This window comes from Vigna umbellata, chromosome 3 (assembly GCF_029865625.1).
Source record: "Vigna umbellata cultivar VRB3 chromosome 3, Vumbellata_1.0, whole genome shotgun sequence".
Classification (NCBI taxonomy): Eukaryota; Viridiplantae; Streptophyta; class Magnoliopsida; order Fabales; family Fabaceae; genus Vigna; species Vigna umbellata.
In genome coordinates this window covers 2,060,523-2,121,470 of record NC_142167.1, presented here as the reverse complement: position 1 = coordinate 2,121,470, position 60,948 = coordinate 2,060,523, and the positions used below count along the sequence as shown (strand labels likewise).

The following is a 60,948-nucleotide window of genomic DNA, read 5'->3' as shown; positions in this document are numbered from 1 at the left end:
TTGCAAAACTTAAATAATAAACATGGTTATTTTATCCTGGTTCACTTAGCTGAGCTACATCCAATTCTTCCCTACACTCATGAAAAAATGACATTTTATGACGTACAAAAAGATATATTATGACGTAGTTACTAAGGACATAATTTTGGATGTTATAGTAAGTCTGTGCACTTTATGACATAGTAAAAATTTACGTTATAATAGTTTGAACATATTATGACGTAGTTTCTTAAATCAGTGATAATATGTACAGTTTATTATGACAAATTTTCATTTATGCGTTACAATATGACGAAAAATATTATGACGTAAATGTGTTAATACGTTATAATATGTGATGTATTATGACGTAGATATTTTTACCAAATTTAGAACCCATGTATTATGATGTACATTGTTTAGAACGTCATAATATGTACTTTTTTAAAAAAGAAAAATTGAGAGAACAAAATATTACACAATAGCTAACAAAAAATCGAATTGAAGACGTCAACGATCTTAGAAAATTTCAAAAAGTGATCAAATAATAATCTTTTAAGAGATGCTGCATCATGATGACAATGTTAAACTCTCTAAGGCAGTTCTAAGTTGAAGAAGCTTGTCCAGAGCTCTCTGTTTGTAATCTTTCTCCAATACTTTGGCCGCTAGAGATTGTAATTGTGATCCTTCTTTCTCCTCCTTGCTTTTCCCTTTCGTAAGCTACGTAATAACCGAAGCGAACTGGAGAAAAGGAGAAAAACTAAAACTTCAGGCATACATCAATTAATAGTTTCAGAAAGAAGAATCCAGAGATCCTTATTAAGGAGAAAATCAAGAATCCTTTTGCTTCAAACAACATTGCCTCCAGCCTACCTGTAAAAATTTCGAAGCTTAAATCAATTCTTTCTTAAGAGAGAACAGGAACTTGCATATGCACAAACATAATAGGTAATTTAAATTATAATTAAGAATACATATTTACACAGATATTACTTGGAACTTAATTTATGCAAATAAAATAAATTAAATTACAATAATATAAATTTATAATTATTGAAAATACGTAACTACCTAATATAAAGATTTGATTCAACAATTAATCATGTCTTCATTTGTTCTTTTACAGCTTTCAGGCACCTACTTTTATTAAAACACTTTTTGTCTAGTTTTTTCAGATTTCTTTTCAACTGTCTTGAGCTAATTTTACCAAACATAGCCCTAACATTCCTCTTCAAAGAATTGAATACAAATTATCTAAATTATCCACCGGTCTAAAAGTTTGTTTGAAGAACCTGATCTGGGACAAGTAAACAATACAGTTCGTGTTTTGGGAAAATTATCATAGGGCTCAAGATATAAATTAGACAGCTCAAGATATAAATTATCATAGTTGCAATGTTTAATTCACTCCACCTGTAACAGACTTCTATCCACTAATCCTACATCATTTCCCATTTTAACCTGGCTCTTCCTTTTCTTGCTATATACGAAGATGGGAGAATATATATATATATATATATATATATATATATATATATATATATATATATATAATACCCTGATTAAAAGTGCAACACAAATTTAACCTTAATAGGACAGTTGTCATTAAACATCACCTTATAAAGGGTCTCTCTGCTGAGAACAACTTGAGGAGACTCCTTTGTTTCATCGTCACTGCCTGAATCATCACTATCATCATCATCTTGAATCTTCTCGTAATCAAGCAGAAATGATAAAACTGCTATCATAATCCTGAAAGAGATAAAAAAGCATAATCCTTAATGTGATAAAATTTCGATTCTCTAACACAACATACAAAAAAACAGATAAAAGAAAAACCTCGACGATGGATGGAAGGTAGCAGTGCAAATTGCCTTTGTTGTTCTTTCATCAAACCACACTTTTCTCCTGTGAAGCTCACATAGGGTCACAAAAGCCCTCTTGGCCGACTCTTCCTCCTCTTTCTATTACAAAACACAAATTCACTGACCAGTTAGAAGACTTGAGTGTTTGGATTAGTTTATTTTGTGTTTTAAACTACTTACAGTAAAAAAAAAAAACAAAAAAGAGCAAATGACGAGAAAAAGATCATAAAAAAAACCTGAAGCAATTCTAACAAGACATTCTGAAGCGCGCGGTTTTTGGCTTCGTTCTTGTGCTTTTGGTTCATGTGCCTTATACTATGAACAACATGATCAAACGCCAGCTTCTTAATTAAGCGTCCTGTCACCTAAGGTTTGAAGTTCCATGAACAACGAGAACGTCTCTCCAACATCAACAACCTACATAAATGCAACAACAAAGGTTTGTTTGGAGGAGATACTAGAGTTCGAGGTAGGAAAGGATTTGGAAAAGGTTGGAACAAAGATTTAATTGGTGTAAATAGATAGAAACCGATTTCAATCGGTGAAAAATGAAGGAAAAGGCAAAACAATCGGTCAAAAGGTGAGAGATAAGAAAAACCTAGCGAAAGATGAAATTTGGTGTTTGAGGCGGCGCTCGAGGTAGCCAAAAAGATGTTGTTCGGTGAGGAGCACACGTGAAATCGAGAGTGCTTTGAATGAGATTAGGTTTTGCTGTTCTGATTCTCTCAAGGAGTAGAGAGCATGAAGATGTGGTTCAGTGATGGTAGGGAGGAGTGTTCTTACACGGTTTAGAGAGGAAGAGAGGAACGAGAGTGAGAGGGAAGGTGAAATTATATATAGCGAGAGGGAAATGTGAAAAATTAGAGAGGCAGAGAGATATTATGACTGATTTCTAAAACTCAGTCATAATACATCAAGAAATTTCCACACCTTTGTCATCGCGTTTCATATTATAACTGATACACAAAACTACGTTATAGTATGTCTTAAACTTATTTATAAGTTTGCCACCGTGTTTCATATTATGATTGATGTACAAAACTACGTTATAATATGTCTTACTTTTATTACGATTCTTCCATCAGTCAACCTATTATGATGGATAATTTTTATCTGTCATAATAGGTCGTCATAGAAAGGTATTTTTCCACTAGTGCTAAGACCTTTTAGAGGGTTCTAATATAATCTTCAACAAGAGTACAATTGAGTATTCGCTACACTCTTGGTTACACCTAGTCAATCTCAGTAAACCACCATTACACTAACTAGAACCGAGTATCACTCACTCCTGGTTGTGTAGTATTCTTCACCACTCTTGATATCTCTAGACAATCCCAGTATCTTCCTGATACGTTGTCTAGTTGAGTTTCATCCGCTCCTGATTTCTACTAGACAATCATTGTGTCAACCTGATAAACTGCCTAGCTAGCGTTTAACTCAATTGAGTTAATCATCAAGTGTTTGAATTCTCTTCAGAACGTGCAATTAATCAGATTGTTTACAAGTTTTAGATAATTACTCTCATGGAGAGGATGTGTTTACAATACAATTTAATCTAATAGACTTTGTAGGATCTCTCTACTTACAGATGTAAACTTATAATCTATAAAGCTTGAGAGTGTGTTCTTTCACTCAGCACATCTTTTTTTTGGAGCGTCGTTCATAACTTCTAGCGCATTTTCCAAAAACATCATTTTGCACATTATTTGCAAGATAAAGTGAGAGCTTGTGGAGCATTGTTTAGTAATGTATAACAAGAGGACGTTTAACAAGATTCTCTTATGATATATTGATGTGTTTACTCAAATGTCACGCATTTACTAAGATATCAACACGTTTACTCAAGCTTTTCTTTAAACATTCATATTTCACATTATGCTTCCCTTTCAACGATATTCCCAATCATAAGATTGTCTTAGATAAAGTTATCCTGTGCTCAGGACCTTAAGTACAAACAATAGTTGCTTGTGTTCTTATAATCTATTGCACACCATTCAGATCACAACTCAAAAAATTGTCAATTGGTTATGTTGACATAGGCTACATAACATTTATATTATTTTTACTAGGTTGTGCACCTTATTTATTCTAAAAAGATAATTAATATATAATATCCCAATCATGGTTTCGAAAATAGTGTGAAAACAAAATTACACCCTTCTAATTTCTTTTCTCCCAATAAGAAGAATCAGTATGGACAGGATATAAATCTGCAGCTGATGAAGGAGAAGCAGTCCATGGCCCGTCTTTTGATGAACTATCATATCTACGTGTTTCATTGCTCTCATATTCTTCCATTTGAGAGTAATATTGTCTCATAGCCTCTAGTTTCTTTTCATCCATTATTTCAGATGAATCTGAAATAAATTCTGGAATCACAGCTTTTCCTTCAAGCATGCTAAGCACTGTTGACATGGTAGGCCTAAGATTTGCAGTGACATTTGTGCACAAAAGACACACTTTTATCATCACCATAACCTCTTTTTCATTGAAATTTGATCCTAACCTTCTGTCAACAAGCTCCATCAGATTCCCTTTCTCTTTCAGCAAATGGGCCTATTAAACAAAAGCCAACACACAAGGCATTTGAAAATACAACAACAGGAAAAAAAATTCAAAAATACAAACAACATTAATAAAGGACACAATTTGAATGTAACATAACATGTAGAATTATCAAATCTAAAGTGGAATGACACATGCAACACAACGTATGCAATGTGTCATTTGATTCACAGTAGCAAAAAAATAGAAGTTACCCAATCTAAAAGATGCAATGCTTCTTGCTTTGGTCTCGGGATGGTATTACTCTTTCCAGTTACAATTTCCAAGGCAACCACTCCAAAACTATAGACATCTGCTTTATCAGTTAAATAACCATGCATTGCATATTCTGGTGCCATATATCCACTGCATAATTCAAATCCATATTCATATCAAATTTCTCAAATCAAATAATGTTTAAATTTTTTTATTTGAACTATCATAACAACTTTACTATGTAAAGTTTCTTTCCTTTGTTTTTAAACAATATTCATGGGAAAGATTCATTTACTTACTAAGTCCCAGCTATTCTTGTGCTTATGTGAGTGTTGTCTTCATCATCAAGCTTTGCAAGACCAAAATCAGATATCTTTGGATTCAGATCTTTGTCTAACAACACATTAGTAGCCTTTATGTCTCTGTGAACAACTTTTAATCTTGATTCTTCATGTAGGAAAGCCAAACCTCTAGCTATACCAACACAAATCTTGTGCCTGGTTGGCCAATCCAATCGCAAACAAGATTCTTCATTTCCTTCATACATCAATACCATTTAGTCATTTAAATATTAAAAATAAGTTACAATAAATTGAGAACTACATTTGACGATTATTATGAAAACAAATACTTACTAAATAAAGCATGTGCAAGACTATTGTTTTCCAGATATTCGTAAACCAGCAACAACTGATTTCCCTCAACACAACAACCGTAAAGTTTGACAAGACAAGGGTGTTGCAAAGCAGAAATCAACCCTATCTCATTTATAAACTCACGGTTCCCTTGCTTAGACTTTGATGAAAGCATCTTAACTGCTATTGTTGTGCCATCCGATAAAGTACCCTATAATTACAAAATAATACACAATTTTTTGTGAGTTTTCTGTATTATGTAATAGGTTATTTATAATATTCATAGATCAATCAAAATAGTTATGAGAAGTTATGTAATATGTTGAAGGGTACCTTGTAGACAGGACCAAAGCCTCCTTCTCCAATCTTATTAGCAATATCAAAGTTATTCGTTGCAACTTTTATTTGACGCATAGTAAACAAACCCACTTGCAAATTTAAATGCTTTAACTCTGTCAATAAAATAGAACTAAAGTTAGATACATCATACATCTTGAGAAAATGTTGTGTTTTATTGATATGTTGAAAAAAATATTATTTTAAGACTTTAATTATGATACCCTATAGTCCAATTATAGATGACTGTTAACTTGTTAAGGTAATAATTATAAAAGTCAACACACTTGTCACACATAATAGTATAGTTGGGATTGGAAGATGTAAAAAAACTATTTTATGTTGTTAGTATACTATTTTTTTCTCTTGTTTTAATTATCAAAAAATATACCAAGCTGGAATAACGTCTTTTATCCATTAAAAAAAGTTATACTACTAAATGACACAACAAAAATTGAATTTAGTGAATATGTAGTGTAAAATTGTTATATTTATCAGATAATTGAAAGTCGTGTTTACTATGACTTTTAAAATAATTATCATCAAAATGAGAGAATTTATCATATAGAACAACATTAAAAAAATATTTTATACTGTTGTGCGTATATTATTTTCTTGTAAAGATTTTTATGGAGATAAGAACAAAACAAACACATATTTCACCATTTATAGTTTGTCACTTTATTTTAGATATTTACCTTTTGTTAATGAATTTCTTTTGCCAATATGAAGTCTCCAGGCAAGTACAACAAGTATGACAAATATTATTGCAGAAACTGCTATCCCAATTACAACCCCTATAGCCATGTCACGTGGACCTTTGCTGGAACTGTTTACTGATAATTGCAGAAGAGCAATAGGTGTCATTTGATACCTTAAATGCAAAATTGGAAGAATAAAGTGACAGAGACAGAGTGAGTTACCACGAGTGGCAGATATAGCTGATATAAGAGGCCCATATACTGATCTATATGGGATAGCAGTTGTTCCTTTTCCAGCCCAATAGAATCGAATCTCTAAGGAGTTATTACTAACAGTAGTTGAAATCCTTTTTGTGATGTTCTTTCCAACTCCTCCTGCTTCATTTGCAATATTGAAATCCTTCAATTCTAGCTTTCTCTGCAATAGTTTCAATCCAAACCTTAATGGATTTTGAGTTCTGTAGTTCTTAATATATAGAGTCGAAACTTTGAGTAATTCTGCAAGTGAAGTCAAATGCACTACAAAGACTGCTAGATGTGTTAATCATACCTGAATGTAAACATCAAATATACGTCTTCCAAGACTGCTATATGTGTTATCATCAGTGAACATGATCTCTGCAAAATGCAGCAATACCGTGTACTCTCCATTTTCCAGACACGTTCCGTAATAAGTCAAAGAAATGGGAGATACACGTGCAGTCTGATACAATGCAGAATCAGTCATAGAAAGCGTATTTTGACTTTGCTGGATATACTCTAGTTCATTATGACCACCCAAGAAATGACCGGTATTGCTATATGCCCAGTTTTCTCTGGGCATTTTAGATGTTGCTGCCCCTGCATGATCCAAGTCATCATCATACACTATACCCTCACTGCTTGTCTCTTGTCCACCACCACAGTTTATATGAAAATAGTCTAAGACTGTTACAAAAGAATAAAAAAAAAGTCAGATTTTAGGAATGCAATACTTGTTTTTATTTTATTTACGGAATTTAAATTTTATTGTTAAGTATGGGTTGTGTTAAAGAAGATGAGATCTTAATTTTTATTTTATTTTTATGATGAGCGGTAAATTATATTTTCTTGATAGAAGGACGAGCTAGATTTGTTAGATAGGTTTTGGAAAGGAATTTGTTGCAAGGGCTGAGTGTAGGAGCTAGAAGGGTCAGGATAGACCTAATAAATATATATATATATATATATATATTTCTGATTATACCTTGATTTTGTGTACGGTGAAATTGGATAATATTCCAAGTAGAAAAATGTATTGAACATGTGATTTACATTAATCATGTATGTGTTTCAAAAGTAACATAAAAAAATACTTATAAAAAAATAAAGTATAATAAATAATTGTGTTAATAAGGATAAATATTATCTTAAACTCATAATGAATTATTACAGTAATTACTTAAAATTTAATATAGTAAATAACTAAAATTAAGATAGAATATTCAACAGAATATTTGATTCTCTTTTACTATTCCAGCTATTAAATTCATTTTGAGGTTTGTGAAAAATGAATTAGAAGAGATGAGATTTAATAGAAGTCTATTGGATACTTTTGCCTAAATCACGATTTGTAGGTTGATGAACATCCAATTCACCTATTCGAGAATGCCTCTAAGGAATAATCTTAGGAGAAGTAAAATTTAACAAATTTTGGTAAATAAATTATCAAAGAGACCAGAAACGTGGAAAGACAATTTTTTTTTTTATCGTTTGTTAAGTGAGCTTGCTTAGGTCAATTTTAGCTGAGTTAGAGTAAACTTAAATGAGGAAATGTTTAGCAGAGATTTTATTAGTAGTAATATGATTTATTACTAAAAATATGGATAAACTTAAATGTGATCATTTTTACTACTTTTTTATTAATAGTAATATGTGTCACCTCAATGACGAAATATTTAACAAATTTTATGAGTAGTAATATTTGATGTTTTAAGATAGAAAATATCAGTAGATTATCATTTGAGTTATGATTTGGGTTATATTCTCGAGATATTATGACTTGGTGAAAAATCAAAATGTAAGTTGATAAGTTTTTCATATAAAGAGTGTGTTTTGCTAATAAATTGATATCAAGAACCACCTAGCTTGAGTGTCTAAGTGGAAGAAAGAGTCAAAGAGTTTGAGTAAGGTGTTCAACCTTGTAAACAATACCTCCCTCCCTAAGTTGACAAAGGTAGTCAATCATAATAATTAGAGTCTGAAAATGAAGACTCTTCTGGACTCTCAAAAAAATTGAGAAGTGGTTGAAGATGGTTTTCAAGAACCAGTCAACATCATGAATTGATCGAATGTCCAGATAAAATCATTAAAAGATGCGCATGTAAAGGATAAGACATCTTTGTCCTATACCAAGTAGTGAATGAGTCGGCTTTGAAAAGATAGTAAATGTTAAATCTTTAAGAAGCATGAGACATTGTGGAAAAAACGTATAAGAAAAATGATTGTGTAAAGTAGGTTCAGTATCAAAATTCCAAGGAAGAATTGGAGAGCATGAGCATGAAAAAGGTAAAGAGTAAAGAGTAATCAAGTATATATCTCGAATTGAAACAATGGTGAATCAACTCAACAGAAACGGAGAATTATCATGAAATCTAAAGACTTGTCAATGGTATAGATTGAAGAGCTTGTTAGGTCATATATATATATATATATATATATATATATATATATATATATATATATATATATATATATATATATATATATATATATATATATATATATATATATAAATGACATGTGTAATTGTTTAATAGTAACTTAGCTTGAAGAAAATATTCGAACTTACGTCTTGTACAGTTTGCACTAGTCAGACATGTAACAGGTCCACTGTAGGAATATTAAGAGAAGACCGAAAACGAGTTAGCAGAAACAATCAACCAAACTTTTAGCCACTTTTCGGACTGATTTAAGAAAAAGTATTAATTTTGTTTTTCTAGACATGGAGTGCATTTTAAACCAACTTTAATGGTTTCCAAATTCCCAAACCTTACCCAAAGAAAAAAAATAATATATATTACTTACTTTTGGCTCATTGGGAAGCTTGCAAACCAGTTCCTGTAGCATAAAAGATATTATTAACATTAATACACATATCTTGATAAATTTGGAGATAAAAAAGAAATAAATTATTTGAGTTCTTACACTTCTTTATTCTCTTGACATGCCACGGAGGAGTTTTTATCAGTGAAGTTGTTGTATGAAAGATCTAGATCTCTATAAATACATGTAAAGTGCAATTCAGAAACAAAGATAAAACCAATCGGAGTCTTGCAAATTGGAAGAAATGCATTCTTTGATGTATGTATAAAATATGACTCTATTCAAACAGTAGTAAAGGAAGAAATGTTTATATGCTACAGATTCAGCAAATGGCTGTTTATAACGCCAATCCTCTCTTATCGGTCACTGAAAAGTAATATAACAAGATAATAGAAAAAAGTGGCACAAAGATATGATTGGCTCAATTAATATCTTTCTTTTGAAAAAAAATATTAATTAGAATATTATTGAAAATAATTCAATATTGTATTTTTAAATCTCACATCAAATAGAAATATCAAAGTTAAATAGTATGAAAGAAAAGTCTCATAAACTCATTACATTAAGATTTTAAATTAAAAGATGTTAGATATATTATATTTATTTTTTATCTTTTAGTTTGTTATTATTTGTTATTTGTATTTTGGACTTAGTCTATATTTCTTCTATTATAAATAGATGTCCCTATGTGTATATTCAACACAAGAAATATTAAACTACTACATAGTTTTCACTGTATTCAACAAAGTAATGTCAAACTTTTCATGTGAATTAGACTTATTAAGTCATAATAGTTCATCATGGTGATCACTTAGATCATTATAACCACTAGTGCAAAATCCACTTTCAACATCACATGTTTAATGTCAAACCCCAAAACAATCTAACATTTAAAATAACCGATGACATTTTTGTAAATAAAATCATGTCATCGACAACCTCATTTCCGACATCATAACTAAATTTTGGACATTGATGGATCTCTAGGCCGACATCTAAAAGGAAATAGATGTTGGCCAATCAAAGAACATACATCTAAAGTTGTTGAGTCATTAAAAACCTGAGCCGAAAGGATGTTTAACTGCATATCTATATCAATTAGACATTGATGGTAAGAGGTCTAACGTTTATTATTCAAATTAATAAAAAATTGAGCAAGAAGTTAGTATAATGGACTCATTAAATGTCAACCGTTTAAGTTATTCGATGAAATGATAGTTAAACCCTAAGTGAAACTTAGTTTCCGATTGAGATTGATGTAGTTTGTTATGAACATAGTACGAATCAAAACTGGATAAATGAACATCCCATCAATGAAGAGTATGAAAAATATATAAGTTTATGAGTTCTTGCAATATGTTCAAGAACATACAACTTTTGTGAACAAAACATATTTTTATCCTTATATTCATTGTTTTAATCAAATACCTTTGGACTTGAACAACATGTATAATCATCTCTTCATCTATGATATAATAAGAACTTGGCATAAAAAAATTAATACACAAACTTATAATGTGACGATGAATAGATTATCTTCACCAATAAATGAATATAATTTAAAGAACATGAACAAATTTTAAGAAGAACTCATTCGTATGATTATCTTAAAAACAATTAAGAGTAATATATTCAATCTAAATAACAAAGAATGTCTAAACTGTTTAAACGAAGAAAGCATAAATTAGGATTTGAAAAATAACTCACATAGATTTACGTCCTCCAGCTACCCACATAGGTAGGGGTCCAGTAAGTTGGTTTCCAGTGAAATATCTAAGAAACAATTTTAAAACTGAATTATGTACAAGTCAAATGCTAATCATCACTAATCTAACCACTGAAAAAATTAAATAAATTTGGAGGTATTTCTTTTAAAAGAAAAAAAAATGAAACAAACATATATGAGAACTTATACAACATTGAGTATCATGAAAAATATATTTAATCCCGAAATTTTAGATCTATATCCTTATTGGCAAATTACATATATACATTTAAACCACCAACATAGTAGAACTCAATAGATAAAACATACTAGCTAATTACACAAATGTCAAACCAAAGAAACAAAATAAATTCGAAGCAATGTCATCCAATAAATTTCAATTTTGCTCATGAAATTCTATCTCGATAGTTTTTTTTTTCAATCTCAAAAATAGTTTATGTAGTATTTAAACAGTAAAATAAAGTTTTTAGATAGTATTTTAGGGAAAATAATAAACACAATTATTAGGTTTAGGAAAAGATAAAAGAAAAACTTATGAAACATCACAAAAGTATAGCCATTGCAAAAAAAAAAATATTTAACCCTATACAATAAATAAAAATATATTTTTCCACACCAAATAGCGACTAATAAAATTAACTTACACGTGTGACAGTTTTGATAAGCTTCCAACGTTCTCTGGAATCTTTCCGCGTAATTTGTTAAAGCTTAGGTCTCTGAAAGAAAAATATCATCCAAAAATACGTTATTAAATGCTAAACACAAGAAATAATAAAACATTAAGATACCTTTTTGGTGAACATTAAGATACGAATATAATAACAATAAAATCTGATGAAAGATTAAATAAACTATTCTCGGAGCTAACTTTGCTCAACTATTTATTTTCAATTACTTTGATATGTTAATTTTCCGAAAGACTGTTTCAAATAAATAGCTAATATTTTAACATATAAATTAATACTAGAAAATTGCATTGAAGAGTTCATATTGGAAATAGATCGCATGAAAAAACACTCACAATGTTTCAATGCCTGTCATGTTCCCAAGATACGGAGGTAATTCGTCGCTAATTTGGCAGTTCCTTAGTATCCTACGAAGCAATATCAAATTTTGTGACTTTTTCATTTAAACGTGTACACCTTATAAATCAATCTCGTACGGCAATGGCAAAAAATTAATATTAATAGTAATGAAAGAAATTAATTAACTCACTCACAGTGTTTCCAACTTTGTTATATTATTAATTTGTGGGAAAGTAGAATCCGATCCATTAATCAAGTCAGTAATTCTCCTGCATTCAATATTTTGATGAAAATAAGAAAATGGTTTGACAATATTAAATCATGATTACTTTATGAATCATTGTACTCACAAATCATTTAAGTTTTGCAGAAATGAAATTTCAGAAGGAATTGGCCCACTTAAACCACTGCCTTGAATTTCTCTGTACAATAACAATTAATACAATTTAATAAAAAGAAGTAGAAATACGACAAAATTTAAATTTTCATCCAAATAACAAATTGTTCTTACAATATTGTAAGATTTGTCCATCTTTGAATAAAACTGGGTATCCTTCCAGAGAAGTTATTGTCATTAAGACGGCTGCATGTTAACAATGGAAATTGAAAATTAAATAAAATTCAAAGTGGCTAAAAAAGCAACAAAATTCAAATTAACTAATGGCAATAAAATGAAAAATTACAGCTCTCTCAATGATGTAAGCTTAGCCAAAGTCTGAGGAAGTTCTCCAGTAAAGTTGTTAGAAGTAAGATGCCTGTTGGAACAATATAAATGCATTAATGAATTTGTTCATAACATCATTCTTGGATAATTAACTATTTATTAATTTTTATCACAAACATCTTAAAAGTTACAATATTTATTAATCATATACACTTGTGTACATTATACATAAAAACATCAAACGTAATGAAATTTGATTTTGGATAGGCTTACAATCTTTGAAGGTGAGAAAGGTTTCCAAGATCCGGTGTAATATTTCCAGTGAACTGATTGAATTCAAGGACCCTATATTCAGTGGTAGTAAGTTATAATGAACAATAAAAATTCAAAAGTTGGAAAGAGAAAATGTATGATCTATTATTGGATAGTAAAAAACTCACAAACTTTCGAGGGTTATGATGTTTCCAATCTCTTTAGGGATGGGACCAGTTAGTCGATTTCCAAGAAAACAACTACCATGAAATTGGAAGACATGAATTAGATAAATGTTTTCAGAAGAAAAAACAATATTTGTAAATTATATATTAAAAGCAGAAAAGCAGAGAAAAAGAAAATACATAATGCGAAGTTTAGAGGAGCCCCATCCAACAGGTATTGTGCCATTAATATAATTGCGAGTGAGGTCACTGTCAAAATAAACAAAATCAAAAGAAAGTAATTTATTGTTCTTAAGAAAAATTGATTGTTACATACATTTCTTCAAGGTAAGGTAGCCCTGTCAATTCAGGTGGGAGCGTGCCCGTAAGATTTTGTGCTTTCAGCCTTCTACGATTATTTATACAACATAAAAAATGAAAATAATTAGAAAATGTATGAGAAATGATTTTTTTTTTCATCAAGGGTGATCATATTCAGTATAAAAGAGTTCTTTTTTTTTTCAAAACTCATGTTAAACAAAGCACTATGATTCTAAACCTTACTGATATGTCATTACATAAAAATATTATTGAAAAAACTATTATAATTTTTTTAAAGAAAATAGAAGAAATTTTCAATACAAATAATTACGCAAACCATTTCAGATATAGTTTCATAGTTGGTCTAAAAGATCAGAGTTGGTGAAAATATTTCAAAATTTGACAGGAAAGGGAATACCTTAAACAAAGAAACTTACATTGAAACAACATGACAAAAGCCGTCAATGGAGATAGAACAGTTGCATCTGACATAGTTGGCTTTGTCTTTGTCAATAGTTACATTCCAGGGAGGTTTATTACTGCATGGATCTATATTTGTGTCCCAGTTCTTGTTACCAAGGATGTTGCCTATATCTTTCAGAGCTTTCACTATAAATAACCAAATTTCAAAGGGCTATCAGCAAATAACTTTCTACATATATATATACACACACACATTTCGTACCTTCGTCTGGGTGAGTGATATTTTGTCCAAAAGCAAGGGATGTGAAGCATAGCAGAAGGAGTGAAAGGAAGAGAAATTGAGAAGGAGTGATCTTCTTCATGCTTATTCACTACAGAATTAGGAACATGGAGTATTTGCCTTCATGCTGATTCAGTACCAAATTGAGAATTGCTGAAAAGAAGTTCGGATGAGTTACAAATGATAAAGTTTTAAGGTAGATAAAACATGGAATATTTGTGTCGGCAATTTGAGAGAGAAAGTAGTTTCATTGTATTTTCTGGCATGAAAGTAAAGTGAAGCAAAATGACTTTGTATTATTTGTAGGAATAATGGAAGACCGCTTATGATGCACTCTTGTAGTCATATTTCATGTTGATGAGAAAAGAAAAGAGACAATTTAAAAATGAAAAATATACAAAAAAACAGAATTGAACATTTAGCTATTTAATAGAAGAAAAAAATAGATTTATCATTATGAGAGATCAAGCTAAGGTTTCAGATACTTTGGAAAGATCCAGAAAAAAAAAAGATCGAAAGGGAAAGAATTTAAATCCAAAAAAAAAATTAATTTGAATATAATTTTAAATAAATTTCTTTATAGACATTTATAAAAATATAAACAATTATATATTAAAACGATTTTAACATAAATTAAATTTATAAGAAATATACATATTATTTTTGAAGTCTTTGTTAAGAAAAATATCTATACTCATTCAGAAAGAGTCAAAGTCTACCTAGTCGTATTTTCCATGCAATTATTGGAGTGCATTTATTTGATGTGAAACTGGCAATGGAGAAAGCAAAACAAAGCTACCGAAGACTTTTCCACAGCAAAACTAGGTTGGTGATTTTCTCACTAGAGTAATAAAAGACAAAAAAGCATGTGCAAGAACATCGGTTCTTGAATGCCAAAACGAAAGACAGTCCCCTGTCTGTTGTTCTTTTGGCAAAGGACAAGACCGCGGTAGTTTATTTTTTGGTGTCGGTGTTGTCTCAGATTTTAGTAAGTAGTATTTTTTAGGTGTTGCTGATCCTGTCTTAATTATAGGAGTGAATAGTTATGTTACGTGGACAGTTAAGGTTTTCTAACTTTTTAAAATTTTTTAATGTTTTTTTTATTTTATTTTATGTAATAAATAAGTAATACTTGTTGAGTCTTATAGAAAAATTACTAAAGATTGCTGTGACATTGTCGAGCGACCTGTCAGAAAAATCTAAAAAGCATGAAATAAGATTTAAGTTTTATCAAATTTGGGCAGCATGGATGGAAGCTTACTTAGAAGCTCTCAATGTATGGAGGTCACTCGAAGAGGATTATGAAATTCTTAAGTAATCCAACCATGACTCAATGTTATAAAATATGCTGATAAAATCACGAGCAAGTATTTTCTGAGGTGTGTATTGTTCTTAAGGACTTATCCGTGGCGTGGTGTATTGCACAAGTCCTACAACAGGAACTTCTCAGAATATCTCTGAGGATCTCAGAACTAGCAAAGATCTCTACAAAGAGTATAAAATAAACCCAGAATAATTTTAGAAGATGAAAAGAAGAAAGTAGAATCAGAAAAGACTGACTTGAGTGTTTTTGGAATGGGGAAAAGCTCTCTATTTATAGAGTTAGGAAAGAATAAAATCAATAAAAGAGCCCTTAAATATTTTACCGTTAATGAATTTAAACGTTATTGGCAATTAAAGTTTAAAACGTTATTGGCAATTAAAGTTTTGAACGTTGTAATCCAACGTTTTTTTTTTTGCAAAAATCTAACATTATTACAACAATTCCCCACTTATTGTAAAAGAAAAAGATAAGAAACTTTTATTCTGGGTCTCATAGGATGTAATGCATCTGACCTGATATAACAAGTTATATGAACCAGTCTTAGTTTGAAATACTTAACACACAATGTAGTTGATATAACAAGCTATATGAACCAAAGACACTTGACGTGTGTTAAAGGTTTATCAATCACAATACTCTCCCATAATCCTTGTTGTTATCGCTGTGTTGCGCTTAATAGGCCATGCACGTGCCCGGTATTCATGAGTGCTCTAGAGATCATGCCAAGATCACATGCAAGCGGCCTCACTCGACACTCATATAGGTGATTTCATCAAGTGTATGCTGCAAATCATATACCACCCGTAAGGGATATGAAAAATCATTAAAAACTTTGTTTAAGCTAAAATTCTTTCACCACATAGAATTTTAACGGCAAAGTTTAACCTCTCAATATTGCAGTCTCTAGCACTTTCACACACACCATAGGAAGGGACATAATTGATTAAAATCAATTTAGTACTATCAGAACTAACAAGTGACTTGTTTTTACCCATATGAACCTTATTCATGGGATCTTCAATCACAAAGGTTGGGTTACCATCACTTGTTTGTTTGCTAGTGGCTTAAGTCTCATTCCCCTTGATGTTTCTAATATCATTTGTCTTCCTAGGGTTTTTGTCAGAGGATCTACTAGATTCTGTTCTGACTTCACATAGTCAATGAAAATAGTTCTTTAGCAACTGCTTCACCAAATTGTGTCTATATTATTTTCATTGTAATTCTTGTTTTTAGCTATAATTATTGCCGATTGGCAATCACAGTGTATTGATACCGATGGGGTTGGTTTCATTCCTAATGGAATTCTCGCTAAGAAGTTTTTCAACCACTCAGTCTCACTATCAGCCATCTCAAGAGCGACAAACTCAGATTCCATTGTTGATCTTGCAATAATTGTTTGTCTGGCTAATCTTCATGTAATCGCGCCACCCCCAAGTGTGAATACATAACCACTAGTGGATTTTGTCTCATCTGAATCAGAGATCCAGTTAGCATCACTGTACTCTTCTAGTACAGTGGGAAATCCACTATATTCAATTGCATAATCCATTGAACCTCTTAAGTATCTCATAAGCCTAGCAAGTACATTCAAATGTTCTTGATTTGGACATTTAGTGTACCTACTCAGTCTACCTACTGCATAAGCAATATCAGGTCTAGAAAAGCTCATCAAGTGCAATAAGCTCCCAATTATCTGGGCATACTGAGGCTGAGACAATGATTCTCCTTTATTTTTCATTAATTTAGAATTAGCATCATAAGGGGTACTCACTGGTTTTAGGTCATAAAACCTATACTTCTTAAGAAGTTTCTCAATATATTATTCTTGGGATAGTAATATATTATCTTCCTTTCTTATGATTCTAATATCTAAAAACGCATTGGCTTCACTCATGTCTTTCATTTCACACATGAAATGACATATTCTGTACTTTCTACCACATCAATTCATAACCCACATGTACCCATTCCAAGATTTATATTTGGACAACCAGGTAAATATAAATATCTATATATATATATATATATATATATATATATATATATATATATATATATATATATAATCCAACAACTATTCCATGAACACACTCAAACCAAATTGGACTACATTTAGTCATTCAAATAATATTATACAAATTTAAAATATGCCTTAACCATAATCTCGACAACTATAACAACTAAGTAGTTCACATAAGTATGTTCAACAATTTTTATCACATAATATTTGCGCAACACTAATATAAATTTTAACATAAATAACCAATTTCCACCATTTAAAAAAAAAAACTATCTTTACGGACATTTTGAACATGTTATATAAACTAATATATGAATAAGAATAATAATCATATACTAATCAACGTCACCTTCTAGCATGAACGTGAAGCCATAAGCATTTTAAACTAATTCAAATTAATATCAGAATTATCTACTTAAATTATATACTCGTATATGTACATAACAATAACACCCATTCATCCATCCAACTACATCGGCAAAAGATGACACCCTTTCTTTTAATTTTTAATAACCCTTGAAAATGTAATTTTACACTTAAAACAGCCACCAAAATAACATAAATCAGAAATATCATTAGCATTCAGCACACTACTCTGTACCCATTTTATTCTATTTCATGTTACTTTAAATTTACCACCAGCTATCTATTCTACCGTCTCAAAACAGTCCAATAAAGTTGCAAAACAACAGTGTTTTATGAAGCATTTTTATACTAAAACATCAAGGTTTTTTTTTTTTTGTTTTTGAAATTTACGTTAGCCCAGTGTAGCAAACCAACACAATAATCATATCAATTCTCAATCACCTAACTAAAATTCACATGGCATCTAACTCAAATTCACATGGGTTGCGTACCAACTTATATCAAAACAGATATGTTTCATTAATTCATACTCGTCATTTGAACATCCCCACAAGCATTCAAAGAGTACAATTTCAATTCCTGAATCATACAGCATAGATAACAACCATCAAACAATGAAAGAGATGGGTAGCTTCCCATACCTTTTTAATTTTGGACCGTAACTGATGTGTAAGTCCTTAAGATTGTTGTATAAAAGTATTGACAAAATCACGAGCAGTATTTCCTGAGACGTGTAGAGATATCTCTGAGGATCTCAGAACTAGCAAGGATCTCTACAAAGAATATAAAATAAACCCAGAATAATTTTATAAGAGGAAAAGAAGAAAGTAGAATCAGAAAAAACTAATAAAATCAATAAAAGTGAGAATTAAAGTTTTGAAGTGTTGCAATCCAACGTTTTTTTTTTTTTGCAATAATCTAACATTATTACAAACACTCAAATCATGAATCATGAACACAAAAATAAAATTAGAAAGCCTAACGCAAAGGCATCTCTTTTATTAACACAACATCATTCAATTTAGATTTGACATATATAAATCATACACAAAAAATTAACGATAACATTTTTAAAATTAAATTATTAGAATTTAAGTCTAATCTTAAGTGATGAACTTTGATTTGTACATGTGACTTTTATAAGTTAAATATAAATTTACATTTATTAACTACATTTTAAATGTTAGATTTACGTATAATTTACATTAAAATTTATTTAATTTTATGTGTAGGCATTGAGTGAACCTTAATTTCTGATTAAGATTTATGTTTGAAAAAAATATTTTTTCATAATTTGTTAATACGTGTATATTGTAAGTTTATGCATAAATTTAATATAATTTCAGTTCAAACAATTTTGCATTGTTATTTCGTATATTTTAAAGATCAAAGTGAAATGTTGTCAGAAGTTTTATCAAATTTATTTATTAGCAAATTATGACATTTTTTTTTCAAATGGGTTGGATCTCACTTTGTGAGAATTAAATTTGATAATAATGAAGCTTGTTACAAGATAGTATGACTCAAAGTTGGATGAATACATTAGCGTTATTGAAGAATATGAAGATGCAGTTTATGAGATACTAAAATATGCTCAAAAGCAAACTATATTTGTGAAAGAGATATATTGTTGTCCTTGTGTTCGTTGTTTAAATAAAATATGTCAGGATTTGGAAGAAACATGTGATTACCTATTCATCTTCAATATAATAAGGAGTTACACAATTTGGACATGGAATGAAGAAGTATTAAACAATTTCATGACATCACAAACAACAAAATATATGAAAGAATAAATGAATTATTATTTAGGGAATATAGTATATGATGTTGGTCAGTACGTATAATAGTTTGATATTATGTATGCTATTTTGTGAAATTTTTTGTCTTGAAATTGAATGATCACGTTGTTGTTTTGGTGCATCTTAGAATAGTTGTTTTGCATGTTGGTAAAGTAAAAATGTGTTTAACAATGGTCCCGTAGGTGGGTTCAGTGCATATAAATATGGGTTCATGTTTTATAGTCTCAGCACTGGAAAACTCTTAAAAGAAAAAAAAAATGACGCATATAATTTTGGAAGCTAATGGCTACAAAATGATATTATTGTAGTGTATTTTCTGACTAAAAATAGTTTTGAGTGCAATGATATTTTTCTCCTAGTTAAGAAATTAATTTGTCTTAAGTTAGGAATGTACGATGATCATGTTGTGATGTTGTCTGGTTAGTGTGAAGTTGAAAGATGTGTTGGTTGTTTGCCTTCTTACCGTAGTTTGTATAGTTGAAAATTTTCCTTTTGTTTGTGTGAAGTCGTGGAAATGGATTCTCTTTGTCTGTGTGAAGCAATGGGAGATGAGAGGTTCGAGTATTGCACATTTACATTTGTGTGAAAACAGTGAAAAACGTAAGAATGTTTCGTCTATAGATTTCTGTCTCGTTGTTAATTATAGCACTCAGTTTATGATATGTCGAATATTTATTCATAAGTTTTTGAAGAGTAGAAGAGACAAGTTCTTGTTGTGACGGACTACTCGAACTGTCGAGGAATTAGAAATAGAATTCGCGTTCGCTTGCATGGATTGTCGAGGAAGGAAAATGGAGTAATTCTGGGATTCATTTCTTTTTCAATCATCACGTAAGTGACATGATTTGCAGGAATCTATGAGTAATTCTCATATTTGTTCTTGCTACATTTCATAATTCCCAGCATACAACCTTTATTCGATTCCAATTTGTTGCTTCTTATTACGATTATACAAACTACATGTTTGCAGGGTTTGAAACAAAGCTACAGAATAAGGCGAAAGCATATGGTGGTGTTCATCCATGACCGTCAAAGTGGTTGAAGACGAAGACCATATCCGGATCCAAGAGGGAACTGTCCGGTTCCATGAAGCATGGGAGAGTGTATTCGGATCCATGAAGGTTGTACCCGAATCCAGGAAGCAATGTATCCAGATCTCTTCACTCACAAGACACACGTATCCTAATCTATGTGTTTGCCGTATCCAAATCCACATCTTCTCATTTCCAGATCTCTTTATAATTAATTTTAATTTGTTTTCTCTTATTATTATTATAAAAATAATAATAAAATATTTTTTTATATTAAAAAATAATTTTTATTTTTATTCTCTTTATAATAATTTTTACAATTGTATATAATACTAACAATTATCATTTTATATTACTTTTATTACTAAAATTTTTTTGTTAATTTTTAATTTTAACAATTAAAATATTTTTTATCAGTTTCATCAGTCAAATTCTACACTAATTTTTACAAATTTTATTTAGAAATCCACTCTCGCTTACTTTCAAATCTTTTAACAATCAATTCACTTTCAAATCCCCTCAAATTCATCTACTTCCTCTCTTCTAAGAGTAAATTTGGAAGAAAATTTTTTTAATCTGTCACATCAATCAAATCCTACACTAATTCTCACAATTCACTTAAATAAACAACAAAAAAATTTATGTTCAAATCCTTCAAATTCACTCAATCACTCTCTTCCAAATCCATTCAAGTGAACAAAGAGTTAAAGTGAATATAGTCTAGATGATAGTATGAAGTGTTTTGTGTATAGTGAATGAGTTTAATTATTATAAATTATTTGACATTGTTTTGTTAGTTCATTCTTGTTTGTTTGTATTGTACGATGATAGTATAACTTGTTGTTATCGATGTTATTATATTCTTATCTTATTTAGTCCTCTTGTTTTCTTTTATTTTTTCTATTTACAATTTTTGATGTTGTTCTTTCTATTTTTTATTTCCGTTTTTTCTATTTATTCCGTTTCTGTTTGAATTTTTAATCTTGTTTCTATTATATTCTTAATTCAATTTCTGTTTTAAAATGTCTCTAAATTATTCTTCTTGTTTTTAATTTATATATTTTTATGGCTTTCATTTGTGAATATGGGTTTGACTTTAATAACTAATTAATTAGCATATTTCCAAAATAACTATTTATAATCATGTTCATATGAAAATTACTCTTAATTTTAACAGGATCAAAAACACAATTTTCAAATGCAATGAGACATATTTTCACCAATCCTATGATGAATATGAGCAAGTTTAATAATCCTTTCAACAATATTCAATGGCACAACTTCAACAATTTGTCCAAACTGACAAAGATATCATCCCTCCTTTAACATCCATCTTTAGAGAGGAACCGACAAGGCATGTGACATGAAATTTTAATAGAGAAAAAATATATTATCAGTTGTAATGAATTAAAAAATACTCCATGAGATTAACGCAATAAATATTGGCATTATACTTTGCAAGATTAACTTACTTAACAAAACTTAATTTGATGATTGAGATTTAACAGTTATATATATGGTATAAAAGTACATTCTCTTCCTCTTCATTGTGAGTGTGATTAAATGGTACTGTAATTGTAAGAAAAAAAACATGACTCGTGAAACGTACAAAGTTAAAAGAAAGAGTTGTACTGATTAAAATAATATAATGTTCATGACAGTCGGACACCATTAAATTCTGTCAGTTGAACTAATGCAGTAGGTATCATGTCCCTGTCGCAAAGCTTTCCATTTTCTAAGGAATTTTCAAAATGATGAGTTTGTTTTTGTTTTCTATTTCTGTTACCAAAACTATACATATATAAATCATTTAAAAAATAATTTCGAAGCTCACAAAAAAAAGTTCTTTTTTAATTACATTTTATTACTTTATATTAACTCAAAAACCGCCAAAATATTAAACTTTCTTCACTTAATTAAATATTTACAGTTTTTTTACTTTAACTATTTCAGAATTAAATATATTTTTATCTTAAAAGTATTTCTTTTTTAAATTTAATAATAAAATATTTCATCCATACACTTTATAAAAATTATATAAAACATTTTTAACAATTTTTGTTTTCATATAACAAATAGAAACTATAATAATTAATCTTCACATGTCTTTTATTGAAATAATGTCTTATATGATTTTTATAGAAACTAAATATTTTATACTTTAATTGAAAATAAAAGGTATATTTAATTTTTTATTTTATTTTAGAATTCATAATTGTCTAAAATTTTGATACGTTTTGTTTTGTTAAATTTTAAAAGTGAAGGAATATAGTTCTTTTAACTCAACTATTTTAAATATTTTTCACATGTCAAATACGTTTAATGTTATTATTTGAGTAGTTTATTTGGTTTGACTTGTTCCTTCTCTAATTTGAAATAATTGGAAAATATTAGAAGGGGTTGAATAATGTTGTGAAAATTTTTTTGACAAAAAGTCCTTTAACAATTTTGTTAAGGATTAAACGGTATACACAAGTTGTCAGAAACTTGATTAGTAAAGTACTGTTTAAACTGAAACTGAAAGTTCAAAGATAAAATATTTTTCAGTATTTTAGCAAGCTACTATAGTCTTTTGAGAAAGACAACTCTTAAGAGAGATAGTGTTTGATGACAAGAGCTTTATAAACAATTATGTTAATAAGCAATTGTAGAGTTTATAAGTAAAATGTTTTGTAAAGCTGAAATAATAAACACATATTTATTTTATATTGGTTCACATAGCTGAGTTACATCCCATTCTCCTTTAAAACCTCTTAGAGGGTTTCATTATAATCTTCAACAAGAGTATAACTGAGTATTCGCAACACTCTTGGTTACACCTAGTCAATCTCAATAAACCACCATTACACTAACTAGAACCGAGTATCACTCACTCATAGTTGTGCAGTATTCTTCACCACTCTTGATATCTTTAGACAATCCCAGTATCTTCCTGATATGTTGTCTTGTTGAATTTCATCCGCTCTTGATTTCCACTAGACAATCCTTGTATCAACTTGATACACTGCTTATCTAACGTTTAACTCAATCGAGTTAATCATTAAGTGTTTGAATTCTTTTCAGAATGTGCAATTAATCAAAATGCTTACAAGTTTTAGACAATTACTCTCATGCAAAGGATATGTTTACAATACAATTCAATCTAATAGACTTTGTTTGTAGGATCTCTCTACTTAAAAATGTAAGCTTATAATTCTATGAAGCTTGAGAGTGAGAGTGTGTTCTCTCACTCAACACATCTTTTTTTGGAGCATTATTTATTGATTTTAGTGCATTTATCAAAAACATCATTTTACATATTATTTGCAAGATATAATGAAAGTTCGTGTAGTATTGTTTAACAATGTATAACAAAAGTGCGTTTAGCAAGATTATCTTATGACATGTTGATGTGTTTACTGAAATGTCACTTGACAGTGTATTTACTAAGATATCAACATGTTTATTAAAGTTTTTCTTTAAACATTAAGATTTCACAATGTTTTTTAAAAATATGCTTCCCTTCTAACGATATTTCCAATTATATAGTTGGTAAAGAGTGTAACACATTATGTTAACTAATCATTACAATAACTATTAAAAACCTTATCATAATTAATATATAATATCACAATTATGGTTTGGAAAATAGTGTGAAAACAAAATTACACCCTTCTAATTTCTTTTCTCCCAATAAGAAGAATCAGTATGGACAGGATATAAATCTGCAGCTGATGAAGAAGAAGCAGTCCATGGCCCATCTTTTGATGAACTATCATATCTATGTGTTTCATTGCTCTCATTTTCTTCCATTTGAGAGTAATATTGTCTCATAGCCTCTTGCTTCTTTTCATCCATTACTTCAGATGAATCTGAAACAAATTCTGGAATCACAGTTTTTCCTTCAAGCATGCTAAGAACTGATGACATGGTAGGTCTAAGGTTTGCAGTGGCATTTGTGCACAGAAGACCCACTTTTATCATCATCATAACCTCATTTTCATTGAAATTTGTTCCTAATCTTCTATCAATAAGCTCCATCAGATTCCCTTTCTCTTTCAATATATGTGCCTGTTGAACAAAAGCCAACATTCCAAGCATGTGAAAATAAAATAAAAGGAAAAAACAAAGTACAAAAGTTGAATGACACGCCAGGTAACAAAATAAATATAGTGTGCAATGAATAATTTGATTGACACAAACAACTGCAGAAAATAGAAGTTACCCAATCTAAAAGATGCAATGCTTCTTGCTTGGGTCTCGGGATGGTATTACTCTTTCCAGTTACAATTTCCAAGGCAACCACTCCAAAACTATAGACATCTGCTTTATCAGTTAAATAACCATGCATTGCATATTCTGGTGCCATATATCCACTGCATAATTCAAATCCATATTCATATCAAATTTCTTGAATCAAATCATCTTTAAATTTTGTTATTTGAACTATCATAAGAACTTTACTATGTAAAGTTTCTTTCCTTTGTTTTTAAACAATATTCATGGAAAAGATTCATTTACTTACTAAGTCCCAGCTATTCTTGTGCTTATGTGAGTGTTGTCTTCATCATCAAGCTTTGCAAGACCAAAATCAGATATCTTAGGGTTTAGATCTTTGTCTAACAGCACATTAGTAGCCTTTATGTCTCTGTGAACAACTTTTAATCTTGATTCTTCATGTAGGAAAGCCAAACCTCTAGCTATACCAACACAAATCTTGTGCCTGGTTGCCCAATCCAATCGCATACAAGATTCTTCATTTCCTTCATAAATTAGACATGAATACCATTTAGTCATTTAAATATTATAAATAAGTTACAATAAATTGAGAATTATATTTGGCGATTATTATGAAAACAAATACTTACTAAATAAAGCATGTGCAAGGCTATTGTTTTCCATATATTCATATACCAACAACAATTGATCTCCCTCAACACAACAACCGTAAAGTTTGACAAGACAAGGGTGTTGCAAAGCAGAAATCAACCCTATCTCATTTATAAACTCACGGTTCCCTTGCTTAGACTTTGATGAAAGCATCTTAACTGCTATTGTTGTGCCATCCGATAAAGTACCCTATAATTACAAAATAATACACAATTTTTTGTGAGTTTTCTGTATTATGTAATAGGTTATTTATAATATTCATAGATCAATCAAAATAGTTATGAGAAGTTATGTAATATGTTGAAGGGTACCTTGTAGACAGGACCAAAGCCTCCTTCTCCAATCTTGTTAGCGATATCAAAGTTATTCGTTGCAACTTTTATTTGACGCATAGTAAACAAACCCACTTGCAAATTTAAATGCTTTAACTCTGTCAATAAAATAGAACTAAAGTTAGATACATCATACATCTTGAGAAAATGTTGTGTTTTATTGATATGTTGAAGAAAAAAAATATTATTTTAAGACTTTAATTATGATACCCTATAGTCCAATTGTAGATGACCGTTAACTTGTTAAGGTAATAATTATAAAAGTCAACACACTTGTCACACATAATAGTATAGTTGGGATTGGAAGATGTAAAAAAACTATTTTATGTTGTTAGTATACTATTTTTTTCTCTTGTTTTAATTATCAAAAAATATACCAAGCTGGAATAACATCTTTTGTCCATTAAAAAAAGTTATACTACTAAATGACACAACAAAAATTGAATTTAGTGAATATGTAGTGTAAAATTGTTATATTTATCAGATAATTGAAAGTCGTGTTTACTATGACTTTTAAAATAATTATCATCAAAATGAGAGAATTTATCATTGATAGAACAACATTATAAAAATATTTTAAACTGTTGTGCATATATTAATTTCTTGTAAATATTTTTATGGAGATAAGAACAAAACAAACACATATTTCACCATTTATAGTTTGTCACTTTATTCTAGATATTTACCTTTTGTTAATGAATTTCTTTTGCCAATATGAAGTCTCCAGGCAAGTACAACAAGTATGACAAATATTATTGCAGAAACTGCTATCCCAATTCCAACCCCTACAGCCATGTCACCTGTATCTCTGGGACTGTTTACTGATAAATGCAGAAGAGCAATAGGTGTCATTTGATACCATAAATGCAAAACTGGAAGAATAAAGTGACAGAGACAATGAGTTACCACGAGTGGCAGATATAGCTGATATAAGAGGCCCATATACTGATTTATATGGGATAGCAGTTGTTCCTTTTCCAGCCCAATAAAACCGAATGTTTAAAGTTCCATTACTAACAGTAGTTGAAATTCTTTTTGTGATGTTCTTTCCAACTCCTCCTGCTTCATTTGCAATATTGAAATCCTTCAATTCTAGCTTTTCCTGCAATAGTTTCAATCCAAACCTTAATGGATTTTGACTTCTGTAGTTCTTAAAACATAGAGTCTAAACTTTGAGTAATTCTACAAGTGAAGTCAAATACACTACAAAGACGGCTATAGTACCTGAATGTAAACATCAAATATACGTCTTCCAAGACTGCTATATGTGTTATCATCAGTGAACACGATCTCTGCAAAATGCAGTGATACTGTGTACTCTCCATTTTTCAGACACGTTCCGTAATAAGTCAAGGAAATGGGAGATACACGTGCAGTCCGATACAATGCAGAGTCTGTCATAGAAAGCGTATTTTGACTTTTTTGGATATAGACTTTTGCATTAGTATTAGCATCCAAGAAATGACCGGTATTGCTAAATGCCCAGTTTTCTTTGGGCATTTTAGATGTTGCTGCTCCCGATGGATCCGAGTTTTCATCGTATAGTATACCTTCACTACTTTTCACTTGTTCACCACCACAATTTATATGGAAATAATCAAAGGCTGTTACAAACGAAAAAAAGTCAGACTTATAGGAATGCAATACTAATTTTTATTTTATTATAAAGTTTAAATGATATTGTTAAGTATTGGTTGTGTTTAAGAAAATGAGATCTTATTCTTTATTTTACCTTTATAAAGGGGTAAATTATATTTTCATGATAACAAAGAAGTTTCTTTTATTCATGATAACATGTCCAATTGCTTAATAGTAACAACTTAGTTTGAAAGAACTACTCATACTTACTTGTCGTACAGTTTCCACTAGTCAGACAAGTAACAGCTCCCCTGTAACAATATTAAAAGCAGACCAAAAACAGGTTAGCAGATTTCAAACTCATTTATGAAAAAAAGTCCACTTCTTTTCTAAACATGAACTGCGTTTTAATCTCAAACCAATGGTTTCTAAACATCTAAATAGTAAGTCTTCCACAGAGAAAAACGAATACACATATATATTACCTTTGGCTCATTGGGAAGCTTTCAAACAAGTTCCTGTAGCAGAAAAGATATTAATAGTAACATGAATATCTTGATAAATTTACAGATAAAATAAATAAAATATTTCAGTTCTTACATTTCGCCTTCAGTCTCTTGGCATGCTTCGGAGTTTTTATCGGTGAATTTGTTGTATGAAAGATCTCTATCAATACATGTAAAATTCAATTCAGAAACTAAGATAAAAACGAATCGGAGTCCCGAGAAGAAATTCATTCTTTCATTCCAAGATCAAGCATCTAGGTATAAAATATCAATTTATTCAAAAAGTACTAAACCAAGCAATGTTTATATATTCAACAGATTTACATATAAATGGGAGACTTGACAAAGTTAGATTGGAGGAACAGGGAACTAACCTAAAGGATGGAGACTCATGCCAGAGCATCATCATTTTTTTTTTTAGTATTCAGAATATATATATATATATATATATAAAAGTTAGAGGTAATGTATCTTTAATCTTTGTGATTTCTATTATTTAACATATTTAGTTCTATTCTCGATCTTAACCTCTAGGGGGCTGCACTTAAAGTTTTACATTTTCTCACTTTACCCTTCCCTAAATCTGATTCAACATCTTTGCACTCTAAATTTTTAAAACAAAACTCGTTTTTAGTACCACGTGAGATTAATGAATACACTTTTAATGCCACGTAACCCAAACTTAAACGAGTCATTTGTTTAATTTGACGACATGCCTCTGATTACTTCAATTTTACAAAAAAAAATGACTCAATTCAGACGCCAAAAAAAAAAAAACCTATTTGAGATTCTAGACTAAAATAGGAATATACCGAAACTAAGCCTTTAGTTTATCATAGTTGAATGGCAAAGGAAATAATAATTAAATATCGATGTGGATAACATAAAACAAATGGTACCAAAGGAATAAAATTATATTTAAAGACGAGGGTCAATTATATTTACACTAGCAAAAATAAGAATGTGTGGGTTTGGATATCTAATAAATATCCTAATGCGACATTTACATATTTTTTATTGGTGTGCACCTAGTAAGATGCATTATATATATATATATATATATATATATATATATATATATAAATTAGTCTTTTACTGATAAAAAAAGTAATCTAATATACACAATCTAATTATCAAAGAATGTGTAAAGTACTTAAATTAAGAAAGCATAAATTAGGGTTTGAAATAGAACTCACATTGATTTCCCAGATTTAACTCCATTAGCTACCCACGAAGGTAGTGTTCCATTAAGTAGATTTCCAGTGAGATATCTAAGAAACAATTAAACAAAGATAAATTATGTAGTAGTCAAACATGAAATAATGCTAAGCTAATCATCTTTAGTCTCACTATATTTCTTTTCTCCTTTCGTTAAAATCACGATTAATATATTTTCTTGAAAATTAAGTAATTGTGTTACTAATTGGATAGCATCACACAGCATAAACAAATGTCTAAATTGGAGGGATGACTTTTGAAATATAGATGAAACATGCTACCTAATTACATAAATGTCAAACCAATAAACAAAATACATTTAAAGTAATGTCATCCAATAAATTTCAATTTTGCTTATGAAATTATATTTCATTAGTTTTTCTTATTTTGTTTTTGAGTCTCAAAAGTTGTTTCGATTTAAACAGTAAAATAAAGTTTTTGAATAGTGTTTTAGGGAAAATAATATAAAATTTTATTAGGTTTAAAAAAAATAAAATAATTAAGAATTATCATAAAAATATAATCATTACTAAAATTATATATAACAGTATAAAATAAATAAATAAAATATTTTTTCCACACCAAACAACAACTAAAAATAACTTACACGCGTGTGGGTATTGATAATAGCTTTTCAAATGTCTCTGGAATCTCTCCGCGTAATTTGTTAAAGCTTAGGTCTCTGAAAGAAAATCACCCAAAACAAGTTAACAAATGCTAAACAATAGAAATAATAAAATATTAAGACATGTTTTAGTGCATTAAGCTATTTGATGAATATAGCAACTCAATAAAATGTGACCAGAAATTAAATAAACTATTCTCGGAGCTATTTAGCTAAAATATTATTCAATTACTTTGAAAGTTGGACTATTAAAATAAATAGCTAGTATTTTAACATATAAATCAATATTAGAAAATTGCATTGAAGAGTTCATATTGGAAATAGATTGCACGAATAAAGACTCACAAGGTTTTCATGTTAATGCTTGTCATGCTCCCAAGATACGGAGGTAATTCGTCGCTAATTTGGCAGTTCCTTAGTATCCTACGGAGTAATATCAGATTTTGTGACTTTTGCAACAAAAATAGTTTAACACTCAATTTTTAATTAATAAATCAATCAAAATAATTAATATTAATAGTAATGAAAGCAATTAAGTAACTCACTCACAGTGTTTCCAACTTTGTCATATTATTAATTTGTGGGAAAGTGGAATCCGATCCATTAGTCAAGTCAGTAATTCTCCTGCATTCAATATTTTGATGAAAATAAGAAAATGGTTTGACATTAAATTCATTATCATTACATTATAAAACATTAATTGTACTTACAAATCATCTAAGTTGTGCAGAAATGAAATTTCAGAAGGAATTGGCCCACTTAAACCACTACCTTGAATTTCTCTGTACAATAAATATACAATTCAACAAATATTAATTAAAATATGACAAAAATTACATTTTAATTCAAACATCAAAGTGTTCTTACAATATTTCAAGATTTGTCCATCTTTGAATAAAACTGGGTATCCTTCCAGAGAAGTTATTGTCATTAAGACGGCTGCATGTTAACAATGGAAATTGAAAATTAAATAAAATTCAAAGAAGCTAAAAAAGCAACAAAATTCAAATTAACCAATGGCAATAAAATGAAAAATTACAGCTCTCTCAATGATGTAAGCTTAGCCAAAGTTTCAGGAAGTTCTCCAGTGAAGTTGTTAGAAGTAAGATGCCTGTTGAAATAATATAAATGCATTATTAATAAATTTGTTCATAACATCGTATTGATAAACAGAAAACTTGGAAAAGACATAACTATTTATTAATTTTTATCACAAACATCTTAAAAGTTATAATATTAATAAATCATATACACTTGTGTGGATTATACATAAAAAGTGCAAACGTAATGAAATTTGATTTTGGATATTGCATGGCTTACAATCTTTGGAGGTTAGAAAGGTTTCCAAGATCCGATGTAATATTTCCAGTGAATTGATTGAATTCAAGGACCCTATATTCAGTAGTATAGTAAGTTATAATGAACAATTAAAATTCAAAAGTTGGAAATGAAGATACTCTTGGATAGCCAAAAACTTACAAACTTTCGAGGGTTGTGATGTTTCCAATCTCTTTTGGGATGGGACCAGTAAGTCGATTTCCAAGAAGAGAACTACCATGAAATTGTAAATTAGATAAATGTTTTCAGAAATAAAAACAATATTTGTAAATTATATATTAAAAAATACAACAACAACAAAAAAAGTAAAAAACAACAGAGTAAAAGAAAATACATAATGCGAAGTTTGGAGGAGCCCCATGCAACAGGTATTGTTCCATTAAGATAATTGCGAGTGAGGTCACTGTTAAAATAAAGAAAATGAAAAGAAAGTAATTGTGTATTGATTAATGTAGTTGGTGACAGATGCATACACAATTGGGCAAAAGTAAAAGAAAAGGTAAGATCGTAGAGTGAATGAAGCAAATTTATTGTTCTTAAGAAAAATTGATTGTTACGTACATTTCTTCAAGGTGAGGTAGCCCTGTCAATTCAGGTGGGAGAGTGCCTGAAAGATTTTGTGTTTTCAGCATTCTACAATTATTTATGCAACATAAAGGTTAGGAGATTATGCAGAAAGAGAGCGAATGGCAGAGTGAAAGAGTGCACAGAGATTGAGAAAACTGAGATGTATTTTCATTACAATTGAATTAGTGAATTACAAAATATATATGTAACAGAGGAGAAATGTGCTAATTGTCATTTTGACAGTTATAATAGTTGGATTAACACAACACTCCCCTTAATCCAAATTCTCTATATATTTAACACAGTAAATTTCTCAACTTTTCAAATCTATTTTGCCTAGGCTTTAGTAAAAACATCAGCAACTTGATTTTCTGTGGAATAATGTATTAACTCTAATCTCCCTTTGTTGACTTGATCTCTCAATAGGTGAAATTTAGTTTCGATGTGTTTACTTCTCCCATGGAAAACTAGATTCTTTGACAAACTAATAGCAGATTTATTGTCTACTAAGAGTTGCACTGGTTTCTACACTCAAGCTTCAATTCATCAAAGATTGTCTCCAACCACACACATTGACATGCTGTTTCGATAGAGGCAATATATTCAGCTTCACATGAAGAGAGGACAACCACGTTTTGCCTCTTGGAACACCAAGAAATTGGTGCTCCCATGTATTTGAACAAGTAGTTGTATGTAGCTGTCAGACTTTTTAGGAAATAGAGACCAAAACTAGTTGTTCCTTCAAGTAGCGCAGGATGTGTTTGGCAGCTGCTAGATGTGACTGCCTTGGATCACTCATAAACCTACTTACCAGCCCAACTCCATAGCTAATGTTAGGTCTACTATTGCAAATATACCTAAGTGATCCAACAATCTGCTTATACAGGGTTGCAACCACCTTCCTTTCATTTGCTTGGTTGGTCAATTTCAAGTTTGCCATGACTGGAATTGAGGTGTTGTTGCAATTCTCCATGCTAAATCTCTTCATAACCTCATTGATATATCTCCTTTGATGAAGAAACATACCATATGTTGTTTGCCAGAATTCCAGCCTTAGAAAATAGCTTAGATTGCCAAGATTTGTCATTTCAAACTCTTCTTTTAAACTCTTCAATTTCATCTGGTGAGTTTCATGTCACGAATAGATCATCTACATACAAGCAGATCAACAAAATGCCTTGCTATCCAACAGCTTTCACATGGACTCCAAATTCCACAGTGCACTTCTGGAATCCAAGCCTTATAAGCAAAGCATTGATATGGTTGTCCAGGCCCGAGGTGCCTGTCTAAACCCGTATAAGGTTTTGTTCAATCTATATACCTTCTGCTCTTCTCCTTCCTTCTCAAATCCTGGGGGTTGTCTCACGTAAACCTCTTATTCTAATGGCCCATTCAAAAATGTTGATTTTACATCCATTTAGCAAATTTTCCAGCTCTTCTGGCCACTGCAACCACTAACCTCACTGTTTCAAGTCTTGCCACTGGTGCAAATATATCTGTGAAATATATTCCAAGTTGTTGTAAAAAACCCTTTGCAACCAACCTGGCTTTAAGCTTTGCCACTTCTCCATCAGGTTTATATTTGGTCTTAAACACCCACTTAACATCAATGGGATACCAGTTCCCAAGTTTTGTTCTTCTCAATAGCCTTTAGATCCTCCATCATTGCTTCTTTCCACTCCTTTATATCAATAGCCTTCGAAACAAGCAAGGTGTACAAGATCACCAGAACTCATTATATCATATGTCTGCAAATACTTCATGATCTGTGAGTCTAGTAGATGGAAACCTTGCTCTTTGAGATCTCCTATTATTAACTCCAAAATTAGTTGTAATTTGTTCATTATTATTAGGATTTTTGTCTTCCAACCAGCTAGGCACGAAATATGGTTTCAAGTCTCCCTCAACTTCCTTCCAATCAAATGTTGCAGCCTCATCCACTATCACATCTCTCCTAATGACAATTTTCTTCTTTTTTGGGTTGTACAATCTATATGCACCTGTTGGATGGTAGCCCACTAGGATAAGAGTCTCACTCTTATCATCTAGCTTCTTTCTTCTCTCGTCTGGAACATGTTTGTAGCACACAGATCCGAAAATCCTCAGGTGATGTGCAGCTGGCTTGATTCCTGACCATGCCTCTTCAGGAGTGCAATTTGGTACTGCCTTTGTTGGACTTCTGTTCAGCAAATAAGCTGAACTCCCCATAGACTATGAGGCAGCTTCTTTCCTTTGATCATGCACGTAGTCATGTCAAGTATCATCCTATTTCTTCTTTTGGCTAACCCATTATGTTGGGGTGTATATTGAGCAATTACTTCATGCACGATTCCTTTGTCATCACGGAATTTGCCCATTTCACTAGAGTTAAACTCACCTCCACCATCAGTCCTGAAAATCCTGATCTGAAAACCAGATTGTCTCTCCACCGAAGAACAAAATTTCACAAAATATGAGTACACTTCTTTCTTTTCTTTTAATAAGTCAATCCAGATTTTTCTAGTCCATTCATTTACAAAAATCAGAAAGTGCTTGTTACCTCCAAGTGATGACACCTCAAAGGGGCCACACACGTCTGAGTGGACTACATTAAGTGGCTATTTTGCTCTCTTGGGTGCAGACTTCTTGAACTTCTTTCTAGCTTGTTTCCCAACAGCACAACCTTCACAGATTTTATTTGGAGCGGATATCAGAGGAACTCCCTTCACTAACTCTTTGCTCTTTAATTGACTCAAGCTCTTAAAATTCAAGTGACCGAATCTATAGTGCCATAGTCATCCTTCTTCTTCAACATCCATGGTGGATAAGCATTGGACTGTTGCAGCATTCAAGTTTACCTTGAATGTCCTGTTGCTAGCAAAAGGAGCTTTGAGCATTGGGCGTTGTTTCCTGTCAAACACTTTTATGTGATTCTGCTGCATTTCCATTGTGTACCCTTTTTCTAAGAGTTGTCCCAAACTCAGCAGATTGCTCTTCATTGTTGGGACATACACTACATCGTCCATGTATGCGATCTTGCCACTCTTGCATGTGATCAAGACTCTGCCAATTCCTTTAGCCATAATCGTGCTGTTATCCGCAAACCTCACGCTACTTTTTATGCTTGGATCAAGATTCACCAGCCACTCTCCTTTTCTTGTCATGTGGTTTGAACACCCTATGTCTAGATACCAACTGCATGAGTCATCCTCTGCATGGCCCGTTACATTTGATAGCAACATGTGGTCTGGTTCTTGATCACACCTGTCCTATGCCAACTTCCAGCATAAATCATCTTTAGCATTCTCCATCGTGCTCATCAATAACACATGGTCTGATTCTGAGTCACATGTGTCTTGTGCAAGGTTCGCTATCATTCTTGCCTTTCTTCACAGCTTCATTGTGCCAACACTCTGCAACATAGTGTCCATATTTGTTACACGTATCACATTGGATGTTTCTTTTATCATAGCCTTTTCTGCCTCTACCTCTTGACTGCCTTCCACCTCTTTTGTTTACCTCTCTTTGTTCGCTGCCATTTTCCTCAGCAGATTGTTCAGAGAAGTTTGCATTTCTGCCTCCAGTTCTTCCACCTCTTGAACGTCCTCTACCTCTTCTAGCTCCATGACCCTTTAATTTTTGGTCAGTTCTGGTTTGTAAGGCTTGATTTGTACCTTGATTCATGCTCTTTTCAACATTTTTCCTTTCGATCAGCCTCTACTCATGTGCTTCCAACTAATTCTGCAATTCTTCAACTCTAATGCTTTCAAGATCTTTACACTCCTCTATGGCAACAACTATATGATCATATTGAGGAGTTAGTGTTCTGATTTCTTTTCAACTATCTTTCTGTCTTTCACAGTCTTGTCACAAGACCTCATTGCATTCACCACAACCTGGATTCTCCCAATGTATTCAACAATGGTTTCTTGCTCCCCCTTGCACAGAAGCTCATAATGTCTTTGCAAAGACTGCAACCTAATCTTCTTTACCTTCCCAGAATTATCGTAACATTCTTGTAGAATGTCCCATACCTCATTTCTCGTGGTAGCCTTAGAAACCTTCTGGAAAATTGCAGCAGATATACACTGATGCAACAACATTCTAGCTTTGCAATCCAGCCTCTTATTCTCCTTATACAATTTCTTCATTTCCTCTGAATCACTCTTCGAAGGTTCTTTAAAACCTTTCTTCACAATCTCATCTACTTCTTGGAAGCCAAGAATTGCATCCATCTTGACACACCAATCATCATACCCTTTGCCATCAAACACTGGCAGATTGATATGAATCATTCCAACCATCACTTCCACGAGACTTTCTTCTTCTTGATGAGTTTTCTTGAACTTCACTACTCTTCACAGGTTTTCGCAATCTTGCTCTTGATACCACTGTTAGGAGATTATGCAGAAAGAGAGCGAATGACAGATAGTGAAAGAGTACAGAGAGAGATTGAGAAAACTGAGGTGTATTCCCATTAGAATTGAATTATTGAATTACAAAAGGAATGTATATATATGTAACAGAGGATAAACGTGTTGACTGTCATTTTGCCAGTTATAATAGTTGGATTAAACACAACAATAAAAAATGAAAATAATTAGAAAAAGTATGAAAAATGATTTTTTTTCATAACAGAGTGCCTTTTTTTCAAAACTCATGTTAAACATTACAAAGCAGTATGATTCTAAACTTTACTAACCTGTCATTACATAAAAATATTATTGAAAAAGAAAAATAAAAACAAAAAACATGGAAGCCAAACCAAATCTGTGAACAAAGAATATATAGAAAATTTCTTTTAAAAGAAGATAAACAACTATAAACATGAGAAGTTTATATATTTATTATGAAAAAAAATCAAGAACACATAATATCATATCATTTTCTTGAATTTTATTTTGTAATCCTAGAAAACTCAACTTATACACAATGATTTTCCTTCCTAAAAGTATGAAAATAATTTAACTTTTTTCCTTTCTATATTTTCAAGTATTTTTTACATCTCTTTAAAAGATAAAGAAACAATTTTGAGAAACAGAAATAATCTTACTCAAGAATAGTTTCTAATCAAATATGTCAAAAGTCAATATTATAAAAATGGTTATTAGCAATAATAACTTCCATAATTTTAGCAGCATGTCGAAGTTATTTTGTGAAGTTATTATCCAATCTAACATTGATGGTCCAGAACTATTATAATTTTTTTAAAGAAAAGAGAAGAAATTGTCAATATAAATAATTACACAAACCATTTCAGATATAGTTTCATAGTTGGTCTAAAAGATCAGAGTTGGTGAAAATATCTCAAAATTTGACAGGAAAGGGAATACCTTAAACAAAGAAACTTACATTGAAACAACATGACAAAAGCCGTCAATGGAGATAGAACAGTTGCATCTGACATAGTTGGCTTTGTCTTTGTCAATAGTTACATTCCAGGGAGGTTTATTACTGCATGGATCTATATTTGTGTCCCAGTTCTTATTACCAAGGATGTTGCCTATATCTTTCAGAGCTTTCACTATAAATAACCAAATTTCAAAGGGCTATCAGCAAATAACTTTCTACATATATATACACACACATATCGTACCTTCGTCTGGGTGAGTGATATTTTGTCCAAAAGCAAGGGATGTGAAGCATAGCAGAAGGAATGAAAAGAAGAGAAATGGAGAAGGAGTGATCTTCTTCATGCTGACTCAGTACCGAATTAGGAACAGTGGAAAACAACTTCAGATGGGTTGGAAATTTATATAAAGGAAAATATACAAAAAAGTAGAATTGAACTTTGAGCTATTTAGTCGAAGAAAAATAGAGGAAATTATTGACGACATAATTTTAGGTACAAAGAAGAACTTTGGAAAAGGTCCATAAAGAAGGATGAAAGGGGTTATTTAAACCCTAAGAAATAATTGAATCTAATTGACATTCATAAAAATAAAAATAAAATTATAAATTAAAACTATTTTTACATAAATTAAATTTTTAAGAAATATATACATATATTTGAAGTGTTTGTTAAGAAAAATATGTATACTTACTCAGAAAGAGTCAAAGTCTACCTAGTCGTCTAATGTCTTTTCCATGCAATTATTGGAGTGCATTTATTTGAATAAACTGGCAATGGAGAAAGCCAACAGAAGCTACCAAACAAGCAATAAATTATATATAACGTAGTTGTTATATAGAAAATTTAAAAGTAGGCTGGTGATTGTCTCACTAGAGTAATAAAATACAAAAAACCATGTGCAGGAACCAGAGGACTATTATATACCTCATTCTTTTCTCCCTTCCCTTCCAATTTTTTTAAATAATGACAGTTCGTCTTCCTTGTGCAGCAAATCATATTCATTGTCCCGGAAAGATAAACCTTCTTTCTCCCTTCCCTTTTCTAATTGCAATGTATTGTATATATATATATAAAAGTGGTCTAGTAGAAAAAGTTAAAAGAAAATAAAAGAGGTGGTGATATAACTCTTCACTCTTAAAACTAACAAAACTAACAACAAATTTAAAATATTAATTATCGCAGAATCATATCGTTTTACTTGTATTACAAGACTCTACGAATAAACATTCAAAGTATAAATACATCAAATTATATAAAGACTGATTACAGTTTTACATAGAATCTTTTAATCTGTTGGTCTCCAATGATGAATTAGGGTAAAGGGGATAATGATCAACCGAAGATGAAGATGAAGGCCATTCAATTGATAAAGTTTGACTTTGATTATAGTACTGTCTCATTGTTTCTAACTTCATTTCATCCATAACTTCACTTGTATTTGAAACGAATTCTGAAACAAGACTTTTGCCTTCAAGCATGCTTACAACTGAAGACATGGTGGGTCTAAGATTGGAAGTAGCATTGGTGCACAGAAGAGCCACATTAATCATCACCATGACTTCTTCTTCATTGAAAGTTGACCCTAGTCTTTCATCAACCAACTCCATTAATTTACCTTCTGCTTTCAACACACGTGCCTAACTTGGAAAGGAAAAATCATTGAGAATCTTTGTAGAAAATCCAGCACATAGAGTTACGCAATTGAAAACCATAATTTAAAAAAAAAAAGTAACTTAACACAATATGTGAGATATATGTCTTAATTTTAGGAAAAATTATGAAAATCAAAAGTAAGATGTTAATCACAATTGCTATTATGGATTAACACTAGATGAAAATTGTATGACACTATTTCTTTAACACATACAACAGAAAGGGTAATTAGATTATTTTATGTAGTTTTTAGATTCGCATGAATAATAGATAAGTTTGTAAGTAAAATTACCGAATCAAGAAGACAGATCGTTCCCTCCTTTGGTCGGTGGATTGTGTTACTCTTTCCACTAACAATTTCCAAGGCAACAATTCCAAAACTATAAACATCTGCTTTCTCTGTCAAATATCCATGCATGGCATATTCAGGAGCCATATATCCACTGCAAAAATTCAATTATATAATCACATCAAAAGAAAAGTATGGCTGAGTTTGTTATAACTGGATAAAATAATAGTATCTATATTTTTATATTCATTTGATACCTAATAAAGGATACGATGGTTATAAAAGGTAAAGTTTTGTATTTTTTTTAAAAAAGAGAGATTAAAAAGTGAATAAAAATAGTATCAAATAAATATAAAAAATTTAGATGTGTCAAAAAATATTTTTCCAATTGGGTAAGATATAATGAAAGATGAGAAGAAGAGAAAGGCTAACTAGGTCCCAGCTATTCGAGTGCTTATATGAGTGTTGTCTTCCTCATCATCAAGTTTAGCTAAACCAAAATCAGATATTTTTGGATTTAGCTCTTTATCAAGCAACACATTAGTGGCCTTGATGTCCCTGTGAACAATTTTGATTCTTGATTCTTCATGTAGGAAAGCCAAACCTTTAGCGATACCTATGCAAATCTTCTGCCTTATTGCCCAATTTAATTGTAAACTAACTTCTTCGCTACCTTTGCAATTTTATAAAAATGGACAAGAAATAATATTTAGTCAAAACAAAGTTATTGCAATGTGAAATAAAAAAATAAATCAATGTTGAACATATATAAATTAACGATTTACCAAATAGAGCATGTGCTAAACTATTGTTTTCCAAATATTCATATACCAGCAATAGTTGATCTCCCTCGACACAACAACCATAAAGTTTAACCAGATAAGGATGTTGCAAAGCTGAGATCAAGCCTATCTCATTTATGAACTCTCGGTTTCCTTGTTTTGATTTAGACGAAAGTTGTTTCACTGCTATCATTGTGCCATCCCACAAAATGCCCTACATGTAAACAATGGAATACACTTTATAATAATAACTAAATAATCTCAACAGTCACAATAATCAAACACAAAATTCAGAACAAAATATACATTTTAGATACCTTATACACAGGACCAAATCCTCCTTCTCCTATCTTGTTTGAAATATTGAAGTTATTTGTTGCTACTTTGATTTGACGTAAGGTAAATACACCAGTTTTCAAATCTAAATCCTTGAATTCTGCATCGATTTAAATCATCCTTAATAATTTTGAAAAGTAAGCATTTTCCATAGCATGAATGCCCTAAATTAGATAAGGAAACATTTTTCATACTCACCTTTAGATAATGAGTTATTACTTTTAAGGCAAAATCTCCACCAAAGTATGCCGAAAACCAAGATGAGAATAACCAATGTTGCAACCATAATGAGAAGCACGACCCGTTTATGATGATGACCAGGTGGTGATGGAGGTTTAAAATCATCTGTTGGTGATAAGAAGAAGTACATGTATAAAATATTATTGTAAATGTAAAGAAAAGAAATACAAGTTGGAGAAAAGACAACCCACCAGAAGTGACAGATATTGCTGAAATAAGAGGGCCATATACTGATCTTTTTGGAATACCAGTTGACCCTTTTCCTGCCCAATAGAAACGAATCTCTAAGGTTGAGTTACTCACTGAAGCAGTAAAATTTTCTATATGTGCCTTTCCAGCCCCTTGTGCTTTCTTTACTATATTGAAATCCTTCAATACTCGTTTTCCCTGCAGCATTATTCCACCTTCAAACTATAATGTTTCTTTATAAAATGATTTTTGCTGATAAATAATGAGATACAGTACATACTAGCCAATGTACCTGAAATCATATGATTATTCTATTCGGAATGTAAACGTGAGTACAAATTTCACATTAGATAAAAACGAGAAAGTAAAATACTATATAAAAGTGAAAAACTCATTAACTCATTGTCTTAAGATTTTTTGAGTAAAAATTGATGTTAATCCCTTACGTGATTGGATTCATATCTCATTAATGTTTATATCTCTTTCCTGGACTTACTCTTGGATGAACCAAACATATATCATTGATCTTATAAAATATCATGTCATTAATGGATGAATAGAATAGAAGAAAACAAAAAAAGAATTGCATTGGGCAAAAGAGAGAGAAAGGGTGGTGACAAGAATTGCTTAAGCATGATACCTGAATGTAAACATCAAATAGACGTCGACCTAGGCTTCTGTATGTGTTATCATCTGTGAACATTATCTCAGCAAAGTGAAGTCTTACTGTGTAATTTCCATTTGCGAGGCAAAATCCATAATAAGTTAAAGAAAGGGGAGACATTCTTGCAGTGCTATAGAGTTTGGCTTCAGCATCAGACATATAAAGCCTTGATATATTTTGTACTTCGTAGCTGCGTGCTTCTTTTTCACTGTTAGCGTCTAATAGGAGACCAGTATTGCTAATCGCCCAATATGACGAATAAGATATTGCTACTTCTTCCGATTGAACGCTTAAATCACGATCATATATTGTATCTCCAATTCTTATCACATCATTTCCACCACAATTTATATGGAAGGAGTAAGAGGCTAAAAACAAGACAGTCAAATTTTAAATACTTTAATGCTTACAAAGTACGATAATACTTTTTATATTATAATACTAACCGAACACACTGAAATTTTGAGACAAATTTACGAAAGTTAGTTGTTCGATCAACTTACTCTTAGCACATGTCGCCTTTATACAAGAATAGGGTCCTCTGAAAGATAAATAAATAAATAAATAATTGACTTGTCAAGTCATGACCAATAAAGTAATTAAATTAAGCAGTATTAATTAATATATGATGAATTTCAACTAAATTTTAGTAAATACACTTGATAAAGGTAAAATGTATCCGAAATTAAACTTACGAGTTATTCTCACTTGAAAAGCTTGCAAAAACATTCCTAGGCATTTATATAAGACATAGATTAGTCGAAAATAAATTCATGAAACATAGCAAAAATATGAACATGAATATGCAATATTACTTATTTTGATCCAGACATCCTGGTGCTCCTTCATTACCGTTGCTGAAATTATTGTATGAAAGATCTCTGTGCACAAAATGTGAAAAATGTGGTAAAGAAAATAAGATGTCAAAAAATTGTATATTTTAATTACCATGAAGAACAACTGGATAATTTGATCTGAGGAAACCTAAGTATTGATTATAAAGAAACATGTGTTTGAAAAATAAAATAAATAACTCACATGAACTTAGCCTTCTTAGGTAATCTCCATTCATTTCTTGATCCAGTGAGAAGGTTTCCAGTAAAATATCTATTACATATATATATATATATATATATATATATATATATATATATATATATATATATATATATATATATATATATATATATATATATATATATATATATAATAAAAAAAAAACCGAAATAGTCATTATATAATAAAAAAACGAAACAGTCATTATAAAGAATATATTTTGTCCCTTGAAAATAATTAAACTTCACCTTATAGTCATTATACAAAGTTTGTCTGTTTTTCATGCTGAAATTTTAAAATGCACTATTTCATACACTATGTGTAACGAATGTGTTTTTGGAAGTAAAATAATTTCACTTAACAACTTCATTTGAATACTATAATACACATCAATGTTTTAAATTAAAAAAATTTAAATAATATGTATGATTATCAAATAGATTTTCTTATTAAAGAGTATGCTGGTTAGTTATTTGGATCATATACATCTAAGTTGTTCTCAATTATCAATTCAAATACACTTCCCCTGAAAAAATTAAAAATTACTCTATTAATAAAAGAGTTTATTGCTCTATTAATAAAAGAATCCATTCCTCATTAATAATTGATTTAATTGGATTCATAATCTAACAAATATTTCTTTGGAAAAATCGGATACGTACATATTAGTTGCGTTTATTAGTCCTTCCATGTTTGGAATTTTGCCCCTTAATCTGTTATAGCTGAGATCCCTGAAATAAATAAAAATTTATTTTATAAGCCAAGGCATATGAACTTAGTGGTAGTGAGAAAATTTTCAGAGGCAAAATATTTTTTTTCTTTTCGTTAAATGAAATTAAACATATTATTGTAAATCTAATTTTGAATAAAAGAATTAAAAATATAGGAGCTAAATTTATTATTTCATGTATACTCATTTTTATTCTTGTATTCTACAACAAATGTAACTACAAATTATTGGGTGTTTGTGGTCACAAAAATCTGAAGCAAATATGAAGAAATGAGTAAATAAGAACTTACAAAAGTCTCAAATTTGTCATGTTTCCAATATATTCTGGTATTTTGTCGTTAATATTGCAATTCCTTAATACCCTGCAGAATAGTTAAATATTAGAATAAGTATTATTCTGGGTCTTAAAATGGTGAAACATTTTTGTAACGGTTTTTGAAATAAATTTCTGAAATTGAAATTTATTATATGTTATATCATGTGAGTCTTTAATATTACTTATTTTTTTTCTAGAAATTATAATTACAGTATATTATTAATTTCATATATACCATTAACAAAAAAATTCTTTTATATATACGTAATTGTTTTTAATTTTACTTTCTTAATAAATATTTTTCTTAGCTCAAATAGTTATTCAGAATAATAAAAATCACTTATGTAATAAAAATTAATTATAATAAAAATTAATTATAATAAAATTATAACAATTATTTAATTTTATAATGAATTTATTACAAAAATTATTTTATAACTTAATAATATAACCTCGCCTCGCTGTGGTCACACTAATATCTATCCCAACAGTAATAAGAAAAAATGACTTTATTAATTCAGAGTTGCTGCTACCATTACTCTTGTTTTTTATACATTAGTATAAAGTAACATAAAACGTTTTAAGAAATAAATTAAATGTCAAATTTATTTGTATATTCATATTAATTTACAATAATTCGAACACTACTTAAAACTATACAACTAATAGTGTATACTATAATCTTATATAACATAACTTAATGGTTATCACTTATTTCAATTAATATTAATGTATAGAATCACTACACCTTTGTTTAGACTTGTATCAATTAAATTAGTGAAAGCCATAAGTAGTAATTTATTCTTTAAATAGTAAGCAAAAGAGATGAAATAAAGACAAAAATAAATAAATAAATACTCACAATCGTTCCAATCGTATCAAGTTAACTGATGGAAAAGTTGACTCGGGTCCATTTAAGTCAGTAACTTTCCTGCATTATAAAATAATTATAAAAATAAATAAAAATAGAATAGTTCATTTTCTATTTTATTTTAGAATTATCAAATAAAAAACACTTTTTCAAAGTAAAAATTAATATCCTCTATTTTTTTCTCCAAAATTCAGATTATAAACGCATTTTTTTATCGCATGATACTTACAATTTGATTAAGCTTTGCGGAAATGAAAATCCAGATGGAAATGGTCCTGCCAAGCCACTCCCTGTAATATCTCTGACCAAACAAAACTTATGGTTGTATATGATCAATGAACCATAGAAAAACAATTAAATTTAATTTTGTGGAGAAATGGTTCTCACAATATTTGGAGATTTGTCCATTTTTCAATAAATTTAGGTATCTTTCCAGAAAATTGATTATCGCCCAGACGTCTGCAAATTTGTGATAAAGTAAACATGAAAAAAGTGACAATTAATTCTGAACAAAATTCTACAATTAAAGGGTCCCAACAAAAAAAAAATTACTAATTCTATAACGTCTACTATATCTTCTTTTAATAATCTTGTGGTGAAATTGGTGAAATTAAAACTTGAAAAATATATTAATGCTTTATTTTCAATGCAAGAATGGAAAGTGAAAAAAATAATATTTAAATCTAAAATAGATTTGATTTGAGAAAGGTCATATGAAAACTATTCTAACACGTCTGATAATTTATTTTTACAAAAAATTACAAAATCACGTTATATTAAATTTTATTTATTATTTTAAATATCGAGATTCAATTACAATAAAAATTTAAACTTAAAATAAATCATAACATTTAATAATATACATATTCCCTAAATTATCACGTTAAATTAAATTTTATTTATTATTTATATTTTTTTGGCTCATATCATAAATTTGGTTTAAGTTACTGTTATTTGCGTGGACACAGCCGACACTATTAACATCAAGTTAGTGTCGCTTTAGTCGATGTTATTAGCATCCACTTAGCATAATTAAACTATTATCATTAACGTTTACTTAACGTCTACTTAATTCACATGTGTATTCCTTTTATAAAAAAAGATATCTTGATTCAAATAAAATTATTCTTCCAGGAGTCATTAATTCTAACATTATATGCATTTTAAATAAATAGATTAAAAACTTAAAATCACAATTATTTTAATTAGAATGGATTATTAAATAGTTGGATCTAATGAAACGAGTTGATGGAAAGTAAAAATAGGAAGCTTACACATCTCTCAATGTACTCAGATTGGAAAGTGTTTGAGGCCACTCCCCTGTGAAATTATTAGAGTTAAGTAGCCTGTGGCATCAAGAAATTATGTAATCAGTTTCATGTGTGCAATTAATCCAATTTTCACCCATAAAAAAATAAACAATATTAAACAAATAAATTTTACTTTATTTTATATATTATAAATTAGTCTTACATGGGACTTCCAACACATGTAAGACCAACACACTCTTTGTAAGATGAGATTTGTATCCACTTATATATTATAAATTAACCTAAATTAGATGGATAAGATGTGAATTTAAATGCTATAATATAAGAAACTAAATGGACACCTTGAAAATTATAAACTAGTTAAAAAGTAAATTTTAAGTCTAACTTAATCCTAAAAAATCAAATTTTAAAGTAAGATTTATATTAAATTATATATTCTAAATCAGTTTTAAGTTCAACATATATTACTGGGTTAAATATGTTTTTAGTCCCTAAAATATTGGTCGTTTCTGGTTTTCGTCCCTCTTTCAAAGTAAGGTACAATTTGGTCCTCATTCTTTTCGAAAGGTTCGTTTTAGTCCTCGGAATTTTGATTTTAGTCCTCGAGGAACAAATTTTTAAACAGTGTTTAGTTTTCGAGGACTAAAACGAACGTTTCGAAAAGAATGAGGATCAAATTGTACCTTACTTTGAAACAGGGACGAAAACCAGAAACGACCAATAGTTTAGAGACTAAAAATATATTTAACCCTATATTATTTATTTTGCACAGAAAAATAAAGGATGCCTTACAATCTTTCTAACTGTGGAAGATCGCCAAGTTCTGGAGGAAGATTTCCATAGAAATTATTGGACTCCAGAATCCTATTCAATTTGAAACAAAGAAAGAGAGAGTGATATATATATTCGTAAAATTCAAAAGACACTGATTACTGTTACATTACAATAGATATAGAAAAACTTACAAAGTCTTAAGAGTGGTGATTTGTGTGAGCACTTCAGGAAATGGACCACTTAGTCGATTTCCCAACAGAGCACTGTCATAAGAAATGCAAATCATGATAATGAAATATTATTTTAAAAGGATATACAAATTCAAAAGGTAAATTAAAAAATGAAGAAACGATTAAGCTCGAAAATGAGAGATGGAGAGAAAGCATACATGGTATTGAGAAATTTTAAGGTTGCCCATTCTTTGGGAACTGTACCGTTAAGGTAATTGAGGGATAAGTCACTGTTTCAAAAAATAAATAAATAACAAAATGAAAGTGAAACATAATATCAAACTTGTAATTTAAATAAAAAAGGATTAAATATAAAATTTGATATTTTAAACATAATATCAAAATTTGTAATTTAGTTTTTAACTTTATAAATAATAAATATAATTTTTTAATCCAATTATATTAAATTCTTTTAATATATCAAATATACTTTTAATTAATATTAAAACAAAAATACGTTAAATAATATAAATAAATTAAATACTAACATAAAAAATATTTGACATATTAAAAAATTCAACGTAATTAAATCAAAAAATTAAGTCCATTTATTTTTAAAATTTAAAATTAAAATATATTTAAATTTCAAACACAAACAAATTTTAATTTTTTATCAAAATTTGAGACTAAAAACATATTTTATTCTTAAAAATATTCAAATTAACTATATACTTAAAATTTAATGATTTTTTTAATGAAAATCTTCGTGTAAATATGATAATAATTAAGAAGTTAAATATAAATGAATTTACTGATACTATTATCCTTGAATAAGAGAGTCTCACGTACATATTTTGAATGTAGGGTAACCCAACCAGCTCTTTTGGAAGATTGCCTTGAAGATTGTGTCCTACGATATCACTGTTATGTTTTTACCACGAAAAAATTGAGAATAATATTAAAATCTTATATATAAAAAAAGAGAATTTATATTCATGAATGGTAATATTTCTTTAGTTTACACCCGTATTATATATAGTTTATCTATCACAAAGAGTTATGCTATAATTAAGACTAATTATCAAATCAAACATATGTACTTTAAACCAATTGCATAGTTACAGTGACAGAAGAGAAATTATCATATTAAGATAATATTAATGTTTTTGATAAAAAAATTGTAATAAATTAGACACGAGCAAATAATTAATGTTAATAATATAGTAATCAAAAATTATGCGTGTTTTTGTAGTGAAAATAAGCTTACATGCTAATAACATGGCAGAATTTGTCAATAGAGCAATTGCAGGAGACATTATTTCTGGGAACTAGTTTTGAATCATAAGGTCCAGGCAAACTCCACTTTAGATTTTCACTGCACGGATCTACATTGAAGTCCCAATCACTTTTCCCAACTGTTTTAGCTATATCTTTAAGAGCTTCTACTGCACAAACAGACATTTTAACATTAACGTTGTGTTCAGTACCTAAAGTCCTGAGTTAAATAAAAATGATAAAAGTAGATTCTTGAAAGTCAATATCGATTAAAAATTAGTTCATAATGTAAATCACATCCTACAAACTCAATTAAATTAGATTTAAAGTACACTTCTAACATGATATCAGAGTCATAATTAAAACTCTCTCGAGTCAACCTATATAAAAATTTATTAACTTTTTGTTTTAAAATTTTAGATAAAAAATAGTATAAATACCATATATAATTAAATTCAGATCTTATTAATATTGTTTCTCTACATAAAGTTTCCCTTTGATAAACCTAACATTTGTTCTTTACATACAGACTTGTGAAAATTTGTTTCTCTCAAAATAATGCTAAAAGTATGTAAAAAAATTCAATATTAATAAGTTAGGAATAAACTGGTACAGAAGATTATAATATGATATATATTTTTTATTTAAAATTTAGATATTTTTTTAGAATTAAATATATTTTTGGTTTCTTAACTTTTAGTAATAATTTAGTTTCTCTTCAAAATTTTGATTTAATTTATTCTCCAAACTTTAAAAATGTGTGAATTTAGTCCTTTTAACTAAATTTTGTTAGGTTTATTTGATGTTTCAAGTGCTTAACAAAATTTAGTCAAAAGGACTAAATTCATATATTTTTAAAGTTTAAGGACTAAATTAATCCAAAGTTTTGAAAAGAGACTAATTCTAATTTTCACTTAAAGTTATGAGATAAAAACATATTTAACCCATTTTTTTTTTATATAAACCAAACCGAAGACTCATACGACGACTATAACCATTTTTTAATGACTTTAGTTTGAAAGAAGTGAGAAAAATATATCATACCTTCTTCTGGTTGAGTAGTGGATCCATGAAGTGATGCGAAGCACAAGGCAAGAAGTGAAAGGAAAAGAAAAGGAGAGAAAGTGGTTGTCTTCATGCTCGTTGATTCTTGAGTTGAAATGATGGAAACGTTTTTGCTCTGAATCGCAATAAATGGCGGAATCTTAAATAATGGATATTTTCTTAGCAAATTACTATTCTATCCTATTCTCTTGAAAATACTTTTGTATTGACTATTCAACCAATTATTGCTGTTATGTCTTTTAATAATATATTTTAGATCCGTGACATTGTTGTCGGGAGAACGATGGTGATTTCTTTAATGATGTTTTAAAATTTTAACACGTACTATCAATAAAAAAATAATTTATTAACGTATAAAGTTTTTACGATTGTATTCGAATAGATACCAAAATAAATAAATTATTTAATGAGGGTATGAAAGTAACTGCCTAACTTTGAATCCATTATTGAAAGAGAGATGAATGCAAGTGCGAAGGACTGAAGAAAAAATTGGATACGGCAAAGGAAAGGCTAAGAAAGGACAATGAAAAAAATTGTATGGCTTGGGATTTCTCTGTCTTTATGATGGAGTTGGAAATAGACTGTAGCTCGGATTATAAAATAATTTTTCCGAGTTCATTACAGATGCATATATATATATTTTAATGTTTTTTCATTCATAAGATTTAAATAAATCTCTCAATTGTATGAGGAATTTTTATAGGGAAGATACGCTATGAATGGTGTACGAGTTTCTTAAGAAATTTTACAACACTTTTAATGTAAACCGAACTTTAAGATTCAATTTATGGATTTTTTTTTCATTTCTTTTATATGTTATTCAATTTTATTTATATTATTTAACGTAGAATTTTCAACTCATTTAGATTTATAACCATTTCTCTCTTAAATATGAGTTGAATTTTTTCATAGGTTTTCACCACAATAGAAAATGATTATCTTTATTTATACTTATCTTAACTGTTTCCCTTTTAATCCCTTTCCTTTTTAATCTATTTGTTGTTGGATCTTTATTATAAAAAAACATATTTGTTTTTAATCATCAAGACTAACTTGACTTTATTACCACTACTAGTAAATCGCCTATTATGTTTTGTTTTTCACGAAATCGAAACATAAAAAGGTATAATAACATTTTTACAATTTTTGTGAATATATAAATTTCAGTTAAAAAAAATCAAAGTCATTATATATAGTTTTTAGTTTCGGTTAAATAATAATCTAAGCTTAATGGGATGCAAATAAGCACAAATTTGACCTTTTCAACTAATAACATTATGAACAAAGTTTATTGTCTTGATTCTTCTTATAACTAATGTCATATAACTAATGTCATAGAGTCTTAACATTCTCTCTATAAAGAGGTATTTCAAACTGTTCAGATTTTGAATAGGTTTATAACTCTGATTCTTTTCAGACTGATGTCATAGAGTCCTTATACTTCGGTTTTACAAAGGTCTGAGGCCAAAAGTGTGAACCAAATTTCAAAAATGCCTTTAAAAATTTTATTTTTAATTATTTCAAGAAGCTTTAGGTAGCAGTTTTTAGTAAAACTGATGTCATAAAGTAGTTAGTGCTTTAGTTAAAAAAATGATTGATACAATATGTGTTTGGAGGGTAAAAAAAGGGAAAATTTACAAACCCATGTACAATTTCTTCTTTGGTTTTCTTCTTCATTGCTTGCGAACCTGTGCTGCTCCATTACTCTGAATATCGTGGTCATTGCCTCCAACATCGCCATTAATGTTTGAACTCGTCGTTACTAGTTTTTCTTTCGTGAAGGTGTTTCTCCGCAAGTAGCTTTTCTTTCTTCACTTGTTATCTTTTTTGGGCGTTTTTAAGTTTGTTTATGTTCTTGAGACTAATATGTTGTTTGTATTTGTGTCGAGGTATTGGTTTTTTTTTGTGAGATTTTGTTTTGTTCAAAACGCGAGTTATTGCATCATTTTTCATTGTTGTCCGCCTTTCATGCTCTCTGGTTCCTATTATTATGTTTAAAATTTACTTTTTAATATGACCATATAATTTTATATAATTTTGTAATAAGTTGTTCATTTTTTGTATGTTTGATATGTGATTAATTGTATGCTTAAATATATTGTTGTATTGAATTAACATAGTTTCTTGTTTTGAAGAAATATATTTTTTAAAAATGAATATAAAAGGAGATGGTAATAATTGTTACATCCCATTTTAACAATATAAAACCACAAAAATAAAAGCTACAAAGATGATAACTTATAACAAACTTGAGATTTCACGAGAAGAAAAGTGTACACCTTGAGAACAAAAAAAACTATCTATATCGCTGCTTTACCCTCAACCCCTACAATAAGACAATTGGAAAGATGTCCTCCCTAAGCTCACACCCATTAAGGTGATCATTGCAAAAGTGAAAACATCAGACAAACAAAAACAAAAGTAAGGGTAAGCTAGTATAAACAAAATTATCACATAATATTTAATTTTCAAATTATAAATTACACATTTTAGAATCACACAACGACCATAGACTTGACTCATCTGAATATACTATGAATGTCGAGCTATAACATGTTCTACCCTTTGTGTGGTGAAACAACTGACCCCTTAACTATCACACAAGGTTAGTCCGTTAAAACACTCTTTGCCAGATGGAGAAAGGCCCCAAGGCTGGGACCATGGTGGGTTCTGCACTTGTGTGGTGGAACAACTGACCCACTCAAAGCTATCACACAAGGTTAACACTTTAACTTGCCCTTTTCCAACTGACCTCTTATTGCTCTCACGACATGACTTATCACTCTCTACTTGAGCACGAATGATTATTAAAGTGTTAGGATAACCCATTAGAATTAAGCTTCTTACATTCATAATAACAACACTTGAAATTACAAATAAGGAATTCCTCCTTGGAACTCTTTTCCATAACTTTATTTAGCAAAATAAAGGGAGGTAAATAGGGTGTTTTGTACAAGGTAGCCCCTCTACTTGTTGTTTTGTCAAAGTCAAATTTTATATGCTAACCAATTTGATAAATTTGAATTGCCTCCTAATATTAAGTCTTTTTTGCAGGATTATGAAGATGTGTTTTCAATAAGGGTTCCTGATGGTTTGCCACCTTTAAGAGGAATTGAGCATCAAATTGATCTCATTTGGGGAGCTTCTTTTTCGAATAGGCCAACTATATATAAAAGCAACCCATAAGAGACCAAAGAGATTGAAAAGAAAGTGACAGAATTGATGAATAAAGGTTGGTTTAGAGATAACATTAGTCCATGTATTGCACATGTGATTCTAGTGCCTAAAAAGGATGGTTCTTGGAGGATGTGTTCTGATTTTAGAGCCATAAACAACATCACCATCAAGTATAGGCATCCAATTCCCAGGTTAGATGAACTTTTTGATGAATTTTATGGTACATAAGTAAATAGTTATTGTTGCGTTTTATGATGAAAGCTTGAGAAGTTATTTATGTATGAATTGTTGTGTAATTGAATGTATTATGGAATGAATATGTTGTTGAGGCGAAATTGTATGAATGATGATTGTTGTGAAAATAGAAAATTGAATTACTAATTGTGGCTTACATTGATGAGTGTTGGAATGTCAATTTTTGGAATAATGAGTTTTAAAGAGGAACCTGAAGTTTGATAAGGGTTATAAGGTCTGGCATAACTGGTTTATGTCCTTAAATGGTTACAGTATGAAGTTAGATTGAAAGAAAGAAATTGAGTTCATTTTATACTTGTTTTAGGGTGAAATTTGAGGTTTTTATAGGTGAGATTTTTAGGAAATGGTTGGTTGTGAGAAACAAAAGTTTAGGGACTGTTTTGAAGTTATTTTAGACTTATTGAAGCTTTAAAACAAGTAAAATATGGTGTATTATGTAGTAGAGAGTTTGTGAGGTTGTAAATGTACGATTTTGGTCCAAATAAGGAGTTTTGGGTAATGATTTTTTAAAGGAGTATATTTAGGAAGAATTATAGGGTTTGGAGTGAGTTGTTATGTCTATTCAAACTGGTTTGGACCCTTAACCTCTAAAGATTTGGTGTAGAAATAATATATTTGGTTTTGAGAAGCTTAAAGAGATGATTTTGAGTTTGGAGTAGCAAATTGGAGTTATAGTGATGTTTCCTGAGGTTTCTTAGTGTATATATAGGGTCCTAAGAGGTAGTAGAAGTTGGGGGTAGAGTGTTCAAATTCAGAAAAAAAAGAGGCAGCTCTCGGGTTTCAGGGCGTTGACTGCCAATTTTGGGGCGCCTAAGCGCCAAGCAGTAGGTTCCCAAAAATGTGTATTAGGTGTTTGATGATACTTGATTTGGTTGTTTCTGATTCTTTTGTAGATGTTTCATGGTTTTTTATGTTTGGATGCAATGTATCATGAGGTTATCAAAGTGTGAATGAGATATTGTGATTGAGAATTCCAAGGAGGGAATCTTTTATTGGTGGTTTCATATGGGACTAGTATAAATTGTAAGAAGCCGATATGGGGTTATTTTGACACTCTAATACATTCGTGCTCAATTAGAGAGTGATGAAACATGTCGTGAGAGGAGTAGGAGGTCCTAGTGTGGAGCTTTTCTTCATGGTGGAAAAAAACGTTTTAATAGACTAATCTTGTGTGGTAGCTTTGACTGAGTCACTTGTTCCATCATACAGGTGCAAAACCTTTCCATGGCTCGACATTTATACTAGATTGTAAAAAGTTGGCCAAATATGAGTCTTTGATGTGATTGAGGAATATTTTCTAGTATCTGTCTGATTGATCATGTATGTTATATTTTATCTTACCATGTGTAATTGTTTTACAATTAGCTTAACCTTTTAGTATGTTTTTTGGTTGTGTTGTTTTATGTGTTCTTTTCTTGTGACAATGATTATCTGGTGGGTGTGAGCAGGGCTTGAGGATGTGACGATTGAGCAAAACTTAGATGGTGATAACCTAGAGACTTAGTGATCATAGTAGTTTAATTTCTTTAGTAGTTGCTTTTCTTGGATGATATATAAAGTTAGTTTTATGGTTATTTATTAGATGACTGTAAATTTAATTTTATGTTTTCGAGTTTGTTAACTGATTATTTTATTAATTATGTAATGACTAATATATAATATAATATTATATTTTGAAATGTTATATTTTTAATATGATAATAAACAATGATAACATTATTATTATTATTATTATTATATATATATATATATATTATTATATATATATATATATATATATATATATATATAGCTTTAATTTATTGTGTAGGTGGTTTTCTAATTAAAACTATATTTAAGTTTAAAAAAATAATCAAATTGAAAAAAACACGGTCAAATTTAAAGAAATATAAAATTGATAAAATAATTATTTTGATTTAAAATGGGATGCAAAATAAATAAATGTGTATTTACTTTTTTTTTATAAAAAATAAAATAAAATTATAATTATAAAAATAAATATAAATAATTTTTACAATTTAATTATGGATATTTTTATTTATTTTTGTAAATTATGTTTATTTATTTAGTTTTAAAAAATAGTTAAATTGAAAAAGAAACAGTTATATTTTAAAAAACCTGTTAAATTTAAATAAAACAATAATTTAAAGAATAAATTTGAAAAAAGAGTGAACCTAAAAAAAGATAATCCTTTTATATATAGGTATAAATATATAGAGTGAAAACACTTACATTATGCATATGTGGACTCACTTTTTTTTAATGATAATAAAAAGTAATAAAATATATAGATCCAATAAGTTTATAATAATTTAAAGGTTTAATCCTTTTTGACGTCCCTATTTGTGTAAGAATGTGTCAGATACGTCCTCGTTTTCTAAAGTGTATCAAAATGGTCCTTAATTTTGAAAATTTATATCAATTGAGTCCTTTCCGTTAAGTTGGCTGGACGGCGTTAAAAAAATTGATGAGTGAGATGTTGAGATGACGAACGAACACTCGTCCACCAGCGAACGAACGCTCGTCCACCAGCGAACGAACGCTCGTCCACCAGCGAACGAACGCTCTTCGACCTCTTACCGCTGGACGACCGTTCGTTCCACACTGGACGACCGTTCGTTCGGTGGTCGCCGAGCGTTCGTTCGCTGGTGGACGAGCGTTCGTACAGTGGTGGACGAGCGTTCGTTCGTCATCTCAGTATCCCACTCATCAATTTTTTTAACGCCGTCCAGCCAACTTAACGGAAAGGACTCAATTGATATAAATTTTCAAAATTAAGGACCATTTTGATACACTTTAGAAAACGAGGACCTATCTGAGACATTCCTACACAAATAGGGATGTCAAAAAGGATTAAACCTAATTTAAAATAACTATAAATTATTTATGTTTATTAGTGAAAACATGCATACGTGTTTACTTTTCTTTGTGATAATAATAAATGATAAAACTATTATTATTGTTATTATTATAATTATAAAATTAAATATAAATCATTTTTATAATTTTATTGTAAATAAGTTTTATTATTTAGTAGGTAATTTTTTATTAAAAAATGGTTAAATTTAAAAAGATCAAATTGAAAAATAATTAAATTTAAAAAAACTACCACTAAAAGGTAAAATTTATAAAATAATTATTTTATGTTTTAATTTTAAAGTTATTATTTAAAAGATTAAATTAAAAAATAAATGTGAACACAGAATAATTCTTTTTTGATATATATATATATATATATATATATATATAATTATTTTAATTTAAATGATAAAATTGAAAAATTAATATAGACACAAACGAAAAAAAAATCCTTTTTATATAAGTATAGACACAAACAAAAGAATTCTTTTGAGGCTAACTTGTACTTTTTAATTCTTAAAAGTTAAATATCATGTTTTTAGTCTTTATTCATGCTTGTATTGTTTGAAGCTATAGTTTCTACAATAAGAAGTAAGAGAAATTAAAATTTGTTTATAAGAATTAAAGCAAAAGTATGGGTGATAGTTAAAATAAATTATTTTTAAATATAAAGATTGAATGAAAAAGTTCACATAACTTAATTCAATCAAACTTAAAACTTCTTATTGATTATAGATGATGAACAAAAACTATCTTTTGTTTATCATTAGCTGGGAATTCGAATGGAGAGAATTATTAAATAAGAAATAAAGTATATCATTTTTTATGAAGAGATTTCATATTTTACATATAAATGTTTGTATAAAGAGAATATTAATATATGATTATTGTTTTTCTTTCCTAATAATCAGTTTAAAAATTAATTAATGCTGAAAATATATGAAAGTATAACTCCGCAGGAAAGATTTAGGTAACAACGCATTAACTATAAGTCTAAAGCAAAAGTAAATACAGTAAGGTGCTCTCTGTCTTCCCCCCCTCTCTCTCTCCATCTCCTCGTTGGTAATCTTCTCTTCAATTCTCTTCAATTTCCGGTTTTCAGAATTTGTTTTTGTTGTTTTATTTATTTTTACTTCAGTTCATTTCGCGGAGATGACTCCTTTTCATTCGTTGAGTCATTTTTTTTCTGTTAATGATTGGAAAGTGCTTATCTTTTTGCTGATATAAGAATTTTCGAATGAGTATCAGAAGATTTTCCGTTATGCTGTTAGGGTTTTTTAAATTTCTCTAGTTAAGGTTTGATTCTGGTGTATTGATGTTTGTGATCTGAACTGTTCCCAATCACAATCGTTTTTCTTTTATTGTTATTGTTAAGCCTTATTCCGCTAGGTAAGGTTCAGAAACGTTATTAAATGTGAAGTGCATAACTATACGTGCATAAAGTTTTCTCCTTGCCGAGGTTTTTGAATGGGGTGATGAGAAAAGTTTATGTGAATTGCTACCTCTGGTTCTGCAATTTCTGATATTAGTATTTTTAAAATTTTCAATTTGATAGCTAGTTTTATGTTGTGGTGTTAAGCGATGATTGCGATGCTCAGTCTAAGTTTTTGCGTGGATGTTAGCTGAAAAGAAACCATATTAATTATCATCTGCTGCTATGATTTCTCCGCAAATTTGATTTCTGGAATGGAAACATATGATAAATTAGCAGTCTCTGTATTGGTTGTCTCTCAAAGTATGGGGGTAGGGCTAGAAAAATGTTCAGGGGTTTAGTTTAGCATGCAGCTCCTGCAAAGAAAAATTTCCTGGTGTTTAGTTTTTGCACGCAGCTGTGCACAACCAATGCCGAGGATCTGGTTATTTGCAGTGAAGCGTACGTCCCTACTTGAGTGATTCTCTCTAAGTGGTGTTGATTGTAATAAAACCCTTGTTGCCAAGCCGTTTTAGTCTATAAAATTTACATAGTTAATCAGCTGGGTATTCTAGCATTATGATGTTTTCCGGGGGAGTGGTTTAATTTGCTGTGACCTCTTTCTCTGTGCCTTTTCTGAATCTTGGGGATGGTGATTAGATTTTTCTATTCTTTTTTAAGTTTTTGATTGGAGAGGTTTTCTTTTTGTGCTTTTTGTTTTTATTTGGTTTGACTTCTGTTTTTCTTCTGTGCTTCTGCATTTTGGGGTCATACAGTTCATGACCCAAGCTGGTTAAAACTACTTTATTGATTCATTATTAGGGTCAGATTCAACTTGGGATATTTCCTAAAGTGCATTTGGTGTCTAAAATATAATTCAGACATATTAAACTGAGAAATATATCTGTTAATCTTTTGGTGCTTTTATCATGCTGCAATAATATATGTATGTCTATAACTTTGTTCTCTTCATTTGATAGTGCCCTGTGACAAAGAAGAGAGAAGATGGCTCCTCAATTGGCATTAACCCACTCTTCTCTTATCCGTCTTCCTTCCTCTCCTGCATCTCTTGGTTTTGGAAGGTATTGTATTACAATTCACTACTTGATTTTTTCTCATCTGATGCATATGCTTCCATTATATATTTATATTTACATTCATCATCATTATTAATTTATGGTTATTATTGCTTTTAACTTATAAATTTATTTCACCCACAATGAATTCAAGCAAGTGGAGCGTTTCCTGGTCATGTTGTGCACATGTTGTAAAATTTGTATTATGAGGAAACCCATATTTTAATTCTGTTGTTTAAGAAGACCTATATGTCATTAGTTTGATACTTTAGAGGAATATGGTATCTTTGTATGTTGAGTGTGTAACTGTTAGGTTTCTATGGGTTAAACCTAACCAAACAAACAATCGCACACACAGAAATCACACACAGAAGACCAAAGAATGCTAATCTTGTATTCACAGTGGAAAGAATACTCTGTACAATCTCAATTGGGAGCCTAACCTCCCCCCACAGGGTTAAAACTCCTGTCAAGTCAACAACTGTCAAAATGTAACTAAAACAATACAAGAATTCTATTTATACATTCCCTCTTTCCCGCCTCTCCTAACTGCCTAGGCAGTTAGGCTATTAATGCTTTCCTCTTCTCACATAAACTCTCCATTCTCTAACAGTAACACTAGTGCTTTTCTTGTAGTAGACAAGCAATTGAATTTGTTGATTGGCCATTCCCCTTCTGTTTTTAATGTAACTTTCTTTCACTGTCAAAAATATTAAGGGTTGCTGGAAATAGGTCTTCTAACAAGGATCGATTTAAATTTCATAAAAGTAAATCTAGAAATCATGCTTATTAATCTTTCAAAGTTAATTCAGTTCTGCCCTTTGGTGAGTATGTTTGCAAGTTGATTTTTAGTGGACACCTGGGGTGATAATCAAATCATTGTCTAGCTTTTCCTTGATAAAATGTCTATTCACCTCAATATGTTTAGTTCTATCATGCAGCATAGGGTTGTGAGCTATACTAATTGTAGATTTATTGTCACAATATAACCAAATAGGTTCACACCACCTTATCTTCAGGTCTTCCAATATAATCTTCAACCATAAAAGTTCCCATATACCTTGGACCATTGCTCAAAATTATGCTTCAGCACTTGATCTCACTACTATATTTTATCTTTTGCTCCTTAAAGTCACTAGGTTTCTACCAAGGAAGGTGCAACATCCAATAGTTGAACCTATTTGTTTGTCTCATGCTTTTGAACTCTGATGGGTTGTTAATGTTATATCATGGTTCCCCTTGCTTGTCTATTTACATTTGAAACTCACCTTTTCTTTGTTATTGGTTTTAAACCAGGAATAAAGATTCGATTCCAGAAAGAGGCTGTATAATCAACAGGACAAAGAATCATACCATGACAGCTTTTGCAGGCAATGCTCTTCGTAAGTTAGCATCTTGTTTCCAAATTTTTATTTTTTTTTTTAAATTTTCTATCTAATTTTAATATTTAAAAAGTTCATTAATTAGATTTTAATAAAACAATAGATCGTTGCAAAATATTTGCTGTAAGAATAATGAAAATGATGGGATATTTGAGACTTGTATGTTGATTTAACTAATCTCGCGACAACCTTTTGTTTAATACCAAGACTTTTGTACAAGGACACGTATACAGCATGTCATATAAAGGCTATACCTTTATCAATTGGTATGTATTATTTGGGTCCAGTGCTCACATATTCTTTCTAGTTGTTTAATCCCCAAATTGTTTGTGTCAGGTAATTCAGCTATCCAACTCACTACTGTTTCATCGCCTCTATCTTCTGATAAAGAAGCTCGCCTCTCACTCAGACATCTTATGTCTCAAAGATGCAATACCAAGTTCTGTGGACAAGCATATATATATCATTCGTCTGGTTTCCGAATCCCAGAAAATGCTGAGAAGCCAGAATGGTGGTGGAGAGCTTTATCCTGCATTCCCTACCTAATAGCATTGCAGATGTCTGCAACTGGGTTTTATCTAGAACCTATCATTCAAAAATTTCCATTCTTTCAGAGTTTGATTTTCTATATCCCAGGAGGTGTCAACCGATTACCAATCTGGTTTCCCATGTTATACTGCTATCTGGCTATTGTAGGAGTGGTGAAAAACAGGGACTTACCCCTTATCTTCAGATTCCATGTAATGACGGGAATGCTGCTGGAACTTGCTCTACAGATAGTGTACATTTCAAGCAACTTCATGCCACTTATACACTTCCCAGGGGGCACATTGGGGTCATATTACTGGGCTGGTGTTGCATTGGCATTTATTTTTATAATGATAAAGTGCATAAGGTGTGCGCTTCTGGGAACATTTGTGAGCATCCCTTTGGTCAGTGAATCAGCTTTCATTCATTCTTTATTTGGTTTAGGAGGATTACAACGGCCTTTTTAGGATGTTATGATCAAGAGTAAATGATTTAAAGGTAGTTTTGCTGTTTAATCAACGGTTCTCTATATTTCTTGTAGTTGAATTTTATTGTTGCCTTCAGTAGAAGTAAATGATAATGTTTTTTTGTTTAATATTCTTGCTGCTTGTCTTCTTTTTCTCGTCTTTCCTGTCCTATATTAAACATGAAAGGTAGATATATCTGATACTTGGGTTTATGGGCTCTTGCTTCTAGAATTTCTCAGGGTTCTAGGATCCTTTGAGGTAAAATTACGTGTTAAAAATGTTTTTTTTTACAAAAATTAAATGTAAAATGTTCTGACAATGTTTATTGTGTGAAAATATCATAAGTAGTTGAAAGGCAAGATTTTTTTTATATACCATGTTGAAATGTAAGCTGAAAATGAAAACAAAAAATGTACAAGTCGAAGAATTAGTTAAAAACTGTGATGTCATCTTATTTTAAAATTAATGTTTGGTAGAATTTTTAGAAGGACCATTAGTTAAAATTACGTGTTAAAAATCTCATTTTTACTAAAATTGAATGTAAATTGTTTTGCACAATGTTGATGTATGAAGATATCATATAAGTAGTTGAAAAGAAAGATTGTTTTTTAACCATGATGAAAAGTAAGTTTAAAAGGGAAAAAAAATACAAGTTGAAGAATTAGTTATCAACTTTGAAGTCATTTTGTTGCATTATTAATGTTTAGTAGAAATTATTGAATAGAAAATAGGAATGTATTTGTATGATACTTTTATATTTATTAAATTTAATTTAATAAACCATATTATGGAATAATTGTACTTAAATTTTTTCTTATGTACTTTTATTGATTTGAATTTGATAATACATTAAGGAAGAGTTTTGAGCCAGGTTTAAAATAAAATGAATTCACATTTTGTGAATGTACATTTTTATTATATTGATTCGTATACTGATTAAAATGTTTTAAGATATAATGTTAATTAATAATATAATAAGTAAAACCCTGTTTGAAAACGATTTGTAAGTA

The 60,948-nt window shown here is 29.9% G+C and overlaps 5 protein-coding genes across 8 annotated transcripts in view; 1 reads left to right on the top strand and 4 right to left on the bottom strand.

Moving 5' to 3' along the window:
- Nucleotides 1-362: 362 nt before the first annotated feature.
- LOC148201395 (uncharacterized) lies at nt 363-2,650 on the bottom strand. Of its 2 annotated transcripts, none has more exons than XM_088108357.1 (5): nt 2,443-2,650; nt 2,081-2,261; nt 1,819-1,943; nt 1,596-1,731; nt 363-852 (listed from the first exon to the last, which is right to left on the bottom strand). In XM_088108357.1, exons 2-5 carry the CDS (start codon nt 2,147-2,149, stop codon nt 811-813), a joined length of 372 nt encoding a protein of 123 aa, XP_087964483.1. In that variant the 5' UTR covers nt 2,150-2,261; nt 2,443-2,650; the 3' UTR covers nt 363-810. The 2 variants fall into 2 exon arrangements, with proteins under 2 accessions (XP_087964483.1, XP_087964484.1); XM_088108358.1 differs by having other exon boundaries at nt 363-720.
- A 1,138-nt stretch (nt 2,651-3,788) lies between these two features.
- LOC124841431 (putative LRR receptor-like serine/threonine-protein kinase At1g53430) lies at nt 3,789-14,454 on the bottom strand. 2 transcript variants are annotated; one of them, XM_088108352.1, is made up of 24 exons: nt 14,177-14,448; nt 13,929-14,100; nt 13,508-13,579; nt 13,372-13,440; nt 13,195-13,266; nt 13,028-13,099; nt 12,774-12,845; nt 12,602-12,673; nt 12,441-12,512; nt 12,285-12,359; nt 12,087-12,158; nt 11,710-11,781; nt 11,047-11,112; nt 9,442-9,513; nt 9,322-9,354; nt 9,086-9,126; nt 6,827-7,203; nt 6,499-6,694; nt 6,274-6,411; nt 5,573-5,691; nt 5,240-5,450; nt 4,904-5,141; nt 4,604-4,754; nt 3,789-4,400 (listed from the first exon to the last, which is right to left on the bottom strand). In XM_088108352.1, the coding sequence occupies exons 1-24, from the start codon at nt 14,274-14,276 to the stop codon at nt 4,005-4,007; spliced, it is 3,030 nt and encodes a 1,009-aa protein (XP_087964478.1). In that variant the 5' UTR covers nt 14,277-14,448; the 3' UTR covers nt 3,789-4,004. The 2 variants fall into 2 exon arrangements, with proteins under 2 accessions (XP_087964478.1, XP_047173658.2); XM_047317702.2 differs by having other exon boundaries at nt 6,274-6,694; nt 14,177-14,454.
- A 9,831-nt stretch (nt 14,455-24,285) lies between these two features.
- Nucleotides 24,286-37,624, bottom strand: LOC124837816 (putative LRR receptor-like serine/threonine-protein kinase At1g53420). Its single transcript, XM_047313276.2, has 24 exons — nt 37,346-37,624; nt 37,102-37,273; nt 31,765-31,836; nt 31,538-31,606; nt 31,345-31,416; nt 31,186-31,257; nt 30,905-30,976; nt 30,733-30,804; nt 30,576-30,647; nt 30,415-30,489; nt 30,211-30,288; nt 29,848-29,922; nt 29,219-29,293; nt 28,117-28,182; nt 28,002-28,034; nt 27,787-27,827; nt 27,163-27,542; nt 26,845-27,040; nt 26,625-26,759; nt 25,918-26,036; nt 25,585-25,795; nt 25,242-25,479; nt 24,942-25,092; nt 24,286-24,787 (listed from the first exon to the last, which is right to left on the bottom strand). The coding sequence occupies exons 1-24, from the start codon at nt 37,443-37,445 to the stop codon at nt 24,392-24,394; spliced, it is 3,042 nt and encodes a 1,013-aa protein (XP_047169232.2). The 5' UTR covers nt 37,446-37,624; the 3' UTR covers nt 24,286-24,391.
- Nucleotides 37,625-38,252: 628 nt separating this feature from the next.
- LOC124837817 (putative leucine-rich repeat receptor-like serine/threonine-protein kinase At3g14840) lies at nt 38,253-48,915 on the bottom strand. The gene is made up of 24 exons (XM_088108353.1): nt 48,763-48,915; nt 47,711-47,888; nt 47,293-47,364; nt 46,662-46,733; nt 46,465-46,536; nt 46,292-46,363; nt 45,503-45,574; nt 44,616-44,687; nt 44,458-44,529; nt 44,220-44,288; nt 43,332-43,403; nt 42,974-43,042; nt 42,294-42,362; nt 42,071-42,136; nt 41,951-41,986; nt 41,759-41,796; nt 41,232-41,623; nt 40,594-40,789; nt 40,361-40,507; nt 40,144-40,262; nt 39,830-40,040; nt 39,477-39,717; nt 39,048-39,198; nt 38,253-38,739 (listed from the first exon to the last, which is right to left on the bottom strand). The coding sequence occupies exons 1-24, from the start codon at nt 48,854-48,856 to the stop codon at nt 38,374-38,376; spliced, it is 3,018 nt and encodes a 1,005-aa protein (XP_087964479.1). The 5' UTR covers nt 48,857-48,915; the 3' UTR covers nt 38,253-38,373.
- A 7,106-nt stretch (nt 48,916-56,021) lies between these two features.
- Nucleotides 56,022-60,948, top strand: part of LOC124837818 (protein TIC 20-IV, chloroplastic-like) — a 6,185-nt gene continuing 1,258 nt past the window's right edge. Inside the window, exons 1-4 of one of the 2 annotated variants that reach the window (XM_088108356.1) lie at nt 56,022-56,136; nt 57,466-57,567; nt 58,858-58,943; nt 59,280-59,969. In XM_088108356.1, the coding sequence (XP_087964482.1) occupies nt 57,491-57,567; nt 58,858-58,943; nt 59,280-59,938 (822 nt within the window). In that variant the 5' untranslated portion in view covers nt 56,022-56,136; nt 57,466-57,490 and the 3' untranslated portion in view covers nt 59,939-59,969. Of the gene's footprint in view, nt 56,137-57,465; nt 57,568-58,857; nt 58,944-59,279; nt 60,067-60,948 lie in introns of those variants that run through there. The other variant, XM_047313278.2, reaches the window with a different exon arrangement.

Excerpts from the sequence above, each read along its gene's own strand:
- LOC148201395 (XM_088108357.1), bottom strand. The coding sequence starts at position 2,149 with ATGAACCAAAAGCACAAGAACGAAGCCAAAAACCGCGCGCTTCAGAAT. Across the intron at positions 1,732-1,818 it reads ACCTTCCATCCATCGTCGAG|GATTATGATAGCAGTTTTAT; the intron begins GTTTTTCTTTTA and ends TATCTCTTTCAG. Across the intron at positions 853-1,595 it reads GCAGAGAGACCCTTTATAAG|GTAGGCTGGAGGCAATGTTG; the intron begins GTGATGTTTAAT and ends AAATTTTTACAG.
- LOC124841431 (XM_047317702.2), bottom strand. The coding sequence starts at position 14,276 with ATGAAGAAGATCACTCCTTCTCAATTTCTCTTCCTTTCACTCCTTCTG. Across the intron at positions 11,782-12,086 it reads ATGACAGGCATTGAAACATT|AGACCTAAGCTTTAACAAAT; the intron begins GTGAGTGTTTTT and ends TTTTTCTTTCAG. Across the intron at positions 4,401-4,603 it reads CATTGCATCTTTTAGATTGG|GCCCATTTGCTGAAAGAGAA; the intron begins GTAACTTCTATT and ends TTTGTTTAATAG.
- LOC124837816 (XM_047313276.2), bottom strand. The coding sequence starts at position 37,445 with ATGAAGAAGATCACTCCTTCTCCATTTCTCTTCTTTTCATTCCTTCTG. Across the intron at positions 30,490-30,575 it reads CTGCACAACTTAGATGATTT|GAGAATTACTGACTTGACTA; the intron begins GTAAGTACAATT and ends TATTGAATGCAG. Across the intron at positions 29,923-30,210 it reads AGCATTAACATGAAAACCTT|AGACCTAAGCTTTAACAAAT; the intron begins GTGAGTCTTTAT and ends ATTTTCTTTCAG.
- LOC124837817 (XM_088108353.1), bottom strand. The coding sequence starts at position 48,856 with ATGAAGACAACCACTTTCTCTCCTTTTCTTTTCCTTTCACTTCTTGCC. Across the intron at positions 41,624-41,758 it reads AAAGGCGACATGTGCTAAGA|CCTCTTACTCCTTCCATATA; the intron begins GTAAGTTGATCG and ends TCTTGTTTTTAG. Across the intron at positions 39,718-39,829 it reads TTTAGCACATGCTCTATTTG|GTAGCGAAGAAGTTAGTTTA; the intron begins GTAAATCGTTAA and ends AAAATTGCAAAG.